This window comes from Phalangium opilio, unplaced genomic scaffold (assembly GCF_054372755.1).
Source record: "Phalangium opilio isolate 3A_F unplaced genomic scaffold, DU_Popi_V2 ptg000037l_1, whole genome shotgun sequence".
NCBI lineage: Eukaryota > Metazoa > Arthropoda > Arachnida > Opiliones > Phalangiidae > Phalangium > Phalangium opilio.
Genome location: NW_028324160.1, coordinates 4,979,880 through 5,051,968, shown reverse-complemented (window position 1 = coordinate 5,051,968; position 72,089 = coordinate 4,979,880). Strand labels below are relative to the sequence as shown.

The window sequence follows — 72,089 nt, the reverse complement described above, 5'->3', positions numbered from 1 at the left end:
AATATGAATAAAATGCCGACAAAACTTGGATTAGGGCCATTAGACTAAATAAACCAATATTATTGTTATTCATGGAACCTAAGTCTTTTCCCAAATGGCATAAAAATGCCATTTTACTTTACCAGTAACAATTTGAACAAATTGCTGCAATTTCCTTCTCTCCCGAATAACTAAGAGTTAAGGGAATAATAAACATGAATAATATAATTAGGTTTACAATAGTCCTCTCAAATTTGCTATGAAACCGTGACAAAAAGGCAGACGGACAATTTCTTCAGTTTCAGTTGAAAGAGGTTACGTCACATTTTAGTTTTTTCATTAATATGGACTAAATAGTTTAAAGGTAATTTCATTTCGAATTGCTCAAGCTTCTGTTATTAGAATCCAAATAGCGCTACTTATAAATCATTAAAAATCAAGATTATTAACAATAATGATAATAAATATAGTTAAATATAGTCCAAATATTTTAATATATGTCGTAGTGTATAAATGCTTTTGCTTAAAATGAAAATAAAGTATAAATGCATGAAATTTTATTTTATTTTTAAACTGTTTAAACATAGTCTTACTTTATGCCTTGGCATAAAAGTCGGGTCGATTTAACTAAGTTCAACCGCTTAACTCACGAATGTTTGTCCAAACGTAAAATGAAGGAAATTCAGTAAACATGAAAAAAAGGTTCAAGAGCTATAATCTGGTAAAATTCCGTGCCGCTTCCGTCTATAGTCGCGTCTACTTGACTTATTTTAAGTGATTTACTCAGAAATGTTCCTTTTGTCCGCAATGCGGCAAGTTATAAATTTTAAGTTATATAAACTTTGATAAAACACATTAAGCACTATTGCCATGGCATTTAGATGGGTCGATTTCAGTCATAATAACGTCTTAGGTCACGATTTTTTCTTTAGTCTACAAAGAGGGAACTTATGTGAAAAGGGAGGAAAAGGCCTTTTTAAAATAAAATTTTCATAACGTTTCTCTCGATTTGAGAAAAGCGCATTATGGTATGGTACAAGGCGTAGTGGAAGACATACAAGATTGGCTCCGACGTGTCCACCACTTGTGCGATTCAAATTCCTTCAAGAGGTTCTTAGGGATGCGAGTTAGTTATAATTACTCCTAAGACCTCCATAATATTACTCGCATTAAGAAAGTAAGAAATATATCTTGCTGAAAGAAATTAATTTTGAGAGTATTGATAATAACTTTTCTTTTTAACGCGTTCTAAATTTAAATATATGGTAAAGCGTAAACGACTCTTACGGCTGATGTTCACGCGAATGGTACGAATCTAGTTATTTTGAAAAACTCTTGTTAGTCTTTCAAATATGCCCAATGCACTGAACATCGTGACACGTTTTATCTGTCTTGGTGAGCAATATTCCTAAACTCTTACACCCGTCTCAAAAATCATTCTGCATGAAGCATATGCGGCTTGGAGTAGTCGAGGTAAGAGTTCAATGTTTGAAGTATGTTTCAACCCGATTCCGAACCTATAAATCGAGATTCTTAGTGACAGATTGACTGGGGCAATAACGTAGTTCTAAATTTTGTCTTTGACATAGGAAACTCTGGATTTTGAGATCGCCAAATATCTCTATGCTTCCACAGTGAAGTTTTATATTCAAGGATTTAACATTAGGTAAACATCTATTACACTTCATGATAAGGTGTTGTATGAACAATTTATATACTTAACTTCAAGTGTCGATCTCGTTCTCGTATCTAAGTAACTTCCCTAGTACCACACTCCTGTCGGTTAGGTGTGGGTGTGGGATACTGCTGGCGCTGGCATTGTGCTGGCAAATTATCGCGACCCATCATAAATGCAAATTTTGCCAGTACAAACCCGGCACATTCCCGGCAACTATATTTTTTATCCTTTTTTTTTATAACCCGGGGCACTTATTATAGCCTGAAAATGTCTTATAGTTGCTAAAACAACTAATTGAAAGGATTACATAACTTTTAATTGAGTATAAATACGAAGATATCTTCAAATTTGGTTTATAGCTGGTGAACTGACAGGAATGATGTAGGCAATCCCCTACACACCCCAGCAATAAGCCGACTTACAGACCATATATGCATTTTGCCAGTACACACCCGACAGATTCCCTGCAGCTATATTTTTTTACCTTTTTTATATAACCAGGAACACTTTATAAAGCCTGAAAATGTCTTATAATTGATAAATTGACTAATTTGTAGGCTTCCATAATTTTTAAATTGTATAAATTTAAAGGTATCTTGAGTTTTGGTTTTTAGCTGGTATACAGACGGGAATGATGTTGGCAACCCCTTACATAACCCAGCAATAAGCCGACTTACAGATAAATTTCTACTTCGCTTCTGTGCTTAATTCCGTGCTGTTACTTCACAACGCTTTTAAAACAATAATGCTTTTAAATTAAGAACGACATACTTATTTTTGTTGAAATGTAGATGAATATTAGGAATTAGGATATTTATTTATCCTAATTCATCATCTGCTGGTATTGTGTTGGCAAACCAGCCGCGAGTGAGATGCATTTAATATTGTCCCTCCCCGTTCATTTTGACTGCGCTGACGGAGGGGGTGGGTTTAGATGAATAAGCACCATGTAATTCTGTTTCATCCCCCTCCCTAGTGTAGTATTTTCAACACGAAGTGTCAGCCACTTAAAATTATAACCAAAGTGATATTCAATTTTAAAATTATTTAGAGTATCTTAATTTCAAAAATTATCGTATTTTATTCAAATTAGTAATTAAATGCTTCGTTTGCTCTTGTTCGATTTTTAATTTTGGGTTATATTAAACTTTTTTCACTTTTCACAAGAATGATTTCGAGTTAGTGTCCGACATTTTAACAAAAATTTCTTTGGTTTTCGCTCGGGGAGGTTTATAGCTTGGGACAGTGTTAGTCGACAGTAAAAAAACGGCAGTTTTTTCAATTGCCGCCTTCGCTTTTGCTGTCATGATATAAGTGAACGAACCTTCGGAAATAAAAGAGAATAAACCTATACAAATCAAATAATTAGCGAAAATCATCATTTCTATTATTTTTATCGGATATTTTATTGCGGAATGTTATTAGTTAGCGTTTTGGGCTTAGGCTAGTGTGAAAATCGTTTTTCTAAACATACTAGAACTGATTAAAACGTTCTTCTCGTTTAATTCCTATAATTAGGCCGATTTATATATAATTGATACTGACTTAAGCGAAATTTGAGGAAAGAAAAAGATTAATCATATGTAAAATAACGATAATAATAAAAAAGCTGGAAAAATATCATCGTGCGCTTTTAAAAACATGTCTTTTGAATTCCCCACCATAAAATTAATTAGGTAAAATAAATTTCTTGTCAAATTACGTTAATTTAAAGCCGTAACTAAATCAAAACTGAAAAATAAATTTGAAAAATATTGTAACCTTCCGTAGTAATTAAGGAGCCTCCTGAGTTTCTACTCCAGGGGTGTAAGGTTACATAGAGGATGAACACCCAGTGTTACCTCTGACCTTTCCCGTACTATAAAAGCGTCGACTGCTTATCCTATTAAGTCAGTCTTCTTTCTTCACTACTAAGATGTAGTAGTTCGCTCGAGCGAAGGGCTTTGCCCTATTATTGGACTTCATCGTAATTAGTAATTATTATTTAATTCTTTAGTTGTAATAAATACAAGTCGGTATTTAGTTATCATTAAGTACTTAATTTAGATTAATAAAAGTATGAATTAAACTAAGGAACCGTAGTAGTTATTCTTAGTTATAGCCAAAGCTTTTATGGCCACGTGGGGCGAGTTTAGTAATCTCGCAAGCGTGGTTACATAAATGGCGAGCTTGCCAGGACCGACGGGTCCTAGTTTACGTTAATTTTGCTTTGGCTAAGCTAAGCCTTAGTGTGATCGGAGTTAGTAGTAATTAATTGTTAGAGTAAAGTTAAGGTAGTGACTTGCGGAATTGGACTACCCGGGACAAGCACTATTGAGTCTGGTGGGAGCTCAGAGCTTTCCTTTACAACAATTCACTACGATCACAATGTTCAATTCATGCTCAACTTCTTCAGAAGCAAGTTTAATTACTTGGCTTATCTCAATGGGACACTCCCTAAGGAGAAGAAAACTACAGTCAGCAATCAACGCCTATAGAGGACGATTCTGAGTCAAGTTCTTCAACGAACGGTGAAACCGCGGACCACCCTCCTACGAAGACTTTCTCAACTACATCGTCTGATACGGCAGCTTCAGTTCTGACTAGCCTCATCCAGGAAGCATAAGACGTATCTAACCTGGGAGGAAGAAAGCTAGGACGAGCCATCCGATGCCATAGTTCCTGCTTTCATCGAATTCTTTATAACTTTTAAATAATTAACCTAGTATGATAGTTAACTGGAGTCTTTTAATTATCTGTTACATTATTTAAAATTAATTACTATTATTATGTTATGTTTAACTTAGAAAATTTATGTATTTGAATTTTCTGCCGATGAAGTCCAAATCTTGTCGTCTGGGGGGATGTAACCTTACTACCTCCTGAGTTTCTACTCTAGGGGTGTAAGGTTACATAGAGGATTAACACCCAGTAAGCGTCGACTGCTTATCCTATTAAGTCAGTCTTCTTGCTTCACTACTAAGATGTAGTAGTTCGCTCGAGCGAAGGGCTTTGCCCTATTATTGGACTTCATCCTAATTAGTAATTATTATTTAATTCTTTAGTTGTAATAAATACAAGTCGGTATTTAGTTATCATTTAGTACTTAATTTAGATTTATAAAAGTATGAATTAAACTAAGGAACCGTAGTAGTTATTCTTAGTTATAGCCAAAGCTTTTATGGCCACGTGGGGCGAGTTTAGTAATCTCGCAAGCGTGGTTACAATATCATGCTTTAAAACGCATTGAAAGTGTACGATAGCAACAAGACGGAGATGTTTTGGAATTTAAGCAACAACGTAGCGTTTTTCAAAGTTAGATTTTGTATATTCTTCTCTTTGCAGGCTCTAATTAGCTTCTTTGCTTAACATATTAAAGATAAATGGGATGATTAGGGCCTCGAGATTCCGAATATGAAACAGCCAATTATCTCACCTTAACCGTTAGTTAGTTATGAAGTTAAATGCGGGACCCCTCCATCGGAATATTAGGCTTTTGTGTTTTTCCAACTTCAAATAAACGTTAAAACATTAATTAATTTAATTTTGTATAATATATTCTGAGGTATTACAGTGTTCTGTGTTCATTGAACCTACTACGACGTTTATAAGAATAACAGTTGATTAGTTACTTAATTTAAACCTTTATTTACGAAGACTGGTTATCTCGGTATAAATTAAGTAACTAATCAACCGTAAAAACGTCGGAGAAGTTGATTTGCAGTTTCTATGGTTGTATACATTTGGAATGGTCGCGCTTGCTTCATTTGATATATCCAAAATTGGTTAACTTTCTGATTTCGGCGGCCTTGTACAGAGAATGCCAAGATTCTGTATCTTTGGGTTTTACTAGCTCAATTAGTAAAGATTTTTTCTCGCATATGATACAAAAACCAAATTCCTTCTTGGGGTTCGCTTTCCCCACATGCTCCTTGCTCAGCGACATATTTAACTTAAGAAAATAGTCTTTATACACAGGCTATGCTCTAACAAAGGGCATGCTTACTTTAAATATATTTTTTTCTCCAAAAACTAACGTTCAATGTCTAAACCTTTAAACTTTCTTTGATTTGTAGATCACCAGGCCTAAACCGAATAATATTGAACTGTTGAGAAAGACTGTTTTACTTTCAGTTTAACCTTCGCTAAATTTAGAAATATACTAAAACAGATTTGTGCTTCACTGTGTCCTGAAGAATATAGTTCTCAAGAGAGTGATGTGATATTGTTAAAGTGAGTATAAGGCAATTCAAATTTTGAGACCAAAAACGTAACTAGCGCCAATTTACCCTATTTAATAAACCTGTTGTTAAAATGTGGTAATTTGGTGATCCACCCTCAATTTTGGTCTTTATACTCCCTTTAAGTTTCGAAATCTCCCTATAGAATTTAACACCAACCCGTAAATGGACGATAAGGGGGTAAATTTTATTACTTTTATTACTCGGAACCATGTTAACCCCTGCGTACTGAGAACTGTAGCCCTCAAGCTATTGGATAAAACTTTATTGTATGTATAAGAGACCCAAACCGAAGCTAAATTCAAAGTAAATCATTGAACTAAGACAACTTGAAAAAGCTGCAATAACGCGAGTGACGGCACTTCAAAAAAGAGCTTATAAATTGTAATGTATATTTCATAATCGTTTAAAATTTAGATCATGTGAAAGCTAGAAGACCATTGTAACGCACCGTACTCCAGAAAAAAATTAATAGTGAATATTAAGCACATCGCGTTGCAGAAATCGATTAAAATAATGATGTAAAATGTCTTTTTTTCAATTTGACGGCAAACCGCTAGTTTTACAAAAACAACTCGCAAGACAAAATATTTAGCCATATATATAATCTATCGATTATAATTAGTTTCATTGTAATCGGATCAATAGGTCAAACGTAATAGCCGTTTAAAGAAAGGCGTGCGACGCCATCTTGCATCGGCCGCCATCTTGTTTCACCATCACCACGTGACCCCCTAACTAGAAAACGTAAATATTTCTGGTCCCCCGTGTTGATACTCAAAAGTATTTTTTTGGCGCCTGGCTCACGGACTACATGTCATTCTTCCATTTTCTTCGAACCATATTCTTAATATTTTAGATATCCAAAAGTTTTGACTATCCTAGAATCCTATCCTAATCAATAAACTTGATGCAAATTTCTGCTGATATAACACGTTTGGCCGAGTGAAATTGGGTTTAACTATCCTTTCAAACACCATATCTCACTTGATTTAAAATTAAGAATGGACTTTTCCGCCACAAAAACATAGCGTTGCACTTTGATTTAACTCCGTAATTATTTAATTTTTGTTAATAACAAAATAAGAGTTTGGTTTCACGAAGTTGAGTATAAATAACGGTATTAACCGCACAGCCACTCAGCCAGTGCCACAGCGCGCCAAATTCGTACTTTTGACAAGACAACATTCTGTATCCTTTTAAATATATACATTTGTCGCTAGATGGCACTACCATCTTTAATAAACTGTACCATAAGCTTAAACCTACCATAAGTTTTGAAAAAATAGCTGCGTAAATTTGAAATTCAGAGATGGCCGAAGCTGAGATGTCCAATACAGAAAGTTTCGATTCAGGTAAACTATTTTACCTTGCAATGATTCATTACTAGGCATTGGCATAGACAATAGCACTGGGAAGCGAAGAAGCAATATCGAAACAGAAGTCGGCTAAATACTATGCTACCTTCCTAAGCCTTTGCCTATTTAAAACCTAAACTTTATGTCTAGGTAGACTCATTATTTGTAATTAATATGTATCTTAGACGGCTTCGTTTATAAGATCATAAGGCCCCATAAAGTATGTAGGAAAATGAAAGCCTTAGAAAGCCATGGAGGATGAGGAAAAGAAAGCCAAAAGCATTAGAGTCGCTGGCAGAGAATACAAAATTCGCATAGGGACTTTGCAGAGAAAACTCAGTGGCAAGTTCGATTTAGATCGGGCGTCTGGCCAAGATACTATATTGACCACTGACGAAGAAACTGACTTGGCTAAATGGGCCGTAAAAATTTCGAAAATTGTATATGGTCAAACCTAATTGCAAATCAAGAAGAAGGTGAAAGAGATGATCTTGAATGAGGGTCGAAAAACACCTTTTCGTAGTGGAATACCGGGTGATCGATGGTGGAAAGGATTTCTTGAGCGGAATACGGAAGTAAAACTAAAAACTCCCAAGCCCTTACAAATATCATGAGCGAAAGCTTGTACTCCCAGCGCAATAGCGAGGTTGTTTAAGGGATGCCATGATTTCTTGAATTCAGTTAGAGGAATACTCTGCTGGGTTCGAGCCCCTTGAAATTAGCTCCTCTGCGTCCAAAAAAGAGGGACAAAATGTGCTGCCGCCTAGATGTAAAAACTTGCAATTCAATTTTTCTCTAACGGTTTTTCAGTTCTACCGTTTCTCCTATCCGTTTCCCACGGCTAGGCAAAAGCATTTGTCCCCCTTTTTCGTTTCTTTATTTCCCCTCTTGCAGTCAGTTTTTTAGGGGAATTCAAAGAGGAAAACATTCTACTCTCTTCTTCCTACAGCGCCCTTTTTAATTTTACACGGAATTTTTCCGTTTAAAATTTAAGAAACGGCACCAAAACCCCTGTCCCTGTCCCTGTGCCGGACGCGTCCGCGAAACGAACGCTTACGATAAGAGAGGGAAACCGGTCGCGTCCGCGAAACGTACGCTTACGATGAGAGAGAGAGATCGCTAGCGTACGCGGTGGCGATACGAAGCTCCGCGTAGAGAGAGAACTGCCTGCCCGGTATATTAGTGAGAGGGGGAAGAGGGAGAGGGGGCATCCCGCTCGGAGAGAGAGGAAAGAAAGGTAGTTTAAATCTCGCGGGCTTTTTTGAGTGAAGGGAAACAAGATGATAATTTTCGTGCACTACTGCACTTTGTGCGCGTGATACATCAGAGATTATGCTGGATGGTTAGGTTAGGTTTCGTAAAATAGAGGGGACGCTTTACGGTCATAGTGATTTCTGGTCTAGGGGATCCAGGATTTTGTTTAAATACATTATTTGATTCGTATGGTTTTTAAAAATTATACTTTAGTGGGGTGCACAATTTAGTTTCATTAATATTATTTGAAATGTGACGTTATTAGAAATTAACGCTTACGATAAGAGAGGGAAACCGGTCGCGTCCGCGAAACGTACGCTTACGATGAGAGAGAGAGATCGCTAGCGTACGCGGTGGCGATACGAAGCTCCGCGTAGAGAGAGAACTGCCTGCCTGGTATATTAGTGAGAGGGGGAAGAGGGAGAGGGGGCATCCCGCTCGGAGAGAGAGGAAAGAAAGGTAGTTTAAATCTCGCGGGCTTTTTTGAGTGAAGGGAAACAAGATGATAATTTTCGTGCACTACTGCACTTTGTGCGCGTGATACATCAGAGATTATGCTGGATGGTTAGGTTAGGTTTCGTAAAATAGAGGGGACGCTTTACGGTCATAGTGATTTCTGGTTTAGGGGATCCAGGATTTTGTTTAAATACATTATTTGATTCGTATGGTTTTTAAAAATTATACTTTAGTGGGGTGCACAATTTAGTTTCATTAATATTATTTGAAATGTGACGTTATTAGAAATTAAGGGGATACACGATTGTGTTTCAGAAATGTTTTTAGTTGTACGATTTATTGGAAATCAACTATACGGGGGGGGTCACGTGAGCCGAGTAAAATTACTATTAAGGCCCAGCCCTTGGGCCATCTTGTTCTCTATAGCCGAAGCCCATGCTCTAGCGGCAGAGATCTACCGTGATGCGATGTTTCGATTAGAGCCCTGTGAATACTTAAATAATATTAGTTTAATTCGACTCGAATTTGCCATTTGGAGAAAAACCAGTTTTCGAAGCACAAAACGATTATTCGAAAAAAAATTAGAATAACCGATTTAAATACGAATAGAAAAATAACAAGCCTAAAACGAATCGTTCCAAAACCAAAACTTTCCCACGCTCAGATCGGAAAAGAAGTTCAAATAAATCCGGTGTGAGAGAGAAGAAAGATGCAAGATTAACCAAAATACGGACCCCCAATACCCAGCGCTTCTGCAAGCCACGGTTTCTGTGATATTTATCAGTCCCCATTGTAAGGTCTTTGTACCTCATGACTCAATTGGCCAATGGTGGCTTATGTACATATTTCAAATTAAACGTACACGCCCCCTGAAGCCCTCGCCATCTATCGTTAAAATCGGTAGTTTAAGGGGGAGAGTATTCCTTTAAGGGTTGTGGAGACATTTTATTGCCTATGTTGGAGCATATGTTGAAGAATATGTTTAACTTGTCGTCACGCACAAGTTGTTTCCTAATTTATGTAAAACGGCGGTTGTTGTCCAAAATTTTAAATTTGGAGCGTCACACCCAGTTGAGAGCTATAAACCAATCCCTGTTCTTTGAGATCTAGCCAAAGTTTTTGATAGGTAATTCGGTATCTATATGCTAGCGACCTAGAGAGGGTTGCCACAGGTCAGGGAAAACTTTGAAATGTCGTGGAATTTAAAAATGGGCCAAGAACCTCTGGATATTTTAATAATTTAATCGTAATCAGGGAATTTGATAAAAGTGGCTGAAACGTGTTGGAATTAAACAAAATTGTTTACATTTATATTTGTTATATGTAAAACAATTACTTCACATTCATTGGTATCTTTTTTCACTATCGTTTAGTGTGTTATATACTGGAGTAGATTTTTGAAAATATATTTATTTTTTTATTATTATTTTTATTATTTATTAAAAATTATTGGAATTCCAGGACTTCCCCAAACAGGGATCTAAAACTATAGGATTAAAGAAATTCTAGGTTAATTATTAGTAAAAAGTATTTGAAATAATCTGAAAACTAATTATTTATTGTGACTAAGTTAATTAATCATATTGTTCTTCCCCCTTCCTTTACGGATTTGGCTTTTGTAAACGAGACAGGCATTTTTACATGAAAATACTCGCTTGGTATATCGTAAACAATATTACGTAAAAGCTTCAAATTTTGTGATAGAGGTAGAATCAGTTATTACTAATAACTAATGACTTATAAAATTTCAGATTTTTATCTATAACAATGATACCAAGGCTTATTAATGCATAAGTTGGTAAGAGAAAAAGTGTAATTAGTGCTTTTCGCGAGTGCACGGAGTGCTTAATTTGGCGGACGCACCACTGCAGCCCAGATATTTACCCTCCCAAAAAATAGTGAATTTTTCTAGGGGGCCCGACCCATAACCTTTCCCCGGGCCCGCAAAGTCTTTCAACGGCCCTGTAGAGAGTATTCATTAACCATGGCTTTTTGAAGAAGCTTCGGGTCACCATCGCTTGAAAAAGATGCAACGGTATTCGCAACTTTTGAACACTCGGGAATTATGGTCTTCCATCTGCTTGTTATGTCTGTTCTCGAAATTTTATTATCACTTCCAAGAACGTTGTAGCATAATGGTGGAGTGTTGGGGTGCAGTGGCTGTACATCGTAAACGTATGCTACGTTTGCCTTATCCTCCTTTTCAAAATATACTTTAACTGTTACTGAAGAAGAAAATTTCATTGACTGCACATTCGGAAAACCATTCTTATTTAATGGTCTAACAAATCCGACACAAGTATTACTTTCTTGGTCTTAATCGATTCTATTAATAACCCCAGTAGCAAAATCGACGTTGGGCCAACGGAGTCGGTTCGAGGTCCAACCAACACTGACGTAAAAGCGTCGGTAAACTTTCATTTCGACCGTCGAAATGTCCTATCCGTTTAAGCGTTGGCCCGACTTCCGGCCGTAGAAATTTTGCCAGCACTTTAACCGACTCTAAAAAGTAAGCGTGTCCAGCTCTTACATTATCAAACAAGAAGTCGGCTTTGTTATCTGGTTATGGTCGGATTATTAATCTAATCGCGGTCGGCTTTATCGACTGTTATTTGTCGGATTGATGGCTTGTTTGTGGTCGGCTTTATGGCTTGTTTGTGGTCGGCTTTATGGCTTGTTTATGGTCGGCTTTATGGCTTACTTAGGGTCGGCTTTACGACTTGATTATGGTAGGCTTTATGGATTGTTTATGGTCGGCTTTATGGCTTAATTAGGGTCGGCTTTACGACTTGATTATGGTAGGCTTTATGGATTGTTTATGGTTGGCTTTATGGATTGATTATGGTCGGCTTTATGGATTGTTTATGGTCGGCTTATGGCTTGTTTATGGTCGGCTTTAAGGGTTGTAGTTACTGTCTTCTAAACACCACTTTCATCTGGTCTTTTGTCCATCCCACATGGACACCAGTGTGTACTTACTGGCTTCTACTCCTTCATAATCGTTAAGGTTAGCGATCGGCTAGGGTTACAAGAATCTTCTAGTTTCCCAATGGTGCAGTTTCCACCAAAGGTTCACGCAATTGTGCTGTTATTATCCATTACTAAGATTCGAAACCTTATGTACCGATTGGAGTAAGACAGCAATAAGCGTATGCTTCATTTAAAACGTCAATATTAGTCTAGTCTCTCAAGAATGTTCAATAGTTATTTTTTAAACGATGTAACGCGCAATAAGGTTAATAATTATCGAAGAAAATATATAATATTAATTATATTTATTTTAATGTTTAAGATAATCTTAAACCGTTGATACACTAGTGCACTTTGATAAAAACGCATTTTAGTTGGTAAGGAGTCGAGAAGCCAACATAATCCTTCATTACATTAACCGACTTAAAATGTAACTATCAGACTACTCTATTCTATTGTTGTCAAGGCCGACTGCAAAGCGGAGTTAGCAACTGAAGTTGGATAAAAGTCGGATTTCCGTTGTAAGTGCCAACTAGACCATAAACCGACGAATCTACCTCGAACCGACTGAAACGCGGAAGAAGCTTCATTATAACGAAATTTGACATGTTTAGTATTGATCGGTAGGTAGTCGGATATGCCAACCTCTCGACCCTTGTTGTTATTTGATAAGAAACCCATGTAAGTTGGTAAGGAGTTGAGCAGCCGACCTAATCCTTTCTTACACCAACCGAAAAAAAATGTAACTATCAGCCAACTCTATTTGTTTGTTCTCACGGCCGACTTTAAAGCGGAGCTGGTATCTGAAGTTGGATAAGAGTCGGACTTTAGTTGTAAGTGCCGACTAGACCATAAACCGACGAATCTACCTCGAACCAACTCAAAGGCGGAAGACGCTTCATTATAACTAAATCTGAAATCTTTACTATGATCGGTAGGAAGTCGGATATGCCGACCTCTTGTCCCTTGTTGTTATTTTTATAAAAACCCATGTTAGTTGGTAAGGAGTTGAGCAGCCGACCTAATCCTTTCTTACACCAACCGACATAAAATGTAACTATCAGCCAACTCATTTTGTTTGTTCTCACGGCCGACTTCAAAGCGGAGCTAGTATCTGAAGTTGGATAAGAGTCGGACTTTAGTTGTAAGTGCCGACTAGACCATAAACCGACGAATCTACCTCGAACCGACTCAAACGCGGAAGAAGCTTCATTATAACTAAATCTGAAATCTTTAGTATGATAGGTAGGTAGTCGGATATGCCGACCTCTTGTCCCTTAATTGTTGTTATTTTGATAAAAACCCATGTTAGTTGGTAAGGAGTTGAGCAGCCGACCTAGTCCTTTCTTACTCCAACCGACATAAAATGTAACTATCAGCCAACTCTTTTTGTTTGTTCTCACGGCTGACTTTAAAGCGGAGCTGGTATCTGAAGTTGGATAAGAGGCGGACTTTAGTCCTAAGTGCTGACTAGGCCATAAAGCGAAGAATGCACCTCGAACCGACTCAATCGCGGAAGAAGCTTAATTACAACAAAATCAGAAATTTTCAGTGTGATCGGTAGGCCGTCGGATATGTCGACCTCTAGACCCTTGTTGTTATCCTTTATTTGATAGAAAAGCATGTTAGTTGGTAAGGAGTCGAGAAGCCGACCTAATCCTTCATTACATTAACCGACTTAAAGACAACTATCAGCCAACTCTATTTTATTGTTCTCACGGCCGACTGCAAAGCGGAGTTGGCAACTGAAGTTGGATAAGAGTCGGATTTTAGTCGTAACTACCGACTGGACCATAAACTGACGAATCTACCTCGAACCGACTCGAACGCGGAACACTCGTGCTACTGGGGAATAAGTGTTCCATTCTCAGAAACTGACACTTTTTGTGGTATTTCATAACGTTTAACGTGCTTCAATAATTGAACTGTGCGAATTTCTCCTTCTTTAATTGGATTTCTTTCCTCTGAGAGATATCGTCGGCCTTGTCGCAAGGATGGTAAAGCTGATGATATGTTTTGGACAACAAAAGAATACGCCAAAGACCCGCAAATATATAGCGTGTCGTGGTAATTTTTTCACTTTCTGAATGTATCTTAGTTCTAGAATGACAGCTGTTCCTTAAGAAATCCTCCAATATTTGCATTTCACTCTGGATTTGCTTGTGAAGTGCTTGATTCAGCGTTACTTAAGTTCAAACTTTAATCTTTAAAAATACCCTCATTTTCTTTGGCCATGTTCTCTACTTGATTTAACGTAGGGAAGAAATCATTATGCTTAGTTTGTGAGGAATCATCGGCAGCTGCCATAAACGTCCTACGTTCAATTTTTTTTCTCTAAGTTCGTGAAAGACATTCAGGGCTGTGGTAAATTAGACTACCCTTCCTTCTCAGCTTCTTCCCTGGAAAATCCGCTTCACAAGGGAGAGTTTCAAGGCCAATTTTATTTTTGTTTCCGTCTGAATTTTGAGATATGTTTTCTCCAACAAATTCTTGATCATCCTGGTGGCTTCTGGGGATTTGCTGTTCGGTAAATCGTAATGTATACACCGTCCAGCGTTCGTACATGGGGCAGTTCTTCCGCAACAGGTAGCGGGGTTTTGGAGGCTCAAACATTTTATATAGCTAACGTCCTTCGGCACCAATGATGTGAAGAAATGTATTTATTTGGGTTTCAAACGAGTCAGCGGGCGTATCATCTGGTATAAACTCGGAAAGCGCACGAAACGTGGCTCTTGGTAGGTGACCGGAAAATAGCATAGTAAAGCGCGACTAATAGGAAAACTGACCGCCGAGAACGCGAGTTAACGGAAGGCTGACCGACGAGAATTACTAAATTGGGTAGGTTTTAACCCCAAAAATATTGCTACTTTACCAAATTTTTACTAATTACTTGGTTTATTATAAATATTTCCACAATATTGTTCATTTCTTCCCTAAATAGAGGCACACTTTTAGCCACTCGTAGATTAGCTAGTTATGACTCCTTGACTTTCTAATAACAAACTTGGCCTTCCGATTGAAACTTTTTAAATTTTCTGAAAAACCTCTACCACGGTAGATCATTCCTTTAAATTATCAAGACTGAAAACCATGCTATTTCAACCCAGTCCATTATTGTCGATTGGGAAAAGCTTTCAGAATCAATTCTCTAATTTACTGATTAATCTTAATTTCAAAAAGAGAAATCTGCATGTTCTACCTCACTGTCTCTACATCACATTTATTAAACCATTTACTCTTTTACCCAAATTTAAACGGAAAATCTGTATCACACACGTAAACTCGGTTAAACATTTATTAATGTCAGAATTGTATAGTATACTATAAACTTGTAAGCCCAAACATTAAATAAATCATTTATGCATGACTTTAAGCTAGTGTTCTGTTTTGCTTTTGTTGTTGATATTTTCATTTCTCCGCCTTTAATTCAGCGTTGTCGTTGTTAGCCATATCGTAGTATACGATAGGCTCTTAGTTTGACCCGAGCCGTAATAGTAGTAGTAGTAGTTGTGGCCGGGGTTGTCGCTTCGTTATCGTCAGATTTTAGCTTAAAAGGAACTTTATATTACCACAACCCACCCATAGGGGTTACTGGGCTCGGTTAGAGATTTAATTTTAATTAAAATTTTTTCAGGTCAGACCCGGGATTCGAACCCGGGCCGCTGGCGTAGTAGACAAACATTCTACCCACTCAACCATAGAGACTTGATAGAAACCTCGAGCTTTTTATTATTTATTCTTATCTCTAAAATGTCGGGGTGATGTGGGGTGGGGTACCTCTTAATCTGTGGGGTCGGAAACTTTTGAATTTTTATCTGTGGGGTCGGATTCTTATGAATTTGTATGTTTGGGGTTTTATATTCATTTTTTTTATGTATGTGCGAATTAAATAGATAAAGATTTTCCCCGTTTCCTACCTCGCTCCTCATGTGTTTCATTCTCGTTCGGTAGCTATCGTCATCTATGTTGTGTTTGACTGGAACGTTTTGGCGGTTAATTCAAATGTGGGTTTAGATAGAGCTAACATAGTGTTAAATGGGCGTTATGCGTCTGATCATTTTAGCATTGCTAAAGGTAATTCGAGGGGATAATCACTAAAATGCGTAATCACTATAACTAAACTTTCTCTTTCAAAAGTTTTCTGGGCATAAGTCCTTGTTAGAAATTTATAAGATGCGATAAGTGTGCATCGGCATAAGTCTATGTTGTAAACTCATCGAGGGGATTATCACTAAAAACTATCTGTTCTTCGATTCGCCGGAATATTAGAATTACAGCATAAGTAAATTTATACGGTTATAATTTAATCACTGTTTAGAGTAGGGAATCGAGGGGCTATTCACTCTGATTTTATTCACGGTAAATCATTTAAGCATTGAAAAAGAAAGCGCTATTCACTCATTGGGGTAAGGTATAGAGGGGTTATCCACTCGTTAGGGTAGGGTATAGGGGGGCTATTCACTCGTACGATATGGCTACTATTACGAGCCCTTGGGCCGTCTTGTTTTTATAATACTTGAATAAGAAAGAGTTGAGAATGTTGAAACCGAAACATATCTAATTAGAATAGAGCAGTTTTAGTTCAAAGCTCTCCTTAAAAATCCGCAAAGAATGTCAATTTTAATATTTGTAAGGTAATAATGACTTTTGGTATTCGTGTTTAGCTCAAAAACTTGTTAAACCCAATTAGAGTCAGAGCTTCCTATCCATTTAAAAATGTAGTTTGGTCTAAAAGCTAGTTATAGCTATTGTCTTCGTCGTGAGTTCCCAAAGTTTCCTGTTATTCTGTCAAAATCGACGCTATATATTATAGACTTATTAGTTTAGTTAGGTCTCAAAGCAGGTTATATCTTTTTATTTTCCGTCACGAATTCCCATTTCGACCCCTCCCTGCTACAACTACCCCCTGAAGCTTAATAACAACACTCAGAATGATTCTGTTGAAGTTCTAGAACGCGAAAATCTATGGTTGCTACTCTTAGATCAACTAATGTATCTTCTTACATATTGCCCGTATTGGGTTCAATATAGCATATTTTATTTCTATACAGGGTTGAAACCTCGCCCGGTGGTCAGTTTCATTATTTCCCCTGATAAATGAGATGATAATTGCCGTCAGACTTGAGATTTTGCACCAGACTAAAAACGGATAACATCACGATGATAAGTAACAAAGATGAGCGAACGGAAATGTGACTGACATCTTTGTAAAACTGTAATAAATCATGTTTATGGTAAGATAAATGCAATTTGCAAAAATCTAAACGTCCTGTCTTCGATACTTTGATGGAAAAGCGCTAAATATTGCTAAATTACATGACTAACAATTAATACAGTTAAGGGTGAAATGTGCTAATAAGTTCATATTAATATTGAACAATTTGGGAGACCAAAATAAACCTCTTCGAGCCGAGACGAGGGCTATCATTTTCAATAAAAATATTACTTTTTAAACAAAGGTCAATCAGCCAATGAGAAAAACCAGAAATAAATATCAAAAATTTGGCGACATTTTGCCAAGTGCATTTGAAAAGATTACAGTGTCAAATCTTTTACTACATAACCACAATAATTCCTTTAGAGGCTCACTCTAAACCGTGAAGAACTTCTAAAAAATGACACGAAAGAAGGCCAATTTGGTATCTTAATTCATAGAACAAATCGTAACAACACCTATGGAAACATAAAGTATTAATATCCATATTATTTAGTGGGGTTTAAGATTGCGTTTACGCTATATATAAATGTAGTAAAGCGGATTAAAAACTTAACACCTTTGAAATATTAATATCGAAAGATGTTCCTGGAATATTGATATGAGACAGAGCCCTATAGCTACACAACTGCTAAAAGATCGTAATGCCGAAACATATTTAAAATATTTTCATTTAGAATTCTGCAAAAAGAAATTGTATACGTAAGATATCTTTTCATCCTAATCGCTTTATATTAACTTTGATACGCTTATAGTGTTCGATTCAGATGCAATCTTCATTACTCGTTCATTCACTTGTGTCACTTCATAGAGAGAAGTTTATCTTAAATAATTAAATAAATATAGCTGATATTAATTATTTTTATAGTCAGTACTTTACATTAACTATTGTTAAGTCGATTTAAGAAACTTTATTCCTAAAATAATTTTAAACATAGCTACTTTTAACGTTTGACTTCTAGGGAACACCTATTTCAGAACTTTTTTAAATTTAGGGTATATAAGGCGATTGATTCACATCAAGGAATAAGAAAATGTGAAATTACGTGAACCTTTGGTGGAAGACCTGCTATTGGGAGGCTAGACGTGTCTCATAACCCTAGCCGCTCGCGCCGTTCATCTTAAGCCTAACGATGATGGGGTAGTAGATGGTTGCAGATTGGTGTCTATGTGGTATAGACGAAAGACCAGTAAATGTTGGTGTTAGAAGCCAATGTTACATATAGTATAGACGACAGACCAGTAGATGGTGGTTGTTAGCAGCCAATAAGGATAGATTGGTGTATAAGTGATATATGCAAAAGACTAGTGCATGGTTTGTTGTTATAAGCCAATAAATACTGAGGGTAATGAGTGAAAGAATTGGCGGTTAGTCAGCAGATGATGGTGTAATGGATAGCAATGAAGTTAAGTTTTCGGAATTTCTGTGTACTGCGAACGCTGGCCGGAAATTGCGAACATTTTTGCTCCGATTTGCCAACTGTGAAAGCGGTGACAGACACACACTCAGGCAAGTCCATTGTAATACCTATCCTTGACGTCATCGTCACTCGGAGAGGTAAAAATTTTGTTACTAATTGTTAATTTAGTAATTATTTATTTTCCCACAAATACATTTAGTAATTATTTATTTTCCCACAATTACATTTAGTAATTATTTATTTTTCCACAAATACATTTAGTAATTATTTATTTTCCCACAAATACATTTAGTAATTATTTATTTTCCCACAAATACATTTAGTATTTATTTATTTTAGCACAAATACATGTAGTCATTTTTTATTTTCCCACAAATACATTTAATAATTATTTAATTTCCCACAAATACATTTAGTAATTATTTAATTTCCCACAAATACATTTAGTAATTATTTAATTTCCCACAAATACATTTAGTAATTATTTGATTTTCCACAAATACATTTAGTAATCATTTATTTTCCCACAAATACGTTTAGTAATTATTTATTTTTCATTTATTTCTTAGAATACATCAATAAATATGTATGTAGTATTTTAAATATTCTTTCGCGTATTTTCGTTTTAAGAGTCATCGCGATTTTACAAAAATATTATTAATTCCAATATTCTAAGTAATTTTAGTAGTATATACTATTAACTTTGGATTTCCTAATTGGAACGCACTATCACAAGATCATGCTTATTTTTAAAAATTTAGAAAAAGACTAGGCCTAGTTTCATTCGCTGACAGAATTTGTTTACGGTTACAATTATTGCAAGAACTTCTATTTTGTTTGAAATAGTACTTTGGTTAGTTGAATCGTTGTCAAAGATTGCGTTAGCTATTTACACGTCATTATAGTTACTTTAGCTTATGGTCATTTCCAAGTGTCACTTATTTAAATAAACTTGGTTTCATCCTCGAACAACAACAAGAAATAAAATAACTTAGTATCACCAAAAGTGGATGAGGGGAAAGTTTGAAAGTGGCCAAAAGTCGCGAGGCATAAGAGTTTCGCCATGATTGGCCGTTGAATCGGCGTAGCTATATTAGGCTTATTCACTCCCTAAAGTAGGCCTTGTGCTAGTTCGCGGTTACAGTCGTCTGCTATTGTGTATGCTAAAGCTTCCTCAAATGTTTTATTTTGCATGTTTGACTTAACAATGAAGACGTCACCAATGCTTCGTGCAAAAACTAGTCTGAACCGACTCTTAGTGATGTGTTTGTTCAGATCAGCATCGTTTTAAATCAGTTTCCGGTTTAAAGTTCTGTTACAAGGGGTTTCATTTCTACAATCTTCGTTTCATCCTAGTGATGTTCAGTGGCTCTTGAAACTGGAATCCTGTCAGTATCTCGACGGTGAAGACGAAAAAAGCGACTCCAAGCATTGCCGCCCACAATCGGAACTTCGCTTCAATGTCCTTGAACCCGAGTACGTGGACTTCATTCTCAGCCGTCAAATGTTGAGCTTCCAACTCGACGTGAAAGTCTCTCTCGAACAAGTGGTCAAATGCTGTGATTTGGCTGGTTTCCAAGAGAGACCGCAATCTGCAATCATGAAATGGTGAGACAATTTAATTTTTCAATTCAGTAACTAAAATCAGGTTGCAATATTTGTCCGCGTGATTAATGCTGACTTTTTTTTTGATAGTTTCAAGGTACACAAGACACTTTTGGCCGGGACTTGAAAAATGATATTCTCCATAATTTCAAGTGACACAATGAAGAGTAGACAATAATCATGGATAAAAAATGCGCGTGAGGAATTTCTTTTAACTCTACAGGATAGGCAACTCCCTATCTCCGACGACAGCTTATTCTGTATATACTCTGTTACACCATCGAGTGTTAGCACGCGTAAAGCTAGACCTCTATGTAACGTGGCTTTGCGTGTGCTGACGAGTGACCAAAAAACTTGAGGATCTTCAGGATTTACAATATCCTTGAGTATTTTAGCTCGAGTGCACGGGCCTCCAGGACTTAGTTTCAAATAGGTGTAGTAGGCGGTAGGCAATTTCAAACGTATTTGAAACTAAGGCCTAGAGGTCCGTGCACTCGAGCTAAAAAAATTCGCGGATATTTTAATTCCTGAAGATCCTGAAGTTTTTCGTCTCTTGACAGCACGTACAAAGCTACGTTACATGGAGACCTAGCTTTACGCGTGCTGACAACCGATGCTGTAACAGAGTATATACAGAATAAGCTGTCGTTAAATATAGGGAGTTGCCTATCCTATAGCGTGAAAAAAAAATTCCTCACGCGCATTCTTTATCCATGCGATAATTATGCCGATTTCGATTAAATTACTCGAGTCATTAAGTAAATTCGCGTGGATTTCACGGCCTTTTAGCGATATGAACATTTAACAAAAGCGTAATTTTAAACCTGTTTCGTGATTTGCACGCTTCTCATTTGAACTTTGTTGACAGCGGATTACCTAATGAGCAATTGATTGGTTTAGCGGTGTCAAATTTAAGTGGTGCTATGAAAATGGTCTATGGCCTGGGATCAATCGGCAGTTGGAAGTGGAACTGCTAGAAATTGCCATTATACTACGCATCGGTTCCACGAGCAATAACGTAACGCGATTAGGAGCTCCTGAATTCGCCATTATGTGCTCGAGAGTAGTTGTATAATAATTAGCAGCTATCCAGCGTTTTAAGTCAATGTACGTGATTGCCAGTAATGGTATAGAATTATTGAAGAAGACCCGAACTAACTACGTTTCGTGTTAAAGATCATCGTCAATGTGCGAAGGAGAAACATGAAAACGTAGGCTATTCTTGCATTAAGAAAGTTAACGAACCTTTGGTTGATGTACTTTAGAGCTTTCGGGTTCATTGTTTCATTACGAACTGGGAGCAAAAGCAGTTGTTCCAAGTACTTGGCCGAACCAAGATGAAGATGCAATAGTTTCAGCTTTGTCTCATCGAGGTGCATTAACAAGACCAACTGTAAAATAGGTAAATCTCCAAACCATATTTTCTTTCCTGACTGTAAGTCTCCCGATTCAATGTTTTTTGCTCGCTGATGCCAGAGAGTTTTCATGTCATCGTCAGTCTGAGGGGATTGAAATTTTATTAATGGACTTTGGAAATGAGATTAAATATTCAAAAATATCAACCGATTGTTTAACACTGTCTTCTATAGTTTCAGAAATGATAACTTTGACGTCGGGTACTTTCAATAAATCCGGAATTCCGTTAATGTTTTCTTTCTTCTGAGATGAGAAATTGGCTTTCAAGACTCCGTTGAACAAATTGACGAAAACCACTACTATCAAGAGATAAACTCCCACGCTGAAGCGAATCGTCAGTGACGAAGGAATGTCGAAGCCTGCACCAACACAAACCAATAGAAAAAATGATTGGTTGAAGGCACTTTTCATTTACTTCACTGTACTGGACTTGTGGGTGTGTCTGTGTCCAAGGGGAGCGCGTTCGCGGATTGCAAATGAAAGCAAACGTGCTTGAAATTTCTGGACCGCATTCATACTTCAGGGAAATTCGAAAAAGTTTAATTTCACTACCTTGGCTATTGCGCGTTTAATAGTAGCTTTAAAGTATTAAGGACGGATTTTTTAGAACTCGGCATTACTCTACATTGTCAACGTCTTGTTATCTTTATCCATACTCGAAAGTTGCTCTCGGAACTTGCTTTTTAAATCTTATTATATCCACAACTTTGTTTATAAGTAATCGTTAATCGACTCTGGAGACTCTACCTTTTCCCAAAATGGCTCCGAAATAAAGAAATTGTTTCTGAACAACGAAGGACATCATTGATCCTGGAATTCCCTTGACTCGCTTGTGTACGATGTCAATCATCGTTAAGACTCCCATGACGCAAAGCAACCCGGTCCAAATCTGGTTAAGTGTTTTCAGAGAAGCAACGATTATGAATTACTTTGCGAAAAATAGATGGCTCTCAAGCAAAAGGCCTAACCTTATCATCACCGCCTCTAACAACAGAGACCTTGGATACGCTTCACATACTTAAAGATATACACGAAGACCCAATTCTACATATTTTATATACACTCCATTCTACATCATTATTTTGAAAGAAAGATTTTACACGAACTGCAGATAATTTGGAACTGAAGGAAAATATTTGCCCGAATTGTAATCTGATTGGTTGGAGTAGTTTGACATTTCGTAACTCTAATTTTTACGTTACGTTTGGTCATAGCTTACATGAAGGGAACGATTTCAATATCGCGGTGTAATCATGTTACACCGAATGTCTGATAACACTTTAGGTAATATTCGATTGGGGTACATTAAGGTCTTTAAACGCCTAGCTAGAAAGGTGTTTTCGTCAACCCAACATCCACAGACAAACCACAAACATACACACTCGCAGATCGTAAACAGCAACCCAGCCTTCACACAAACGCAAACAAAAGCCCCAATGTCCTTTTTTATCGAAATTCTTTGTTTTATAGCCCTAGCTAGATGGCGCCATATAACGTAGAGTTGAGTAGAGAACATTATTACACTTGCAGAGCCAGTAGGCTACGAGTAACTATGTCGGGAACATTGTCTAAACCATTCGTGTAACTATATCATTATTTGTATTAAAGCATTTGAAGTTAAGATGTACAACGAGTTTAGTTATTTATACTTTGCTTAATCGGTATCTAGCCACACTTGTTCATGGCGTACCTCGGCCACAAACACACACAAACACACCCACATCAGCGCAAAGCAAGGTGCGGTTACATAACCACACCTATCAAAATTTACCTGTAAGTTAGCGATTAAAAATATGGAATAACAAAAATTACCATATGTTATTTTAAACTACAACACACTTATTACCGTGGTAATTTGCGTAATGCACCGGTGAATTACCATTGTAAACTTGACGGTAATTACTCGCATATCTATACTTACACCAATGGAAATAGTTTTTAAATCGTCGAAGGCTCCAACTGGAGAAGCGTTGAACGTCATATTTTTGACAGACAGTAATCTTTGATGGACGTACATGAATGGCACTGTCAATGTTGACAACTTACTATCTCGCATTGAAAGTTCGTAACTGATTGGCATTGCTGTCAAGTCCGCATTCTGGAAATTTGTATGTGAAAAAGAGTTTGTATGGGAGCCTAACTAATATAAAAGAACGTAAAAGCACTCAAGGACCGTCTCTCGGTCGAACATTTCAGAGCAAGAAAGATCAATTCTCTGGCAGTTTTTGGGGTCAGTGTTTTGGGGCGAGTGTTTCCCAGAGTGCTCTAGTGCAGTCGGTGGAACTCGCTTTTAAGTTCTCTCTTCAACCCTTCAAGCCCTTTTTAAAGCTTAATCGATCAACGAAGTGAGAACATAATTTTTTAATTCCGGCATAAGTACAATATTTGAGCGCTAAGTTTTTAGTCAAGGCGTTAGCGCATTATGGAAGGTAATGCTCGCTCAAAGAAGATACACGCCCGAGGAATAGAAAGTGTAGCTTCCTCTAGTGTAAATTTTTGTCTGGCCCCTCCTAGTACGCTCCAAAGGCGGGCTCGGTTGACCGAGGTATTTCCGGCTACATTGAAATTGCATAGACCGGAAGTTCCTTGGTCAACCCAACCCCCAGACATACCTTCCATTCCTGGAGCGTATATTTTCTTTGGCTCGCTGCAATCTCGATATCGATAGCGCGCTCTGGTTACATTTTATCGTAGCATTTGCCAGAAGTTAAAGACAGACTGCGCAGAACGAGTTGCGCCAATTTTCAAATTTTCCTCTCCTGTGTGGAATAGATCTGCTTGGCAACTTGAATGGTACACAATGAAACCGAGGGTGGGGCATTTATTTCAAACTTACGGCTAAAATGTTTCATTTATAGTTACATACCAAATCGGCAGGGCCGTATGAGTCTTTATATTTCACGTGTATGTACCTTAAAATATAAACTCAATTAGGAAAGCGTCTTTTATAACACCAAGAGCAAAACCAAGCAGGAGTACCAAACTATGAACCTTGAACAAATTTAATCGAAAATTAAGTTTGCTAAGGGTGGTTTTAGAATCCATAAAATTAATCCAACTTTTTGGAGAGAAAGATTAAATTTTCCCATAGAGATAACGTTGAAATTTATTTCCAAGTGAGGACAAGAAGGAATTTATATAAGAAGGCCTAATATAACGTGCGGTGCGCGCCTGATAGTCGACAATCCCCATTTCAAGGGTGGGGGAGGGTGGAAACGGAGGCGGGACTTAATATTTTATCTTATTCTATGTTTTCCAAAATCTATCTATTTTACCTTTTTGTTAAGCCTTGGTTTGGTTTTTGGAACTCACGACTTCATAAGTGTAGTACACTTAATTTGATTTAGAAATAATTATAGAAAGAACCATTTTCACGTAGAGACACATATTCAAAATCTATCAAGTTAGGTTCATCTATTTTACCTTTTTGTTAAGCCTTGGTTTGGTTTCTGGAACTCACGACTTCATAAGTGTAGTACTCTTAATTTGATTTAGAAATAATTATAGAAACAACCAATTTCACGTAGAGACACATATTCAAAATCTATCAAGTTAGGTTCAAAACCTTTAACTAACTTGTTCATGGCAATTAAAAACAACTGTCGTACCGTTTCAGAACCGCGGGCAGCCTCCGTTTTCTGTTTTCTTTGCTAGAGGTTTGTTTTTTCTCTAGTCGCAATACGTCATTTGCGTCTGTATGACCTATCCCCAAGGGATCCAATAGGAAAGGGGTGGGGTTTACTTGTCCACTAACACCGGCGTAAGAGTAGAAGCGCAAAATATCTCGCGACTTAGGTCTTCTTATATAAATCTCTTCTTGGTGAGGATAAAATAGACACCTTTATGAATACAAGTCACGAAAATACAATTTCCGTATTAGCCACGTGTGTTTCAGGGTAGGGAGGGCGTGTTAGTTTCGTATGTGCTAATGTAGCACATTATTCGTGTTTTTTTCTTTCGCTAAGGTAATATTCCAGATTACCCAACATTTTGGGGTACTTTAAGTTCTTACCACGCCTAGCTAAAAACGTCTTCTCGTCTATCCATCATCCACACACAAACCACAAACATACACACTCGCAGATCATAATCTGAAATGTCTTTCACACTCGTAGCTAAAAACTGATTACAACAACCGATTAATGGGTCAACGACAACTATAATAAATAACAGCAACATGGTCTTTATAAATTAATAAAAAATGTCTTTGTAGACAAAGACGGGAAAAAGCATGAGATAAGTATAGAAAATTAATTGCCTGAAGCTTCAGATATTAAATTTTTACTTTTGAACACATGATTATTAAACATCAATTATAAGGGGGATAAAATTGATAGAAAAATGGTAATAGCTGATAAAGTAAAAACCGTATCAAAAAAAAAGTTCGTTAATTTGAAAGTTTTCGAAGTTTCCAAAATTTACGTAATGTAAATCTCTCAAAAGATCACGATCAATCTACAGATATTTTCGACACAAATATTTACATCACATTCACACTGCCTATGTTACTTTCCGCTTCGCAATATTTCCCATTTAAAACAAAATTAAACTCATAAATCTTAATTCTTTAAGATATGCGAGTATTTGAACCTTCTTAAAGACCATGTCAGTCGAAAGTAAAACCAGGAGTTCATAATAACCCCCCTTCGGGGGGAAGTATGAAACTGGCCATAGAGCTAATGGTAAAAATCGCGAACAACAAGATTCTGTCGTTGCGCATAGAATGGATTAGCCTGTTTATAGACATATAACCTTACAGTATATCGTAGTGGTATCTATGCTCCTTGGTTTTCGTTCCAAAACTTCCGTTGGCTGGTACCTCCGTCGAAAAGAAAAATGGCGATATGGTGGACGTAGAAACACGTTGCAATTCTTATATTAAAGATACTGGGAATAAATTTGTCCAAACCGTTTTAATTTAACCACGGAATTCTCACTCACACATATCACAACAAAACATCATTGACGATCGTTTAAATGTTTTGTAGAAAACTAGAAACCCCGACTAAAAGCCAACTTCTTAGCCAAGGCTTAATTTACACCATTCCGACAGAAGCAGACGTGAGCCATTTTCGCTCCCAAAATCACAAGATAAAAATAGTGCTAAACCGGAAGTGTGTAAGTTAATGCGCGTGGGCGCTAAAAAATGGGGTAACTATTTCTTTGGGAGTTAAGCGGTGTATGAATCCGCTGAGCTTTACGGCGAAACTTTGTTGTTACGGGCTTTTTAACCAGTTTCGTTGTTCGGGCTATTATGAACTCCTGGTAAAACGTAGTATTCTTGAAGATATCTTTTTCTAGAGCTAAAATACTAGGGTAAATAATGTTCTAAAATATTTTCGCAAATGGAATTTTGTTGAAAAAACTAAGATAAGAATTTTTTAAAAAAATTAATTAGTTCTTATCGATAATATAGTTTCAGTAACTGTAATTAGTAATGTAGCTTAACTACATGTAATCGGTAATCCAGTTTAATAACCTGTAATCGGTAATCTAACATAATTACCTGTAATTGGTAATCTAACATAATTACCTGTAATCGGTAATCTAACATAATTACCTGTAATCGGTAATATAGCTTAATTACATGTAATCGGTAATCTAGCTTAATTACCTGTGATCGGTAATCTATCTTAATTACGATAAGACTTCACACTGACTTTAATGTAAAAGGGAGGTTTTTTAATTATTTCTCTATTGTATTGTTTTGAAAAATTCTACTGAACTACAGTTCAGGCCCTCAATATGTGGTTAAAATTTCATTTTATAAAATGTAAAATTGCTAAGGCTTGTTTTCATTTCCATAAACATTTTAAGACACTTTGACGAAAAACAAGAAATTTTTCAATAGAAATAACTTGGGAAAATATTTTACAAATAACCATTTTGTGAAAGCCGTTATGCAATATTATATTATTATTAATAAGAAGGGGGCTCGCGCCCTACCACCGATGCCATAGGCATATTGTGCGCCCTCGTATTCAGGCCTTGAATAGACCCGTAGCCACAGCGTAGCAAAGAATTCGCTCCACCGTAATAGAGGAGACCCGCGAGGGTTCCACAGTGTGCAACTTATTGTATTTCTTGTATTTGATGTATTTCTGTTGTGACTTGGTTTAAAACTTAATAATTTTGTTAATTTTGTACGTAAAAAAAGAAAAAGAAAAAAAACTTGATCGAGGTCCCTTTGGGAGGGGGAGAGATCGCTGGCGCCAAGATTCCGCGATAGGAGCCACCGCGTTCCTCCGGAATGCACACCTTGGCACTAGAGGTGAAGAAAAGGGGTAAAGCCTCAGCGATCTCTCCATGCCCATATAAGGAAATTTTTTGAAAGTCGTTGGGTTTAGGGGACCATTATTGGTCAGCACTAAACCACGCTTTTTGATGAGAAAAAAAAAGACAAGAGAGACTCTCGCAGTCGCCAATTTTTCATATCGCTCTTGGCTCCCTATGAGTTAAGACGGCTCACGTAAAATAAAATAAAAAATAAAAAGTAACAAAAAAGGAGTACGTTTTACTTAGAAAAAAATTAAGTTAACCCTTACATGAATTTTTCAGTCGGTTCAAGTTAGAAGTGAAAGAAAATAAATTAAAAATTAAGCTCTCCCAACAACAAAAAAAGGAACTAATCTATGCGGTCATTTCATGGTGCCGAAACCCGGGACAAAAGTGATTAATTAAATTAATTAATTAACGAACCGCGAAGTAAAAAAAAATTAAAAATAAAATAAACATGGCGACGCCGACCGGCATTAACCAGCAATCGGTACCACCTTCACCAGAAGAAATTGCGCAAGCCATAAAAAATGCTTCAGACTTAAAGAAGCTGAAAGCTTTAAGAAAACAAGTAAGAAGTAATACCACATCAGCAATCAACACCTTGGAGACGCTAATGCTAGACGACCCGCTAAACTCTGACGATATTGAAGACCAGTTGGAAATTTTGGCGATTAAGGAAGCGAGCCTGATGGATTTGGATTCGAAAATCCTGGATGTTATGCCCGATAACGACGCTGAACTGAAAGCAGAAGGAACGTCTCAAGAAAAATATAAAGATGATATCGCTAACGTCAGGATTCGAGTGAAAAGAAAACTAAAAAGAGCTGGAATTAATTTGGAATCCCTACCAGTAACTGGTTCATCAGCAAATTCAACCGCTTCAGAGCCACAAGGTAACCTGAACATTGCGGATCAACACGCGAGACTTCCACCTTTAATCATCAACAAGTTTGGAGGAGATGTCACTGAATTTAATGGCTTCTGGAGTCTATTCCAAACAACAGTGGACTCTAATACATCGTTGTCTAAGGTACAAAAATTTACATACTTTAAATCATATTTAGAAAAAGAGGCCCTTCAGAAACTGTCTGGAATGAAACCATCCGATAAGAACTATGATGAGGCAGTTAAGATATTAAAACATAATTTTGGAAGAGACGAACTAGTCACTAATTCCCATATGCAAAAATTATTAACCTTAGAACCTGTACGTAGCTCTAGTGATTTAAATAGTCTTAAAAAAATGTATGATACATGCGAGACGCATATTCGTAGTTTAAGGTCTCTAGGACATGATACCGCTGTGAACGGTGCGTTTCTATGCCCAAAACTCTTGGGCTGTTTACCAAAAGATATAAGATTGCAGTATACTAAAGAGCGAGGTAGAGCGGGTGAATTTGATGTTGACGCCTTGATCGATTATTTACGCGTGGAAGTTGAGAGTAGAGTAACTTGTGAAATTCTCGGGGACAATAGCAGTCAACAAAGGGTTGAATCATCGTCGTATGATATAACCATTAAATTCAATAATAAACCAAGGCCACCTAGGTTTGAAAATAATTTCAATAAACCAAAAAATCAAAACGGAAGCGCGTCGGTTTTCCACGCGTCTACCAGAATGCGAAACATATTTTGCATTTTTTGCCGGGTCGACTCGCACGCGACGTCTTATTGCCCCCAATTCACCCTCGAGGAGAAAAAAAAAATGATTTCGGACGCAAATCGGTGCTGTATTTGTACGCGTTTCGGTCACGAGTCGAAAAATTGTCCCTCCCCGTATAACTCGTGTCGGCTTTGCGGGAAAAAACACAACGTTGCTATCTGCGATAGAAATGAAACCCATAAATCCAAGGGTCAAAAGAAACAAGAAAATAAACAGCAAGCGACAAGACAAGAGGATTCCGGCGAAACATTAAGCGTTGAAACAAATTTAGTAACCTGCTCTAAGACCGTCCTATTACAAACGGCTCATGCTTTGGCAACAAACCTCGAGCATGGAAATGAAGAAGAAGTTCGCTGCCTCTTGGATCCAGGAAGCCAAGCGTCCTTCGTAGAGGAAGAAATATCAAAACGGCTAAACTTACCTATAATTGGAGAATGCCCTATAGAACTCAATCTTTTCTCGGAAAAAAGATCCAAAGAACAAGTGCGAAAACTAGTTAAATTATCACTAAGAAATACAGAAAAACAGGAGAATTGATTGAAATTGTCGCCATCGAAGTTCCCTACATTTGCCAAGCAGTAACTATGGTAGGCTGCGAAAATATTAAAAAAGAAATGAGAAAAAGGGGCATGCAAATCGCCGATAAAACGTGTGACACTGCGCCTTTAAAATCAAGCGCAGGGGTCCTAATCGGAGGCGATGTGTATTGGGAATTCGTAACGGGACGCATTGAAAGATTCACGCCCAGGCTAGTAGCTGTTGAAACAACCCTGGGGTGGGTTATTCAAGGACCTGCGCAAATTGGCCGAGTTGCGGTCGGTACCTACGCGGTAAACGTCATGAACTTAAGCCTAGACGAAAATACAATATCAAAGACCTTACAATCCTTTTGGAACTTGGAAAGTATGGGAATAAAAGAAAAACAAGAAGCAGAGCCCTCGGCTAGTGAAACACTAGACAAATTCAAAAGAGAAATTAAAATTGAAGACGGAAGATACAGTGTTACCTTCCCCTGGAACACGAACAAAAACAATTTACCAGATAATCACGCCGTAGCAACAAAAAGAATGGAAGGCTTGGTTAGAAGATTTAACAGGAACCCAGAATTATATCAAGAATATAAGAACATTATCGAAGATCAAATCAAGCAAGGAATTGCGGAAATAGTAGAAAAACCAGAAATAAAACCCGTCGGAACCTATTACATACCACACCAAGCGGTGGTAAGAGAGTCCAGTACCACTACCAAAACAAGAGTGGTGTTTGACGCTTCTTCCAAAGAAAAGGGAGCGCCATCCCTCAATGATTGTATGGAATCAGGACCAAACCTCAACCCTGATCTTAACAAGATGATACTCAAGTTTCGCGGGCATAAAGTTGCGGTGACAGCAGACATTGCTAAGGCTTTCCTCCAGGTGGCGTTACAGCCGCAAGAAAGAGATTCCGTCCGATTCCTCTGGACGGTGGAAAATGAAGAGGGGGAAATTCAAAAGAACAAATATCAGGTGGTCAGGATGGCGCGCGTGCCCTTCGGGGTAACGGCCAGCCCTTTCCTACTCGCAGCGACCGTGAAATTTCACATTGAGCCGTACAAAAAGACGGAGCCTGATGTTTACACAATTTTAAACGAACAACTTTACGTTGACGATTTGGCTAGTGGCGAAGACAACACGGAAGCCGCGTATGAACTTTCCGTTAAAGCATCGACAATTTTAAAAGAAGCAAAAATGGAGCTACGAAAGTGGCAGACTAACGATGAAAAATTAAGATTAAAATGGGATGAAGAACCTGCTGATTCAAATGCAGGTTTGAAATTCGAAGGGGATAGGAACCCTACTCCACAGAAAATCTTGGGATTAAAATGGGATCCCGAAAATGACACTTTGTCAATTGACTTGGATAAACTAATTGTCATTGTGGAAGAAATTCAAAACACAAAGAGATTCGTACTTAGTACTGTAGCTCAAGTATTTGACCCGGTGGGAATACTTTCACCATTCGTCATCAGGGCCAAATTCATATTTCAAGCTCTATGGGAGCGGGGACTAGGTTGGGACGATACCCTCCCAGAAAATTTGAGTCACCAATTTAAACAATGGTGCGAAGAAATGAAGGAATTAAAGGATTTAACCATTCCAAGATGCTATTATAGCGAGCAAGTACAAAACATCAATGAAAAGGAACTTCATTGTTTCAGCGACGCGAGCCAGAAAGCTTACAGCGCCGTCGTTTATTTACGATACGTAACATTATCAGGAAAGATAAAAGTGGTTTTCGTTACCTCCAAAACAAGAGTAGCGCCGCTTAAGAAAATTACGCTCCCAAGGCTAGAACTTATGGGATGCCTACTAGGCGCTCGGCTGGTCACGAATGTGGAACAGACATTTAACGAAAACATAAAATTGGTTATGTGGACGGACTCTATGATTGCCCTGCATTGGGTGAAAGGACCATCCAAAAACTGGAAACCCTTTGTACAGAACCGTGTGGCAGAAATCCAGCAGCTAATTGATCCAAAAAACGTTAATCATTGCCCCGGAATCGAGAATCCGGCAGACATTCCATCTAGAGGGGCCAAACCCAAAGAAATGAAAGACAATCCGCTATGGTTTGGAGGCCCAACTTGGTTAGCAAAAGAAGAATCTCACTGGCCATCTGCATGCGTTAGCGATGTAAAATTAGAAGAAATAGAAACAGAGAAAAGAAAGGTGGTTTTGACGATCAGTATTGACGAGAAAAGAGGAATACAGTACGTAGTGGATCTTCAAAGATACAGTTCCATAAATAAAGCCTTCAGAATAGTAGCTTGGATAAACAGATTCAAAGAAAAAAGCTTGGGCAAAGACACAAAAGTTGGTCCTATTACCGCTGAGGAAATGTGTCAATCTGAAGCAAGATTTATCAAAGACATTCAAGAAAACGATTTTTCTCAAGAAATAAAGAATTTAAAACAAAAGAAGCCATTGCCGAAAAGTTCGGACATCGCTTCGCTCAAACCCTTTCGTAATGAAGATGGCGTTCTCTGCGTTGGTGGAAGATTAGAAGAAGGAAATTTAAGTTACGAAACAAAACATCCAATTATATTAAAGAAAAATCAAGAACTCTCAAAACTTCTCATGATGAGAAGTCACGAGGAAGTCATGCACTGTGGAATTCAAGCCACTACAACCCAATCACGAGAACGTTACTGGATTATAGCTGGGAGACAATTAGCGCGAAACGTCGTCTAAAATTGCTACAAATGCAAACGAACCAACGCCAAAGCTGGTCAAGAAGAAACAGGATTACTCCCGAAAGATCGTATCGTCGAGTCAGAACCCTTCGCTGTGGTTGGTATAGATTATGCCGGCCCGCTAATTGTCAAAATAGGAAAAGAAGAAGAAAAATGTTACATTTGTTTGTATACATGCGCGGTTACACGAGCTATCCATCTCGAACTCGTTCCCGCTTTAACCACTTATGAGTTCTTAATGTCACTGAGGAGAATGATTTCGCGACGCGGCTTACCCTCGGTCATATACTCCGACAACGCAAAAACGTTTAAAAGAGCAGATAAAGACTTGTGCAAAATTTGGGAAAGCATCCATTGTGATCAAGTTCGACAGTATTTTGGCAATAAAGGCATCATTTGGAAATTCATTATTGAAAAAACCCCTTGGGCAGGGGGCTTCTACGAAAGAATGGTGAAAACAACAAAAAGTATTTTAAGAAAAACACTAGGAAAGGCCTTGCTGACTTATCAGGAAATGGAAACTGTGGTCATCGAGACTGAGGCAGTCATAAATTCGAGGCCTATTAGTTACGTTTTCAATGATGCCAATGAGCCAGAACCATTGTCGCCATCCCACATGTTGATTGGCAAAAGAATAACACGCTTACCCGCTCAAAAAGTAAAAGAAAGCCAATTACCAAAAACTCAATCGGAATTTACCAAGCGTTATCGGTATCCCTCCACGGTAATGGAGAGACTATGGAAAAGATGGCGGGATGAATACCTCCTAGAATTAAGAAACGCGCACCACATTAAACTTGCCAAACAAAATGGAAAGGTTAGTGTCGGTGACGTCATGATCATTCACGAAGAGAAAGTTCCCAGACACTACTGGAAGTTAGGTGTTGTGACAGAAGTACATGACAGTAGTAGGGACTACCTAGATAGCCACGGATCCAAGATGGCCGCCACCCCAAGATGGCCGCCACTACCCAACTCAAACCAAACTTCCCAGACAAGTCCGGACTGGCCCGAGCTCGGGCGTGTTATTTTTCAACCCTAGATTGATGAACTGCCAACCCTAGATTGTGTTATTTTATGGAGAAATCTTACCTGATATTCCCTACCTTCCACCGTGCTATGGGTATTCCTGCCTTCCACCATGCTATGCCCCCGAACAAGTCTAAACCAACCCAGACTTGTGTTATTTTGCCAGATTTCTGTTTGAATTTCCCACCATAGAACCTTTAAATATGTCTGAGAAACAAAGACAAATATACAAATAAAGATTTTATTGTTCTTATCTCTAGTGTAAAAAGCATCTTGTTCAAAGTGACATTTTGATTTTCAAAACTTGATATTTTAGTCGAAATCTTAACTGAAAGCCGCTCTTTAAATCGTAATTAGCGCCACTAGCTTTCTTCATGCATTCTGATGGCTGACGTCAAGTGGCTTAAGATAAACGATGCCGGATGAATTTTGATGAAAGACAGGCAGGGTAATCGAGGATCGTTAGAGAAAGATATTTTAAGTAAAGTCCTCCATTGGTTCTCGAAGATCATGGACCGAGGCTTGGTTGTTTTTTCGTTACTTCTTGTGTCCAAAATGTATCCAGCGGAAGAAGTAGCAGGATTTAACTTGAACTCGATTTTCCTTCATTGCGGTAGTCAGTTGTATGTACACATATGACACCGCAATGAAGGTTGATTCTTGGCTATCAATTGGATCAGGGCTACTTTCTTTTTCCATACTATAATCGGTAATGTTTTATTTAATTATGAAAAACTAAATTTTTGTTATAAATGATTCCGAAAATCTTACTTGATAGCCAACTTAGAACCCGACAAGTCGGGTTCTAATGAGTCGAATTTGGTCTCTTCCCAGACTATTCCTGAGAAGAGCCAGATGGAACAATCGAATTTGGTCTCTTCTCACACAGCAAAAGCTGTGTGAGTCCACGATCGGCGGGTAAAGACATCTTCGTACTGGTACTGAGTAGTTTTATGGATAAGCGTCTAGTTAAACAACTGATAACTCTCTCTTTAAAACACGGTTCTTATATACTAAAAGATCGAGGTCAAATTTAATATTAGAAGAGTTCTCTAGGCAATGCTTTCGATAAATTTATTTGTTACCGACCCCCAATCTTTAATCTATTTTATTGGATGTGGTTTAATTAACTATTCACGACTTTCACGTAGATGCTGCAAGGATGACGACTTAAAACCTTCCTTGTTTTGAGGAAAATATTTTATTGGATGCGGTTTAATTAATTATTGACGTAGATAGTTCAAGGATGACGACTTAAAACCTTCCTTGTTTTGAGGAAAATATTTTATTGGATGTGGTTTAATTAAGTATTCACGACTTTCACGTAGATGGTTTAAGGATGATGACTTAAAACCTTCCTTGTTTTGAGGATAATATTTTATTGGAAACGGGTTAATTAACTATTGATGTAGATGTTTCAAGGATAGCGACTTTAAAGGCTTAACAATTTTGTTGTTTTGATGAAAATAAACTGAGTGTTTTTCAAGATTGCCAATGGCTCAATGGTTTAAGGCAGGGTGTACTATTGTAATACCCAAAAAGGTGGCGAGTTCAAATCCCGGCCAGTCCACCGAGCCATTGGCAATCTTTTTTATGTATAAAATAACGTTAGCCTAAGAGATCAGTGTTAGTTGGTGAACAAGCGTCAGTCATGAATGACGCCTTTTTTTAACTCTAGCGTCTAATACGTGTCTAGATATATATCCAAACAATACTCAGTCAAGTTTTAAAAATTATTTGCATCAGCCCCTTAACTTGACTAGTGATTATGAAGTTGGGTTGGCGGAAATCATATTTCCAAATCATTGGGTGAATATAAGCGAAGAGTTTAACAAGTTTGAAATTCAGGTCGTAAATGATCCAAATAGTGACAAATATGCAGCTGTTAGAGAGCCTGTTGAATATCAAAAAATAGAGATACCTGTCAATCGTTATACCAAGACCAAAGAGTACGAACTGCCCCAAAATTTTGTCGAGCTGTTAAATGATGATGTAAACAGTCATCCGTATTTAAAAGGCAAATTATCTTTTAAATTAGTGAATAAATATAAAGACGGGGCCCTGGGAAAACAGTTAGATACAAACTTTCCCGTTTACCTGCAAGTTTTAGGAGAGGAGAACATACGGTTCAAAATACCCGCTGATTCCCCCTTGACCACGCTATTTGAATTTAAAGAGAATAATTACGAAGATGTTCCATATATATCCAAATATCCTGTATCAAAGCATGCTAAAAATATAAGTTTAAATTACACTAATAATTACGTGGAAATCGAAATTGATAATGTTGGAGATAGTTTTAAAAAAAAATTTGACTACAAGTACATTCCTAAAGCCGCCATTAAACGTAAAACAAGCCACGAGGTTCCGCCGATAAGAAAAAAGCCCCAGCCAGAATATAGACCTGTACCGCCATCTATACCTATTTTACCGCGAACTACGCCTTTTCTTCCGATACCTATTGCTACGACTGAACCCGTAGTATTTGTACAACCACAGCCATCCAAAATAACCCCTCCCCCGCCACCACCACCCAAAATAACGCTTCCGAAACAAACCTCTCCAAAGCCTTATTATCCAACATATTCAGGGCCTGACCCCTCCAAAACGCTAGCTTCAGGTAAACAGTTACCTCCAAATTCGACTAAACCGATACCTCCAAGTTCAAATAAACCGATACCTCCAAGTTCGGATAAACTAATACCTCCGAGCTCAACTAATTCAGCCGCTAGTACAACGATTAATTCAACATCTACCACAACAACTAAACCAACATCTACTACAACAACAACAACTAGGCCAACCCCGTCTACTTCAGATCCCTTAAAGATTCTGACTACAGAGCCACCAAAGGCTGAATTACCGAAGCCAAAGCCGGAGCCAACGAAGTCCGAACTACCAAAACCAAAGGCTGAATTACCGAAGCCAAAGCCGGAGCCAGATCCCCTGAAACTTCCGGATCCCCCCAAAATTCCAGCTCCGGACCCATATAAGCCTGATCTATCAAAACAAGAGGCCCCGAAACCCTCTATTTTCGAACCACTGACGCCGACCCCCTCGCCAACGGAGGTTGAGGAAATATATATATTTCCAGACCCCTCAAAACCTGACTCACCGAAACCCGACTTACCGAACCCCGACTTACCGAACCCCGACTTACCGAACCCCGACCTATCGAAACCCGACCTATCCAAGCCTGATCTCTCAAAATCTCCAGACTCTACAACATCCTCTACTTTTGAGCTACCCGTATTACCGACCCCCTCCCCACCATCGGTTGATGAAAAACCCTTGTTTCCGCAGCCGGTTGATCCGCCAAAGAAAAAACCCGAGCCAATTATCTCTGAAAAGCCTAAGCAAATTAACCCCGAAGATTATGATAACTATAAGATATTGTTCTTACCTCAAACTTTTAAAGCCAGTAAAACGCCAGAGAAAAACGCCGAAGGGCTTTATCGAGCCGTAGCCAACACTTTAGAAAAATTAGTAATAAATAAAATTCAATTCACATATCACGTAGTAGATAATTGGGGCTATGCTATCGTGTATAATTTCAAAACACCGGAATGGGTGGAAATTAAATTTTCTCCCCAATTAGCTAAATTGCTCAACCTCGACCCCGATAAATATTATACCGGAAAGCAGCAATGCGGTCCCTTAAGCCTCACGATACAAGAATATACCATAAATGAAAACAATGCCTATCTAGAATATCGAGTCAATAGAACCATTAAGCATTATACCGCCGGGGAGGAGCCATGGATTTATTTATTGTTCTCGGTGTCAGGCGAGTTTAAAGCGAAACAATCTTTGGAGGATGATTTTAAAATTTATTATGAAATCGCTGAAGAGCTCAAAATAAGCTCGAACAACCACGATCCTTTAAGATTGCACAATGCTGAATTTAGCGTTATTAAACAAGGAGCGGAGCATTATTTTAGAGTCCATTGTCCGGCAAAAATTGAAATGAAATTTTCGCCGGATTTGCAGGATATATTAAATTTAGAAAATGAATACGTTGGGGGGACGTTTCTATCCAAGAGGCCTCTAGAGCGTAATTTTACGCATTTTAAAACTACTAACAGTACAGGCGTGTCATATCGCGTCCACTTTTCATTAATGTATCTTTTTACAAAGACGGAGACAAGGAAAATCAAAATACCGGCGGGTGAATATACCTGTGATCTTACCCCGACCGGTGCGGTAATCCCCTTTTCGCTACATTTGAAAGTGATTAACAAATTATTAGAAGTTCAGCAATTTATGACTCGCCGTCATTTTAAAATCTTTATTCTCAAAACGGCGCCAGAAAATAGATACTACACGCGTCTCGAAATAGAGCGAGGTGTTCGCGTCTCGGTAGCTGGACCGATGGCCAAGTTATTTAACATTCCCGAAGAGGGAGAAGTTTTGCAACATAGCCACTCGGGTGTAGCGTTGGTGAACCCCCGATTGAGATCAATGACACTGACAGAGGCTAATAATTTTTGGACTAGCGAATACGATGTGGATAGATTTCCAGAAGATCCAAATATGGCTGACCAGCCGTCCCTACCCGGATATCAACAGGATAACCCTCAAGGCAAACGAGTTGACAATTACGCGTGCGAGATTCCTCCCGGGGTTTATTATCATATTAGCGATGTTTTAAGTGCTATGAGCGAAGCCATGTCGCCGACGCATAGGAAAAGTCTAAAATTCACGCAGAATGTAGACGGAACCGTGACGGTTTCAAAATTAAACGATACGGTCTCAATTTTGTTTCCCAAAACAACACCCGGGAGGGGGCTGGGGAGACTGCTAGGCTTTAGTGCCAGTCAATTAGATCGGTATCTTAATAACGAGACTTCGGAGTATCCCGCTGATATCATGAGAGGCGTCGATGCCATGTTTGTTTATACCAATATTATCCGTCAACAAGTAGTGGGCGGTGGTCAAGCTCCTCTGCTACGTTTCATAAAAATGCCGGCTTTTTCGCTGCTAGACGAAGAGAACCAGGAAATATTTAATAATATCGACTTTTATCCGATTTCAACCAGCGATATACAAGAAATTGAAATTGAATTGAAATCCGATTACGGGGAAAATATTCCGTTTAATTTAGGCAAAGTATATATTAAACTGTTTTTTAGGCGTCGACGTCAATAGAACAGGAGCAATGGTACCTAATAGATACACTCTGTATTTCCAAAGAGGATCCTCCCTTCCGGCTTTACACGCAAACGTTTTCCAATCGGGGGGTCGTTTTAGTGTAGGCGGTATTTTCAATTCTTTATTGCGCAAAATTACACCCTTTATTAGGCCGGCCATTAATACTTTAGCATCCGAAGCTGTTGGGTTAACGAGTAGAGTAATTAGCGATGCACAAAACCCCGGAATATCACCTCGAGAATCGATTAAACGAAATGTCAAACAATCTATAAATTCCCTACTACATAAAGGCGTGGACCGGTTCGTCAACACTCAGAGCGGGACGGGCCGAAAACGAAAGAGGACTGCTAAAAGAAGCCGGAGCAAACGTGTTAAGCGACGCACTAAACGCGATTTTCTAGACTAAACATGTCGACCTACGAAAGTGTTCTATCCGATTTTGAAGTATTTGAAAAGCCAGTGGTGAATAATAATATTGTGGGGACTAAAACGACTGCTCATTATCCAATTGCCCCACTAACTAATGCTAAATATGTAGAATTTATCATTCCTCCCTCTAACAATTATCATGATTTGACTAAAACTCTTTTGAGATTAAAATTTCGCGTTTTACACGAGGACGGCACGGCCGTTCCAGATGCGGAAAAGAAAGTCTCGGTAACAAATTTAATAATTGCCTCGCTATTTTGTCAAGTAGAATTATTTCTTAATGGCGTTGCCATCCAGCAACCTAATAATATGTACCCATATATGGCCTATTTTAAAATACTTTTAAATTATGGACAAACGGCGGCCAATTCCTGGTTAACTTCTATGTTATATTATTTGGATACCATTATCGATCCGGCGACGGCTTTAGAAGACGCCAATATTAACAAAGAAGATAATGGTATTGGTCGTCGCGCTAAACGCGTGGCCCAATCAAAGACGTGCGATGTAATTGGCGAATTATTTCTGGATATGTTCAAAACGCCCAAATTCTTACTAGATAATATCGAGGTGCGAATTAGACTTCATCGAAGCTCCACGGATTTCGCTATTATTCACAATGAGCAGGGCAAAAAGTATAAGATTGATTTAACGGAATGCACCTTGTTTACGCGCGAAATTGAGGTTAATCCCGAACTGCAACTAGCTCACGCTCAGATGTTAAACTCGGGAATAAACGCTCGCTACGAAGTAAACTCTATTGTTATGAAAAATTTCTTAATAACCACCGGAACGCAAGATTTTATTAGGGACAGCTTGTTTACGGGGCAATTACCCTCGCGAACTGTCGTGGCTTTCGTTACTAATAAAAAATTTGTAGGGGAAGCAACTTCCAACCCCCTGGATCTCCAACATTTCAAACTCGATTTCATGCAATTCTCTTTAAATTCTCAAAATTATCCCGATATCCCGTTTACGCCTAATTTTGACGACGATCAATACGTTAGATGTTACAATTCTTTATTCGAGGGTCTCGAGATATTAGGTCTTGACCGGGGAAATATAATTTCTTACGATTTATATAAGAAGGGCTTTTTTGTCGTTGTTTTTGATTTGAGTAGAGAACATCTCGCTTCGTTAGGTTTAAATTCCATGCCCCAGACTGGTAACGTGCGGTTATCGTTAAGATTTAGCTCTCCGCTAACCGAAAACGTCACGTGTATTGTCATGGCCGAATTTCCAAACAACCAATTAATAATATCTAAAAACAGAGAAATTATTTATAATCACCCCAACGTATAAAAGACTAAAACTTTATAAATACAATATCAGTCGCGAGCCAATATGCACCCAGTACACACCGTCACGCCAAAGCTCGACATTTGCGTCATTGAGTCAATTGAACCTAAAATATTAATTCAAAGATCGGATACGCGTACAAAAACTATATTAAAACCTAACGCCTGGTACGCTTTGTTTCGGTTTCAAAATGAACTCACGTCCTTTTTTGACGGAAAAATACCTCGCTATCATATTTGGTTGCCCGTCAAAGAGCGCCTCAAGCTGGAATGCTTCGTCAACTCGAAAGATGAACGTATAATCGATCTTCGATACTATGAACGAGGCAGCGGCAGTCGTTATTTCCTGAACTTTAGCACCAGCGAAGGATTCAGCCTGAACAAAACAGGATGGCAGACATTGATTGATTTAAAGCCGCTGATTGACGAGGATCTCAAAGCTAAAGGGATAGCTGTCTGTCGCATGCGCGAATTAATTTTAAACGAGCTCACTACCACTTTGTTTGACGTCACTTCCACTTGCGCCAACGTCGAGTGTCGAAAACAAATATGCCACTCTCAAAGCTGCTCGGAATTTGACACAAATTTCAGCGATCAAGTCGAACGTAATTTGCACGAAGCGCTGCCTCAATTGGATCGTGAGAAAATTTTGCATCAATTTGAGACTGAACACGGATGGATCGAGGATCAAGAGGATATTTACGCTTATTTTGTCAACAGTTTTGCCGATTTAAAGAATGCCTTGATTTATGGCTATTAAAATAAATGTACTGATATAGCGTATTTGTTTAACTGATATTGTTTTTATAAAATACCTTTGTGTGTATTAAATAAAGTTGATTATTGGGAAACCATTTAGTCGTTATTTATACTTGTTAAGACATGGACGCTAAAATTAGAAAAATTTATTACGACGTGGCTAATCCGGCCGCCTATGGGTCGCTAGCGAGGTTACAAAAGGCCTTACCGCACGTGCCAAAAGCAAAATTAGTCGCCTTTCTCGAGAAACAACCGGCCTACACGAAACACCGATTTCGACGTTTCCGATTCAAAACCAACCAGGTGTACGCTTCGAGCATGGACGATGTTTTTCAAGCTGATTTGTTGGATCTACCGAAATTGAAACGTTTTAATAAAAATGTTCGCTATGTTTTGTGCGTCATTGACGTCTTAAGCCGCTACGGATGGACAATACCTCTTAGAAACAAAACATCTGGCGAGGTTATCGAAGCTTTTAAAACCATATTTCGAGAGAGGATCCCTTTAAAAATATACACTGACTTTGGTGGGGAATTTAGTTCGCGCAACTTTGCTTCCTTCTTGAAAAGGCACAATGTGCAAATACATTTTGCCCGGAGTCAGCATAAGGCCAGTCTAGCGGAACGCTTTATTAGAACAATTAAGGAACAAATTGCCCGGGTTATTACGGCCACGGGGAATAAAAATTACGTTAAATATTTACCTTTAATTACTCAAGCCTATAATGAACGGGTTCATTCAACTACTGGAATTGCACCGGCTCATGTTAATATAGATAACGAGTCAATCATTTGGAATAAACTGTACGGGAAATCAAACGGCATTAATCGATACGCACCGAGGCTTAAAGTTGGCGATCACGTGCGTCTCTCTATAGCTAGTCGGGTATTTAGAAAAATTAGCTCGGGTGGCACATTTACTGACGAAATATTTCGCGTTGTTGACGTCATACCCAGGTCACCACCCGTCTATCGCGTAGCGGATTTAAAGGGGGAGCAAATTTTGGGTGTTTTCTACGGCGCCGAACTACAAAAAGTCTCGTTACCTGAGACGGGCCTTGTCAAGAATAAATTATGAACACTTCGCAAATAAACGCTCTTTTAACTTGCGACAAAAGAACGCGACCCTACTATTTAGGATGCTTCCCCGTAAATAAACTCCCAGCACGTCCTAAAAGGCCCAAATTTTGCTTTATATTCAATAACGAAGCAGCTGGAGAGGCTGGAGAACATTGGATAGCATGCTTTTCTAACAATGACACGGTAGAAATGTTTTGCACTTACGGAAAGTCGCCGCGATACTATAAAGTTAATTTAAAACGATACGGGAAACGAGTTGTTTACAATAAACAACAAATTCAGCATCCATTCTTTCAACTGTGCGGTCTGCATTGTAGTCTGTACCTAGCGCTCCGTTGCGAGGGCGTGGCTAGACAGACGATATTAGACGCTATTTACGCTGATAACCTTAAACTTAACGACTATGTCGCCTTATTATATTTATCTTTACATTTAAAAAAACATGTACACAGATATTGTTCGCAATAAAACAATTTTTTATTTGTCTTAATATTACATTTAATCAATATCACGCCATTTATGGTGTTTAGCTCTTCGTTCGTTAGATGGCACTACTGGACCGAGATTTTGAAGTTCGTCTTTCTTTTTCCGAGGTTTTTTCTGTTTTTTCTTGTTCTTCTGTTTAGCGGAGGCCGTCTCAAACAGGTTTTCCAAGTCCGTTAAATTGTCCCCGTTTGCCTCCGCTAAATTCTCTTGTTCATCGACAATTTCTTCTTGAAAAGCGTCCGGATTTGCATAACCGACAGCTCCTTCTTCTAGCTCTCTTTTTGGCGTGAAAAATGTGTTTTGCAAACGATTTGCAAGAACTTCGGCCTGCCGTTTCACCATATCTCCAACATAGGTCGGCCCATATTGCTGGTAAAAATCTTCTCGTGTTGGTGTCCCCGCCGCCGTTTCGCTTTTAAAAACCTTTTGCCGAGGCTCGGTTCGTTTAGGCGTAGTAAAAGAACTGCCCGACGCGCTTGTTGTCGGTGATGACGTGGCATAGTTCGGCCATGACAATTGTTTTTTTCGCGGGGGCATTTTAGGGGTGACCGGTAATGGCGGCGTGGGGACATTGGACATTGCTTGTGTTACGACCTCAAATTTAGGTAAAGGAATTTGTTTCTCGATACTTAAATATTTCTTAAAAGCGTCTAAATATTTATATAATTTATCGTAGGCATTCAATGGCGATTTTAAAATATCATCAATCTCTCGGTCCAAGGCCGAGTGTTCTTGGGCAGCTGTTGAAGTTACTGCGCTAGCGGGCACAAGAACCATTTGTTTCATAGTTTAGCAGCTATGGCTTGGACAATTGAGGGCAGGATAGCTGCAAGCAACGTCGTAAGAAAACCACCTGATTGCTGCAACAACAGCTTTTTTTTGCTTTTCTGCGACAAGGTACTCGAGCCTAATTGTCTAATAATTTTCTTGTACTTTGCTAGCTTTTTCTTACGGTCTTTACTCAAATAAATGCCCCCGCCCTTTAAATTCTTACAAATTGTCTGAATGCTCTTTAATTGGGGCGTGCTACTATTGTTTAAGAGGGTTCGCCGTTGTTTACAGCTAGTTTGACGCAAACTTTGTAAATAAGGGACAAATTTGGCAAACTTTGCTGAGGGACGGGCTACGACGAGTCGGGAGCGTTTTCCTGATCGATGTTTAACGCGCGGGGCCATTATTCAAATGACAATTAAATTTAATCGACATAGACATACATAGGTGATTCGTGAGGTAGAACACGCGACCTTAATCGTAAATTTTCCGGAGTTTCTTGTTTTAAATCAATTAACAAATAACTATAGGGTTCTTTAGTGGCTAGCCTGTACGCATCCGTAATTCGTCTCGGGTTATCTGGATTTATTTGTTGCGCTAAATATCTAATAGAGGCAACATCTCGAGGATTTTTCATTATTATAAAATAGGAAGAGTTTTGAGAAATTATCCGCGATTGGCTACCCTTGGGAAACAGTTGTTGAGTAATAATAATGACCGTATACCCTAAATGATGCGACGCACACTAAATCGGCAATATGTGCTTGCTTAAATAATTGGCTAGCTAAGTCGTCTAGTATCAAGTAGGAATCGCGATTCATTTCCCAAAAGTCTGGATCAGCCGTTGGCAATCCTTGAATAAATTGAATTCCCGGAATCAATTGTTTCAATTTTTCGTAGTTTGGCTGCCAGGCCGCGTAGCAATAAATAACCTTTTTATGCGGTGGGTCAAACATAAGCTGATGATTTTGCAATAAGTTACTTAAAAGAAAGCTTTTTCCCGCTTGCGTTGGCCCCACGATTAGAAACTGAGCGGGTGTTTGGAACTTTAAAAAATGTGAGACTGACTCGGCTGGATTCATCTTGATTAATAAACATTTTTATTTTAATTAACAGTTTATATATATATATATATATAATCAAAAATACAATTAACCCAAAGACCCTTAATAAACACAAATTAGAAAATATTTCAACAATATAAACGAAACCCTTTTACCCAAAAAAATTCCCCTATGAAGTAATTGTTTTTTTAAAAAGTTTCTCTTCTAATTCCAGACAACGCTGGCGGAAGCGTTGGGCGTTGAGGAGGTTAAAGTTGACGCGCGACTCGGAGGGTGGTAAGATGTAAACACGCACTACTGTAGCGAACACGACGGATGGATGCGCACGCGCACTTTTTCGGTTCCCGACCGCTCTTCGTTGGTGGTGGTTGGGCATGTCTGAACCAGATGGTCGCAAACATCCGCGCCCTCGCTGGTCGGGAAGTCGGGAAACCCTTGCCGCAGTGGTTTGTTGTTGCACGGCTTTTTGGAAACCATCGCGCACGATGGACTGTGCTTGCGATGCTCCCTCGATGGACTGTCCGTGCAACGCCACTGATACAAGGTGATGCCGCAAAAGGCGCAGCGCGTCGTCTGTGTTTCTACATCTGCAAGATAGAAACCGGCTTTGGCCAGGGCTTCGATGGGAACGCAAGATTCCCACAAGCCCTCGAAAGTATGTCTCCGCCTAGCCTCGTAATTCATGCGTGAGAGATGTTGAGGCGGATGCTGACTCTTTAAAACCGTACGGTCGACTGGTTCTCAAATCCGCGTTCAACACTCTTTTGTCCGAGGTTCGGCGAAACTTCTTGGTGAGCTTAACGGTCTCCAACTGCAGCTTGTATTTATCCCGTTTAAAATTAAAGGGGACATTGACTATAACTTCCTTTTCCGGATTCATCGCCACACTTTCAAAGGTTTCAAAGTCAATTTTTTCCAAATTTTCTCGATTTAAAGTTAGGCCTTTAATTTTTTTGACTTCTTTTCCTTTGCTAGTGCGAAACGAGTAACTTTTGGCACCGGTACTACAAAAGGAAGTTATATAATCACCGCCGAGTTCGTCCGCCCAGCAACCAATATGGTTGCCAGTTGGAATGTCAAATTTTCCCGGTAGATGGCGGTAGATTATGGAGTCGGTGTCACAATACAAAGCTGCACGGTCTAATTGAAGCAGCATCTTGTTCAATTCGAGTCGCCCGTAGCACGAGACGAAGCTCCCCACGATAGCCGAGCCCAGTTTATAGTCCGAAACGTAATCGCTTTTGGCCTTATACGATAAGAGAGCGATTGAATCTGTGATTGGCCGTAAGTCGACTAATTCCAGAGTGTAATCGCTCGCGTATCGTATTAATTCGTAATAGTTGTTGATAAAGATGCTGCGAATCTTTCCCGTATTTAACGCCATGCGACCCCAAAGAGAATTTAAATTAATTTTAGCGATATTACGCAGGGAGGGATTTGATTGAATATCCGCCACGGTCAAAGAAAGCTTTTCATTCCGGTTCATATCGGCGATATACGCTTCTTTTTGCAGAGGTGTTTGCGCGTGAGCGGGAAATCCGGAATTCTTCACTTTCAAGGCGATAAAATCAGTCATGTACTGGGCGAAGAAGTATTCTTTTTTGGGATAGTGGTAAACTTCGAATATATCGAGGAGTTTATAACCATGTTCCAAAGCGGCATAGACTTCTACCGTTGGCCAGACTGATTCGAAAGCCCGTTCATTGACAGTGTGATCGCAGGTTTCCGCTCGCAATTCTAAACACGTGCGACAGAGGGCGTAGGCTAATTTACCACCGCTGCGAAAGGGAATTAAGGGGATGTGAAGATCTTGAGGGGCCAGCAGGCGACAACTCATAACGCCAAAATACCACCCTGGCGATTTGTCAAAATCTCTGTTATAGATAATGGGATGGCCGCTAGGGTAGGGAAAATCGCGACAGACTTTCGGATACAGAGAAATTATATCCTTGTAGAAAATTTTCTCCTCGCCTTGCACGTGGCAGTTGAGAACAAAATTTTCCGTTCGTCCCCCATAGAGAGCGCTACGAGCTGATATTTGAGGCCGAAAAGTTAAACTTTTGCAAAAAGCCTTTGCTTCGGCGTTTTCTTTTAAAAGCTTAACAAATTGACACTCAAAAATCGATGTGTACTCGTAGCCGGGCATCTGCTCTTTAATGAACAACTCTCTATCTAGAGTCCGCTCGTACAGAAATCTGTTGCTGGCCTTGAGTTGGGTATTGTAGACATTTAGTTTTTGACATGGACAACCGTGATAGTAGCAACCGTGGAAATCAAAAATTTTGGGCGGAGTTTCGCTATAACCGTCGACTAAATAGCGACCCACGCGATACTCGCCCCCGTAGCTTAAAGCCGTGCGCAATTTTATATTTTCAGTTTTCTCCACCCAAGCAAGATATTTTAAGCTAATTTGACTGTGATTAAATTTTGCGTTATAGCCGTTAGAAGGAACAATACCCATGCTGTAAGGTTTATAGTAATTGTTAAGATAAATAGTTGTTAGAGCACCCGCCAAAGTGATATTTTTTAAGCAGAAAGGGTCTAATTTTGTTAGATCAACGTAGATTTTTCTAAAAGCTTCGACGCCTTGTCTCAGGACTCGGACATCTTGAATGCAATATTTAATAAGCTCCTCTTTGATGTTGTAAATAGATCCTTCCATTGACGCGTACCAAGTTTGAAAATCTCGATAATCATTGGCCTTCATTTGAGCTACGTTAAAGTACGAAGCTTCAGGGATGACGCCAATGTAATTAAGATTTTCTTCGGTATGAAAATCGAATGGGAAGAATCCTTTCGCCACATCGCCGAGGCTAAACATGCTGGTGAAATTACGCAGAGGCTGACTAATATAGTTAAAGCTATCGAGAAACCTAATTTGCGGTCCCTCGAGATGAATCATGAGAATTTTACTGCCGTCAAAAATAACGGCAGGGGTGACGTGTCTATGCACTAAAGCGTTAAGAATTAAGAAGTTATCGAAAGCTTTCGCGTAATGAGCGACGACTTGAGTGTTAGTAAAGCGCGGTCGGTACGTTTTACGTTTTTGTCCAGTCAAAACTACCTGTTCTACGCTAAATAAATAATTTAAAAATTGCTCGACGCAATTGGCGCCGTAAAAAATTTTGGTTTCAAAGCCAGCTTCAGTTTCTACGTCACAAACTAGTAAAATGGGGACGTGGATATTATTTCTAAGGATAGTCTCAATGTCGTAATAAATAAACCGCGAGGCTTTCATTTTGGTTTCCAAAGGCATAACAAAATGCTCGCCAGGCGGATGAACTATTTTACATTGAGAGCATTCGGGATTGCAGTCGTGATCCTCACCCATCAGTCGCCCACATTCTAAACATCGTTTTTGACTCGCGCAGGTGCCATTAAGAACATGAGTGTCGAAGCAGGGGCCGGGGAAGAAATAGCGGTGGCATTTGTCACAGCGTTTTAAAACGTCCTCGCTGGTCGAATGAAAAGCTTCTCCTTGGCAACGGAAACAGATATAGGGTTTCGTATCCTCGGGGCATTTATGCTCTTTTAACAATTCACGTTTGTAAAACGATTTTAAGCATAAATCGCAAGAGGTACAACCCCCCATCATGCCGTGCCAAGTTTTCGCGGGGTGGATATGGTCGCCAATTTTTAAGAGATAAATAAATTTAGGAGCTTGGGGTCCTTTGAAAAATATGGTAAAATTATTCGCAGCATCAACGATTACGATTCGATAATGGGGAGTTAAATAATTTTGAAATTTTTGAATATCTTCTAGGGTGACGAACCCTTCGGGGACTCCGGCTTTTCGGTGTAAGATTTTCGCAATATTACCCACGAGTGTGCTATCGCGTTTCAGTTTTTTAAAATTGTTCTGGTTAAAGGGCGGACTTTGCTTATTTTGTTGATAAAAATTGCGATCGGCCATCTCTTTACCCAGAACTAAACTTCGAGCAAAACAGAGATTATCATTGTTCTCCATAAAAATAAACTGGTTATTTTGTTTAACAAAATAATCCAAATTAACCAAAGTTCTATTTTTAATGGATTTATAATAAGTCCCTATATTAGCGTCGAGGTTTAAAAAAATTATATCAAACTGAAAATCTTCCCCATTAAAGACAAAGTCCCGACTAGATTGCGTCACTCTATAGATGGTGCGTATAATTCGCTTACTTGTGAATTTGTCAATTTTTATAAATTTAATATTAACGGGGGTCGTCAATCCGGGGGAGCTTAAAACAAATCGAACCCGATTATACCCGGGATTCTCGGTTACTAATTTGCGAATAACTTCGTCGAGAATTTTTCGAAAAATTCGAAAAAAATCTCGCGTTGGGATATCATCCAAATTTTTAAAAGCTATTCGCAAATCGATTTGTTTACAATGCCATTTGCGACTCGTTTTGTCTAGCTGCCGCTCAATTGTGTAGTACCGGTTTACCTGCACGTTTTCTTCTCCCTCACTACCCTCCGAGTCGCTGTCGCTGCTGCTGCTCGAACTCATTTTTTAAATTTCTATCAGAAATAAAACAATTAGAAAAGACTTGGCTTGCAGATTTATTGTTAAATAGATACGTACTTTGCTGGGAGGCTGCTGCTTAGCTTCCTCGTCCTGCTTTACAACCTCCACCAGCTTCTTGAAGGCGTTAAGGAATTTAACGCCTTCTTTGTTGTTTTTTTTTAAAACTATTTTCAGTCTTTTGTGGTTACACTCCCAGACCTTATCAGGCTGGGAGTTTCTAATATCGAAAAATTTATAGACTGCCGCGTCTATAAAGTAATCCCCCTGGCGTGGGGGGGCTTTTGTCTCGAAGTACTGCCCTTCCTTTCTGACGCGAAAGGAGCCCTCAATACCACTGGACCCGACGATATTTTTCTGCAGGACGTCCTGCACAAAGCTTTCGTCGTCCGAGTCCAGCAGTATTTCGAGGGGTTCTGGCTTCAGGAACTGGGTGATGGTTCTTTTTCCACTACTGGTAGAAGGGGGTGGAAAATCTTCTTGCGACGACGGCGGTGACTTAAGGAGCGATTGTGATAGAGACTGCGATTCTTGATACTTGTTCATGGTGGCAAGTTCGATTGTGAAAATCTACTGCCGATGCTCGAGCTTTTATACCAAAATCTCAGGGCCATTTTTTTCGAATACAGGCCCAGACGTGGTTTTTTTTTATAAAACCACCTTATTTAACTTTTATTAAGTGTATCAACAAGCGATTTGTTAATTTAACCTTAAATGCATTTTTTATTGATGAGTTGATACTGGAGATTATGAAGGATATTGGCATAAATACGCCTATAAAAAATACCTCTCTAGTTTAATATTAATATACGTTTATTTATATTTAAATCATGTTAAAAAATAATTTCACTTCCTCCTAAAATAATTTTAACCAAATTTTCCTATAAGGAAATTTCATGCATATTATTCAAATTATATTATTCACATCACGCCCAGACAGGGTCAAACAAACTCTGCCCCCCTCGGACTTCTGCCAAGGTAACACCTTTTTAACCTTCGCGCATAAATTTTTTCTATCATACGATCTTATTTGAATTATTTAAAACACGCCTAGACAACTCTTTGCATACGGAAAATAAAACCTAGACCTCGGAGATATTTCTCATTCTATGAATATATACCTAATTAACTTTTTTCCTTATTATCGAAAAAATAGTTTCTTAAGAATCTTGAAAGCTAGACACTATTACATTTAACCTCCATAATTTACTATATAAGCCCCGTGTTTCAAGGTGAAAGTTATCAGTTGTTTAACTTCTGTTTCTTAAGCACCAATCCCAACCAAGATGTCTTTCTCTACCGCTCCTCGATTACCCGCCCTGTCGTTTGTCAAAATTCATCCGGCAGCGCTTACTCCGCGTCGTGCCACTCCCCAGTCGGCCGGACTGGACTTATATTGTCCAGTAGATACCGTGGTTGAACCACATGGTATCAAAATCTTGTCAACCGGGTTAACCGTTATGCTACCGGCGAACAGCTACGGTCGCATTGTCGGCCGTAGTAGCTTAACGGTCCAAGGGCTGTTTGTCGCCGAAGGGACTATAGGTATATTTATTAGTTACTTTATAATGCCCAACAGTATAATATTTCTAAATAATAACAATAGACGCCGACTATCGGGGCCCCCTGAAAGTGGTCATAGCCCACGTAGGGGCAACCCCCTATACTGTCCGGCGAGGCGATAGAGTTGCCCAATTAATAGTTACACCGGTGCTATTGTTAAGGCCGGTGGAAGCAGCGGTAAATAACTTTAGTTTTAATTTAGGATTCAGCGTGTAACACGTTTTATATGTTGTTTCTAGAATCTAACCCCAACGCTTCGTGGGAGTGGGGGGTTTGGCTCGACTGGTGTCTAGTCATTTTTTAATGGTGGTGGGTTCTTTTGTAAATATCTTTGTTATTATTATAGATGTCTTTTTGCTAGTTATTGTATATACTTTATGTTATTAAAAATTTTTATTTGTAAATTTGTATTTTCTTTTCAGACTTATAATTATAGGCTTATTGTACTAGCTATTTAAATATCATTTACAATTGGAACCCTCCCAATATGCTGTGCCGCATTTTCTTTTTTGTTTACGGGTTCATAGTTAACGTTTCATTAACTCTTTACGAAATCGAGCCCATTACTAGCAGGCCAGCGATGAATATAGTTTAAGTTTTGGTTTGAGTTAATAAGATGACGTCATGGGGTTTGAAAATAGCCTGTAAGAGCTCGGGCCAGTCCGGACTTGTCTCAAAACCTTGGTTTGAAACCAATCTAGGGTTGGAAGTTTGGTTGGAGTTGGGTAGTGGCGGCCATCTTGGGGTGGCGGCCATCTTGGATCCGTGGCTATCTAGGTAGTCCCTACTACTCATGACGGGCGCGACGGAAAAGTTAGGTCGTGTTCGGTTAGAATGCCGAATAATCATGTAATTAAGCGTCCCATTCAGTTACTTTACGCTCTAGAAATTAATGCTAACTAAAAAAAAAGAAAAAAAAAAATAATTTGGTAATACTAACGTATTACGCGGGGCAGTGTGAAAACCTGTAGTTTCGTTATAGGTTTTTATACAACTTAATTAATGTATTTCTTGTGTAGTAATTAATGTATTTCTTGTGTAGTAATTAATGTATTTCTTGTGTAGTAATTAATGTATTTCTTTTGTATTTAATGTATTGTTTTGCAACTTATTGTATTTCTTGTATTTGATGTATTTCTGTTGTGACTTGGTTTAAAACTTAATAATTTTGTTAATTTTGTACGTAAAAAAAGAAAAAGAAAAAAAACTTGATCGAGGTCCCTTTGGGAGGGGGAGAGATCGCTGGCGCCAAGATTCCGCGATAGGAGCCACCGCGTTCCTCCGGAATGCACACCTTGGCACTAGAGGTGAAGAAAAGGGGTAAAGCCTCAGCGATCTCTCCATGCCCATATAAGAAAATTTTTTGAAAGTCGTTGGGTTTAGGGGACCATTATTGGTCAGCACTAAACCACGCTTTTTGAATGAGAAAAAAAAAGAGAAGAGAGACTCTCGCAGTCGCCAATTTTTCAGATCGCTCTTGGCTCCCTATGAGTTAAGACGGCTCACGTAAAATAAAATAAAAAATAAAAAGTAACAAAAAAGGAGTACGTTTTACTTAGAAAAAAAATAAGTTAACCCTAACATGATTTTTCAGTCGGTTCAAGTTAGAAGTGAAAGAAAATAAATTAAAAATTAAGCTCTCCCAACAACAAAAAAAGGAACTAATCTATGCGGTCATTTCAGTGTGTGAATCAAAATATTCTAGTCTAAGCAAGGCGAAGCAATCGCACTCGCAAAGTACGTGAGCGGATGTTTCTTCCTTCTCCCGACAAGACCTGCAGAGAGGGTCGTCGGCAAAACCCATCAGATGGAGGTGCCTATTTAGCCGGCAGTGTCCGGTCAGAAGACCGGTGGCCAGCCTAATATCCCATCTGCTGAGCGAAATTAGGACTCTAGCACGAGACCTGCAGGGACCATTGACTAACTGGTTTGTCTGTCTCTGGCCCTCCATGTTATGCCAGAGCTGGTTTTGTATGACAGTCAACCTTTCATGCAGACTCCGTTTGACGTGCCCGTAGGGGATGGGGACGGCCGGCTCTGGCCCCAGGAGCTTGGCCTCCGCGCCTCTTTTCGCAAAACTATCGGCTTGCTCATTGCCATAATACCCGCTACGCCCTGGCACCCAGTACAACAGAACTCTGTTCAGCGCTTTCAGGGCGGCCTGGCTGTCAGAATAAATTCCCACAGTCCGTCCGGTATACCCTTTGTTAATGCAGTAATGTGCGCAATAACAGATCGCGGCAATTTCCGCCTGGAACACGCTAGCAAAGGTGCCCAGGTAAGCAGAAAAACCGACCCTTGTGGTTTGGCAGTAATAGCCGGCGCCAGCGCCGGAATCAGTCTTACAATATGCAATAACTATACGTTTGATTGACTTGAAAACGGTTTTAAACGAAAGCCTCATATTTAGATTTTCCGCTTTCCAAGTTTCATTTACTAAATTTAAGTTTAAGTATGATAATTTGAAATTTTCAAAACCATTCGAATTTGCTATATTTTAGCATGGATAAAAGTCAGTTTATGATGTTAGCACGTTTAAACCTATTTGGTTCAACTTTCGTGGCGATAGAAAAACAAAAGGTACCTGGGTTTGTGTAAGCTAACAAGTTAAGTTGGAAAGGACACTAATATATTAAGTTACCAACTGCCTTAGAGAAAGTAACAATAAAGGTGATTTATCAAGATTACCGACGACTGGTAATTAAATTAGATTATCGACGAACCGTTAATTAAGCCAGATTTTCGACGACCGGTAATTAAGTCAGATCATCGACGACCGGTAATTAAGCCAGATTACCGACGACCGGTAATTAAGCCAGATTACCGACGATCGGTAATAAAGCCACATTGTCAATGACTGGTAATTAAGCCAGATTACTGTCGACCGGTAATAAAGCCAGATTACCGACGACCGGTAATAAAGCCAGATTATCGACGAACGGTAATTAAACCAGATAATCGTCGACTGACAATTAAGCCAGGTAACTGCCGACAGGTAATTAGGCCAGATTACGTCGACCGGTAGTATAGCTTATTTAACGACGACCGGTATCCAAGCCAGATTACTGACGGCCGGTAATTAAACCAGATTTTAATGACGACTAGTATTGAAGCTAGATTACCGGCGACTGATAATGACGCTAGATTACTGACGACTGGTAATGATGCTAGATTACCGACGAGTGGTAATTAAGTTAGATTACCGACAACTGGTAACTAAGCTAGAATACCGATGGAAGTGCAACGCCCTAAAAGTTTTTATCTCTTATGGTTTCTAAACAATTTTAATTAATATGAAGACTGAAATAACAGATATTAATAAAAACTGTCATTGTTAACAAAGACCGTAAAGTGTAAAACAGCGTAAGTGCAAGAGTTGCATTCTTCTCGGCTTTATCCACGGTAAAACGCCGTAACTCCAACAGTATGACATATAGGGTGCAATAACGTGAGTCAAAGCATGATTTAAAAACATGAAATGTAGCACTTAAACTTAATTTTTCTCAAAAACCTTAAATTTGTTCCTAGAAATAGGTTTTTCTTTTGATATAAAACCGTAAACAAACGTAACAAACAAACATTTCATTTCAAAACGGTGGCGACAAAATGGGTAAAAAGGAGAAAATTTTAACGTTTTCACCAAAAACACTAATTTTATGCAAATGAAAACCACCCTTAGCAACTTTATTTTTTATAGAATAAAGCAATAAGTGGATCATTTTGAAATTTTAACCACATATTAATGGTCCAAATTTTAGTTCAGACGAACATTTTCAAAGCAGTAGACATAATACGAAAAAAGTTACATCCAATCAAAAGGCAGTATGAAGTGTTATCTAAGAGAGCTACCGCTCTCTCAGAATAATGCGTGCATGATAACAGTTTATTTTGGGGAAGACGTAACCGTAAATTTTTACGCAACAAACCATTAATTTAATGGCGATTATTCAATAATAATTAATATCATTTAATCATAGACTTAAACATGTTAATTCCTGTTAGTAGCGCTTTTCGGTATCGTTTTGCTTCCGTTAATTTTTCGGTAATTTCTTAGAGTGTACGGACAAGATTAAATTTGTTTTTGCTTAGACGCGTATTCAAGGCAATTTTTAACAGCTGAGAATTGTACTCCACCTCCATTTCCTCTTGGTTATCGGTTATCTGCCATACTTTACCGGAGATGTTTATTATTTTCAAAAGCGTAATAAATCATTCTGTGGATAGAGTATTTAGGAAAATCCCAAAGCGGCTAGGAAATTGAAATTTATAATACAATTAAATTTTATTTTACAAATTTAAAATTCATTCAAATAAGATGATTAAATTTAATATGCTATCATAAAGTTCACAACTATAGTCTGGAACACGGTATCTCAATGCGCAATTTCTTCAAACTCAAAAAACTCCGATGCACTATTTCGACCGAGGGGTCGGTCATTCATGAAATCCTGTACGCTACCCAGCCTACCCGTAAAATCCAACTTAAGAAATCCGAAATCATGGCTGATTTCAAAATCAAATAAAAAATCCGAAATCAGCAACTAAATCACAAAATCAGTAAAGAAATCACGAAATCAGTAATAAAATCATAAAATCAGTAATGAAATCATAAAATCCGTAATGAAATCATAAAATCAGAAGCGAAATCACAAAAAGGTGAAGAAATCACGAAATCCAAAATCAAAATAAATCACAAAATCTGACGAAATCACGGGAAAAATCTCAAAACCCGAGGAAACCATGAAAATATCCTAAAATCCGTCGAAATCAAGGGAAAAAAATCGAAAATTCCGACGAAATCACGGGAAAAATCGCAAAATGTATTGGATTTTATCAAATCAAATTGGGTTTCGAAATTCCGTACACTTTTTCTAAAACGTCCGACCCCTCGATTTCGACAATCTTACAGCGTCAAGTTAACGAACACTTTATGTACAATATTCACAACTAGAACGTTTTCAGATATTGATAACTTACCTTTTCAGAGAAACTGTATACGCTTACGTTATAGACCTCTTCTTCCATATTTTAAGCAAATAGAAGCCCCTTGTTTGTGCTAAACTTGAATACACAAAATGATCGTATCTACAGCGTGTCCTCACCCTGAGAAGTCAAAGCGAGTTTTACCGCCGGAATCGACTGAAGAGTCCAATTACCTCCGCACGCTCATTTTGGTGTCATCATTATCCGGTCAAAACAGAGCCTTAATTGTGTTTCGACACCATTTAGTTAACACGATCATTTATAATCACGGAAACAGACTGGATTAACAGCGCCAAACGAGGTGTTCGTCACTCAGATTCCCGGTCCACCTACTAAGGATTGCGCGTTATAATTTTAAGGCTCTCAAGAGTAGACTTTTAAAGATTACGCGTAATTATTTTTTAATATACCAGGGTGCAAACTTGTTCACTGAATACGCTGAGTGGCTGGCCCCTCGACGGAAAGTAGGAATAATTACATTTTGAAAAGATGGCATATACGAGAAGCAATTACGGAGTGTTATTAAAGTCATTTAAAAATCCACTTAGTTTTGCACGCACATTTGCGATATCAAACCTGTGAAATACTTCATTTCTAAAGGCCTATTTTCAATCAAGATTTTCTTGAACCAAAAAGAGCTTTTGCGTCAAATGTAATGTTCAGTCAAAAGCAGAAACACAAATCGTAGACGGTTTTCAAACAAGTTTCAAATTCAGCTTTTTGTATTTCCTGGCTTTAAACCTTCGACAAGAAGACGTCTGAATGAGTTTATTTTTTCATTTGTTTCCCATTTTCTTTAAGTTAAAGCCTCTTAAAGTAAAAGTAATTGAGTTACGCCGTCTTAAGTCAATTTTATTTCTTTGATGCTTGCTCGAAAACTGTCTGGGTTGTGGCTTTTCGACTTTGAATATTCATTTTCGTCTTCGGAAACACGACAAAAGTTCGAAGAATAATATTGAAAGCCAAAGCATAAAACTGCGAGAACGTTGATTGAAAATGGCCCTTATTATAAAGTCAGAGATAAAATCTCATTTTACTCGCGAAAAGTTGCAATAACGGCTTTGGTAATAAATGTAACTTTAGAAGCAGGACAAGAGAACGGTTAGAATTTACTTCAGTCCGACTCATATAGAGCCCCTCCCTCCAACACGTAACGAAAAAATAAATTATCGTATTGGCTGACTTAATCTACGTTTTGATCACGTTTCTGCTTTAAGCCTTATTCATACTCATTGTTAAGAAGTCACGCAAATACAATTTCCGTATTAGCCAGGTGTGGTTCGGGCTGGGGAGGGCGTGATATTTGCAAACGTCGTACAGTATTCATGTTTTTTAACTCGCTCGGGTAATATTCGAGATGGCCCAACGTTTGTGGTACATTAAGGTCTTACCACACCTAGCTAAAAACGACTTTTCGTCAATCTAGCATCCACACAGAAACCACAAACATACACACACTCACAGATAATAACTGTAAATCCAGTATGTCTTTCACAACGTGGATAAAAACTACAACAAGTATATATATACACATTTCAACAGTCTCTTCGCCCAAGTTTCCTCGAACTCGCTCCCCAAACTCCAGCCACGATGCCCCTCTGCCTTGTCCGGCACTACGCTGACCCGGTTCTCCTGTTTGGAACAGGACGTGCTCCACCAACTCACCAGACTAAAACCCTCCAAATCGGCTGGTCCCAATGGCCTTCACCCCTACCTACTTCGCTTCTGACCACGACTCTGTGCGATCCCCTGTCAACGATTTTGAACGCCAACTTTGCTCAAGGCACCGTTCCGCAAGTCTGGCGTCTGGACCACGTCATTCCCATTTACAAGAAGGGTGGTCGCTCCAAGGCCGCCAATTACCGCCCGATTAGCCCTACCAGCATGGGTTGCAAACTCTGTGAGCTAATCGCCAAAACCATCCTTGATACCCATATTGCCGCCACGGACTTCGTGCACCCCTCCCAACATGGCTTTCGTGCCCGTCGCTCTTGCGAAACCAACCCGCTGGAGGCATATCTCACTCGTGGGTTACATGGCTCGATGATGGCACGCCATTGTCGAAGGCGTTTGACACCATCCCAACGAAGGGCATTTCATAGGGTCTCGTCAGTGGTGGTATATCCGGCTCGGTGCTCAGCGGGTTAACCTCGTTCGTGACCGGCCACCTGCAGAATGTTGTCTTTAAGGGTCAAACTCCCCGCCTCTGCCCCTACTCAGTGGGGTTCCGCAGAGGTCTGTCCTGGGGCCGCTCCTCTTCGGAGTGTTCGTTAACTCACTTTCCGCTGTAGTGAACGATTCACTGGTCTTATTGTTTGCGGACGACTGTAAACTCTCCCGACAGGTCTCTGTCCCTGGTGCGGAACATTACCTTAAACGGCTTAGGGAGTTCGCTAGCTCTCATTACTGAGAGCACCGCATCCCCCACCACCGAGTCGGCTATGTTCTCCTTCAACCATTGACCAGTGAACGTATCCTCACAGGAGTATACCAGGACCCCGGCCGTCAGGCTAAAATTCGCAAGGCGCGGTTGACGGCTCCCCGAAGGTATCCCATCCAGCGCCCCTAGAATCGCCTTCTGGATTGGACCCACGTCTTCATCCGTGATGACCGCCTTCGGATAGCCTTTTTTAACAATGGCCATATTTTCGGCGCTGGCGGCGTCTCTATAGGACTTAGCCTTTTTCGCCGCCGCCTGCGAGGTGCTGGGCGAGGGAGTCGAGTCCTCCGTTCTAGGCCTCTTCAAATGGGTGTCACGTGTCGCCGCACCCCCAGCGGGGGTGGAGACCGTTCCAGACCCCGATTTGGCCTTTTCCTTAGCGATCTGTCGTTTGAGACGACGTCGCATGGTACGTTTCGAAGCCTTACCAGTCACACGCACCGATAAATCGGCACGAGTATCGCTGGATACAGGCCCTAGCGTAGTGGTATCAGTGTGGGTTCTGCCCTGAGCAGACCCCTGCACCGTAGGTGTTGTAGTTTTAGAGTTGTTTTTTGATGTGTTATCCATAAGAATCCCACGAGTAAGGGGGCAAGTAAACTGTCACCATCCGGTAGTCCCCCACCCGGGTGGAAGGCTAGATACAACGGGGTGTCGCCTGGTGCCCCGAGGGGATCGTTAGCGATACCGTAGTTTTACTTTCCCGGTACCATGCAGCCCTCGGCACGATGCCTCAACACCTTGGCTTGAGAAGGACGCGTATCCGCTTAGCCCACACAACGTAGTGGTTACCAGCTCTCACCACCGAGGAGGTGTGATACTTCGCATTGATGAGGACCCAAGCTAGCGTGTGTAACGTTAAAAACGCGAACGGGAAGTCAAAGCAAGGGGAGGAAGAGAACACCCCATCTAGCTTGCGTCCCCAACTTCGAGAGCCTACACAATGCTATAATAAGTTATGTGGGTCTTTAAAAAAATTTGACAGGAATATTTTTATAATCACTTAAAAGGAGCCATATAACTAAAAGGCAAGAATTAATCCTAGGGTATTACAATTAATACATAAAAATACATACAAAAATTTTCTTTTTTAGAAAGACATGACAATACCTTTATAGTATTAACAAAATACTAGAAAGCAATTTAACTGCCATTACAAGATAATATTACTATCACAGAAACCGAAGATACCATAAGTGCACAGTTTCTCTTCACTTGGGATTGATTCATTAGGGAAATAGTTTATTCCCAATTTCCAAACATTCCTATCACTCTCACACCAAGAAATACTTGACTAAAGAGATTTATTTGAACCTCTTTTACTACAAATTATTTACAAAAACCAACGCAACATGGAATTAAAAGGCAATGTTATATTTTATCAAAGTGATTCCGGTTTTAAATTTTTTTTAGCTTGTCTAGAATATTTTCCTTGAATTTTTAATATATTGGTATGAGAACTGATGCCACGTTTACGTCTCTTGCCGGATCCTCCGAAATGAACTAGGCCCATGCGTGTCGATTTTTACGTGGTTAAATATCCAGTTTCTCAGAGAAATTATTTTTACCCTTTTTTGACCGTTGCGACCGAGGTCTTCCATAAATTATCGTTGATATTTTAGAGGCCAATTATAAAACTTTTATGAAAAAGAAAGCTTTCAACTTTAAATTAACGTAATTTTTTAGGGGCCATTCTTTTTTATTGAATCTATTGGTTCAATTGTATGGACAAAAAAGTAATTATGAGGTTTTATCATCGTTGTTTTTTTAGTAAATCAAAACTTCTTGAAGATTCCAATTCACAGTTTTCATATACCATTAGAGGACTTTTTACCCCTTCATAACCTTTAATTTTTTAGCCTTAACTTTTTTATCCTTTACTTCCTTGGTATGATTGTTTAAAAAAGGTCTTCAGAAATTTTCTAAAAGATTTTTAAACTATCCGCTACCTCGGCTTCACCGCTCTACGTCTATACCTTGCCTTAATATTGTAGCAGTCGACGGGGTCATGAGGCTGAACTTATGTTTATTTTACGGTACTAAAAGCGCCTTCAAGCGGGACAACATGGCGAACTAAATTAGTTTAAAAATATTCTCGCTTCGCTACACGCAAGGGCCTAGCTCATTTCGGAGGCTCCGCTCTTGTTATTGCCAGTCCAGCTCCAATGAAGCCAGATCTCACGGTTAAGCGTTCGGAATATTTATAAGAAAACTCGTCACCTAGGCTACCACCGACTGCTATTTGATAGTTACATCCTTTTAAGAAATAATCCGCAATGGATGTAGTGAGTTGCCATCGAGTGTGCTGTTGCTCTTGTGGATAAAAACTTCCAAATAGTAGCAGGCACTTGACGCTGGAAATCTGAGGTATTTCGGTTATCCTGGAAGAAATATTCCATTATTTTCATTTTGAATAGTTTATTAACATATTTAGATATCTGATCCCCATTTCACAAATTTTCTAGACCATCTATGGGTCTTTTAGTATAAATGGTATTTCAAATGGATACAATTGAGCTTCGGGGATGTTTTTACGATTCATAAGGCCAGATTTTGTTCACGGGTGTTCCAATAAAACGTACGAAGGAATACAATGTGCGGAACATTGTTTGGATAATTTTTCTAAAATCCATCTTACTGTAACCACACAAATTAATTGCAAATGTAGGTTTTTCCAAAGAGGTATAAATATTTCCTTAAATTACCATCATTAACACTTCGCTTTCTACTTGATAACATGCTACAAATGAAGATCAATTCCACATTTGGCTCGATAAAACAATTTTTAGAGGAATATCTAAACGTCATACAAACAATCGCAAATTTGCAAACAAAGTATGTCTCTTCTGGATCTACCCTTTTAATTTTATCAATCGTCTTTGGAATGATAATATAGTCTAAGGCTAAGTACATAGTGGAGCGAAGAGCAAAGCAACGATTAAAGCGGCGAGCATAGCGGCGAAATCAAACACTAGAGTTTCAATTGAACCACGCATAGTGGAGATCTCTCCATTATGCGTGGTTACATCGAGGTAACAGCGCTGTTACACACAAACAAAGCGAAGCTTTCAAAGAAGTTTGATTTTCCCGCTTTGCTCTAAAAAAAACCGGTACAATCCGGTTCCGATGCAGCGATGGCGTTCGGCAAAAACTATTATTTCCGAGGGTTTTTGTTGTAAATTAGAGATAATACCGGTTGTTTTTTATCTATATCCAGATTCTATTTTCTATACTTGTGTTTTTTATGCATCGCGGTCATTCTTGTAACCTTTTATTTTTTATCGCGATGCCTTTAACTATATAACCGGATAACATTCTGATAACGTTGGTCAGTTGTTCAGTTGTCAGTGTTTAGTCACAAGCGTTCCCGGAAATTAACTTTAATGTTTTAATTAAATTAATAAAGAGTTTATAACCAGTTAGTCCCAGAGTCGTTCTTGCGTCAAACAACAACAGGTTATGGGCCCAGCACGCTTCCACTGCGCAGAGGTTTGGAAGTCATACGAAGTTCAACGCCGGGAAGATTATCCTTTAAGGTGCGGAGTCAAACGGAGAATGGCCGGAAATCACCTGGGACGAATCGAGACGTTAACGAAAGATAATTATGATACCTGGAAAATGCAAGTGGAAGCCCTTCTCAAAAGAACGACCTCTGGGAGTACGTAGATGGAACTTCAACGAGGCCAACTCCGGTGCGGGGAACGGAAGGCAAGGCCCAGGCGGTCGCTACCTTGGACAGTAATTTTCGGAAAGCAAGAGCGGAACTAATCTTGTCGATCTTTCCGTCGGAGTTGAAACTATGGCAGAAGCTCGAATCCATCTACCAGTCCAGTGGGCCTGCCCGGAAAGCCACGCTGCTGAAGAAACTGACCCTCAAGAAAATGAAGGAGGGAGAAGATGTCCGGGATCACGTTCGAGAATTCTTCGACGCAGTAGACAATGACAAGTTGGCTGACATGGGAGTAGCTGTAAACAACGACCTACTGGCCATTATGTTGTTATACAGTCTACCAGAATCGTACGAGAACTTCCCGTGCATAATAGAGTCCAGGGATACGTTACCTGATCCGGAAGCCTTAAAAATAAAGATCCTGGAGGAATCGGACGCCAAGAACTCTAGGGAAGACGTACCCGTGCAGAATGCGATGATGGGCAGTAACCACTTTTTCCGGACAACTGCAGAAAGGGGTAGAGGAAGAGGTTTACGTGGACGAGGAAGCACGACCTGCAAGTGCAAGTGTCATGGATGCCGGAAACCCGGCCACAAGTTAGCCGATTGCCCCGACAGAAACAATGGTTCAGGCACAAGAACCAGAAAGAAAGAAAACGCCCATCATGTACTGGCAGAAAATTTGGCCGAGGAAGAATTCGCATTGCACCTGAAGGCTGATCAAGATTCCTGGTGCCTGGACAGCGGAGCCACCTCACATATGACTTCCAACAGAGATTGCTTCAATGATTACGAAGAGACCACGAAATCTTTAAACCTGGCCACTGCAGAGTCAACGAAGATACGAGGTGTTGGCGAAGTAAAAGTACCCGCAACGAATGGCAGCGACAATCGAGTTCTTCGCCTGGAACGAGCCCTTCATGTCCCGGATTTAAGAACAAATCTCCTATCCATTGCCAAGATGACAGACAAAGGACGTGAGGTCACATTCAAGAAGTCGCAGGCCTGGATTAAAACGGCAACCGGGGAAGTGATTGCAGTTGCTGACAGAATTGGAGACCTTTACTTCCTGCGAAAGGCTTAAGAAACGGTCCATGCAGTGCAAGCGGAAATAAAGCCTAGAAGCAGCCTGGAGAACCGGCATTTCCTACTCGGTCACTAGAACGAGAGAAGTTTAAAGGAAGAATTTGGCTACGGGGCTCAACATTGAAAAAGATGGGAGCCTGGGAATCTGCCAAATCTGTATCAAAGGAAAGCAATCGAAGGAGCCGTTCCCGAAAACCGAAGATAGCCGAACCTCGCATGTCCTGGAAATAGTACACTCTGACGTATGCGGGCCGATGAGAGTAACGTTGATGAGCGGAGCCAAGTACATCCTCGTTTTCACTGATAATTATTCCCGGTGGAGTGAAGTCAGTTTTTTAAAACGCAAGAGCGAAGTGTTGAAAGCCTTCAAAGAATTCAAGCATCGAGCTGAAGTGGAAACCGGGAGAAAAATCAAGACCTTGCAGTCCGACAACGGAACCGAATACTGCAACAATGAATTCGACAGATTCCTGAAAGACTCTGGGATAAAAAGAAGACTCACCGTACCATACACCCCGGAACAGAATGGCATTGCTGAAAGAAAGAACAGAACACTCCTGGATATGGCCCGATGTATAATGATACAAGCGCAACTTCCACCATCATTCTGGGCAGAAGCGATGGCCACGGCTATTTACATTCGAAACCGTTGTCCTTCCCGGAGCATAAATGGAGAAGTACCATTTACCAGATGGACCGGAAAGAAGCCATCCCTGCAACATTTGAAGATTTTCGGCGACAAAGCTTTGCTGTTGGACGAAAATAAAAGGAAGGGGAAGTTTGCAGCCAGGAGCAAAGAATGCGTTTTCATCGGCTATTCTCAAGTCTCGAAGGCCTATCGACTCTGGGTTCCGTCCGAGAAGCAAATTTACCGAAGTCGAAATGTCAAGTTCCTGGGAGAATTTAATAAACAAGGCGGATATGATGATTTCGTCACTCCAGAAGTCAACCTGAAATACGGAGGCAAAGCTAAAGGCGAAATCGAAGTCCCGGCCACTACACACGCTGCAAAACCGTCTGGCAGAGAAGGATTCAAAGAAGTCAAAAAGGAGTTCAAAGATGAAATCCCGGAAGAATCTAATACCCAGGAAAACGAGGACGTCTTCGAAGAACCCTCGGAAACCCTCGTTCTGAAGAAAGGTCCTGGAAGACCGAAGAAAATAAGAACTGGAGTACCCGGACGACCGAAGAAAAAGTTCAACATGATTCCGAGCGTCTCAGAAGAGTCTGCTGAAGAAGCTATGACGAGCAAGAAACCCTGTCCGATGAGTCAGCAAACCTAGCCATCTTATCAGAACCTTTGTCCATGAAGCAAGCCCTGGCTTCTCCGTACGCAAACGATTGGAGGACAGCAGTAACGGAAGAGTTCGTTTCGCTTATCAAGTGCGAAACCTGGGACATCGTTGACTGTCCGGAAAACCAGAAGGTCCTTGGTAATCGTCTCGTCTTCCGAACGAAGTACTTACCCAGTGGAGAAGTAGAGAAAAGGAAAACCAGAAGGTCCTTGGTAATCGTCTCGTCTTCCGAACGAAGTACTTACCCAGTGGAGAATTAGAGAAAAGGAAAGCCAGGCTCGTAGCAAAAGGTTTTGCCCAGAGACCAGGGATCGACTACCAAGAGACGTTCGCACCCGTCATTAGATCCAGCTCCATAAGACTGCTTATGGCCCTTGCTGTGGAAATCGGTTTGGAAGTCCACCAAATGGATGTCGTCACGGCCTATCTTAATGGCGAACTCTAGGAGGAAATATATATGGTCGTCCCGGGACGGAAGGATGAACAGAATTCCTCGAAGAAATCGTCAAGTCAACCCGGTTCGACAAGTCAATCATTGCCAGAGCAAAGAAATGGACCAGCGACCAGGAAGATGAGGGACATAAAGTCTGTCGTATCAAGAAATCCCTCTACGGCCTAAAACAATCGGGCCGCCAATGGTACAAGAAGTTACATCAAAGACTTTCGGAGATTGGAATGACACCATTGAAGAGCGACCCCTGCTTATACGTTTTACGAGTCGCGGAAGATGTTATGATCATTGGAGTCTACGTAGACGATCTGATCCTTGCAAGCAACAACCCGGATAGGATGACTGATGTAAAGCTTGAACTTGGGAGAAAATTCGAAATGAAGGACCTGGGGCCAATCCATCACTGTCTCGGAATGGAATTTCACCAAGATCTAAAACAAAATGCCATCCGGATTTCCCAAGCGAAATATGCAGAAACGGTCCTGAAACGTTTCAACATGCAAGACTCCAAAGCAATAGCGACTCCAATGGATGCCAACAACAAGTTGCAAAATCTGGAACACCCAGTAGCAGAAGACATCAGTCGTATTCCGTATTAATCTCTGGTCGTCTGTCTCATGTACAGTCAGCCTAAATGAAAACTTTCTCTCTCGCGACAACTTGCTCATTAATAAGCAGTCCAAATATTGGGTGTGATATCAATGAATTAAAACATTGCTGTAATATTTTTTAAAACATTCGAATAAACCCTGTTTTTTGACCTAGTCAACTAAGAGTAGTATGTTTCCAACTATAGTGGAGGGTTGCCAATGATGACATGAATAAACACAACATGAATGTTACGAATAATGTTTAGAAACCATAATTTTCTCTAGTAGTGGCGTCAAACCTCCATTCCAAGGCTGTCATTTAACTTAAAGGTTGAATGACATTTTTTTTGCTCCGTTGTGTATGACGAGCTAGGGCTTTACAAAGCCTTACAGCTCCAAATCCGTGGGGAGATAAATTATAGACCTAAGAATTTTTTGGTAGCCAATTTGAATTGAGAAATCGAACGTAGGGAAACGACTTCTTCAGGAAGGGAGTTCCAAACGGGTATAGTTCTCCTGAAGAAAGAGTGCTTTAGTGGGTCTTTGCAGGATGGCGGGAGAAAGAGTTGGCGACTGTGACCGCGGGTATAGTGCGTGTGAGGGGAGAAAATAAAGTAGGTCTGATCGGAGGAGTGTAGGACACGAAAGAGGCTTATTAGATCCATGTAGGTGCGCCGACTGGACAGGGGGGCCCAACCGAGGGAAGCGAGTCTGCTTTCGCGAGGTAAGTTGCGTAGATACTTAGGGATTTTTGAAGCGCGACCCTGCACGTCGTTAAGGAGTTTTATATCACCACTAGAGGAGGGGTTCCATAGTTGGCAACCAAATTCAAGGGTCGGACGAACATAGCAATTGAAAAGACGCGTAAGATATCGGTGGGAGAGATTTGGAAAATTGGCTTTGATGGTCGCGAGTAGCCCATTGGCGCGACTACATGTCCTAGCAATATGGGTGTGGAATTTAAGGTTATGGGAGATTTGCACTCCTAAATCACGACATTCGTTTACTCGACGGATAGGTTGACCACTAAGGTATGGAGAGGGTAGGTCTTCATCAGATTTAGTATACGGTTAATGGTTAGCAATAAGGACTTTTGGCTGTTGAAAGAGAGGCCATTACGCGAGGTCCAAGCCTCAAGCCGAGTTAGGTCGGACTGGAGGGTTTGGATACATCGTCATAAGAGTGAATCACACGAAAGATTTTGAGATCGTCCGCAAAGAGGCACAACTTAGAGGATAATTGAGAGGGGAGGTCATTTATGAAGATAAGGAACAGGAGAGGGCCAAGAACGCTACCCTGAGGGACGCCACGAGTAACTGGTAGGAAAGTATACTTAGGGAATCGCCAACGCGGACTGACTGAGTGCGAGCAAGTAAGTAGGATTTAATCCACTGGTAGATATTATTATTTATACCCAAAACCCTAAGTTTGGCCAACAAACGTTGGTGGGGAACCGAGTCAAAGGCCTTAGCTATGTCTAGATAGATGACGTCAACCCTATGTCCCTCATCAAAAGCTGAGAGCCACGTAGAAAACGCCGAAAGGAGGTTTGACTCTACAGATCTGTTGTTTAGAAAACCATGTTGGAACTTGCTTAGATGGGGGGTTATAAACTGTAAGAGAGGCGTACGGATGCACTTTTCAAGGACTTTGCAAACCGTAGATGTTAAGCTGATGGGTCTGTAATTGATGGCATCGCTTTTGCTGCCTTTACCTTTGTATATGGGTGTGACGTGGGCAACACGCCAGTCCGAGGGGAGGGTCCCTTCAGTTAAGGTGAGAGAAAAAAGGATTAGAAGAGGTTTGGCAAGCGAGGAGGCACAATTCTTCAGGAGGCGGTTTGGAATTCCATCAGGACCCGAAGCACTTTTTGAATCAAGGTTGCGGAGAATACGCTTAAGATCGACTAAGTTTGGTAGGAAATCAGGCATTTGAGCTATAAGACTTTGGGGTAATACAGTTAGATCAGTGGGATTTGTATTAAAGTTTTTGGTTAAAGTGTCATTTAAAGTGTTCGCCATGGCTTCATCGGAGTCGGTTTGTGCACCATTACTGAGCCGAATATTGAGACGAGTCGGGAGGGAACGTATTTGACGGCGTACGAAACGGTAGAAGGCACGTGGGTGTGTCTTGATTGTGGATAGTTTACGAGCATGGGACTGCGAAGTTGCTTTGCGTAACAGAGATTTGACTAGGCAGACTTGAGATTGGTAGAGGGGTCGGAGACGGAGTTGTGCGTGACTGTGGTTAGTGGAAATGGCGTGGCTCAGTTTCTTCCATAGTCGTTCTTTTTTGCGTATGGCACGTTTCGTAGAACGAGTAATCCAAGACCAGGAATGGCGCGACACAGAGTGATCGTAAAGCGGAATTGCCTGAGAGACACAAGCAAAGAGTTTTTCCTTAAAAAGCAACCAAGCCTCTTCGGTAGGCAGCTGAGAGAGAGTGGACCAGTCCGTAGCTGCCAACAGGGTGTTTAGTTTGATAAAGTCTCCCCGACTATAGTCGAAGTCACGAGTAAATTTGATAGGAGATAGTCGTGGGCTAGTCAATGGGTATACTGCGCAGAGCGTGACATGGTCACTACCACCAACTGGTGGTAATGAAGATATATTCGGCGTGACGTTAGCCTTGGTTAAGATAAAGTCCAGGGTGTTGTGAGATAGAGAGTTGCTTTGGCCAGGGGTAAATAACGAAAGGAGTTAGAGACGCTAGCTTCCGTAGTGTAGAATACAGTGGGACTTTCAAACGTAGACACAGAAAAGAGAAAACGCCTCGGTCGCGCCGCCTATAATTCAAAATAAGTATGATATTTTGCAACCAATAGCGTAGCAGCAAAGATTTGAAAGGCATGATGGGATATCGATTTTCTCCTGTCTGCTAGTATTCGTCTGCTTGTGTTCGTCTGCTTACGACTGAGTGACAATTAGGTTAGAGTAAAGTTTATTCATTAAGGTGCACTTGAATTAGAAACAGGCATCTTTAAAGTTGGTAAATTCCTTATTCGATAATGAAATGGAATTAAATGTCGTTTTTGCATCCTTCAATACAGTTTTAGTGGTTTTAATTTCTTTAGTCACAGATACAGTCGATGATCCTGATCCAACAGTTCCCACTAAGCCTTGGCTCACTGGGCCGACTCTGTAACCGCGCACTTACGGCAAAAAGAGTCTGATCACATTTTGAGGATTTCCCTGGCTTCAAATTGCAAAATGTTGACTTATCTTTCTTCTTTAAATCGCTGTTTACTCGCGATTGAATATAATAATTATATTGGGTTGATTTATGAGACGACTTCACAACATAGACAGTTCGACACCCGCCATTTTACTTTACCCAGAATACCTTGCGGTGCGAGATTTTAAGGCAAAACTTTTAAGGTTCTGCTCTTATTTACAATACAGTTCCAAAGATGGCACTACGTTAGTTACAAATTCTATGACGTTTCAAGGTCCCACTGTATTCTGCACTACGGAAGCTAGCGTCTCTAACTCCTTTCGTTATTTACCCCTGCTTTGGCTAAATCTGGTCGGGAAATTGACATGCTGGCTCAGAGCCGAAGAGTGAAGTAGTTCGAGAAAGTCATTATGGACTGACGAGGCACTGAGAGTGGGGGTAATGGTTGTCCAACAGATTGAAGGCAGGTTAAAGTCCCCGGTGATAATGATTTCAGAGCGTTGCGCAGATATTAGTTTGAGATCTTGGAAGAGTTTGGATATTTCAGTCGGGGACGTGTTTGGGGGGCGGTAAATGCAGCCTAGCGTTATCCAAGTGCGAGAAGATTCTGGCTTGAAGTCAATCCATAAGGATTCTGGGTAGGTCGTTGGAACGGGTAATAAGTGGTGAACAAGAGTATGACGAATATAGACGATAATACCGCCACCCGCGCGATTTGCACGATCTTGACGTAAAAGTGTGTAACCTGGAAGATTAAAGATGGCGTCATTTTGTGAGGGAGAAGCCCAGGTCTCCGTAAAGCAAATACAGTCAGCATTCCAGGTCGGGGAGAGGGAAATAAGTTCATCGCGTTTGCCAAAAAGATGCTGTGCATTAAAGAGGATGACGGTGAGACCCGGGGCTGAAGTTATTTTGTTTGGGCAGAACAAGCATGAGGTTGTTGCACGTTGGCAGAGTAAACCAAATGTGAGACTGGGATGTTGTTGGGATTTGAGAGGACTTGAGGTCCACCCTGGACAGAATAGCTAGTAGACATATAGACAAAGAAGGACTGAAAGATCAAGATATGTTTATCTGTTAAACCTTCTGGGCGCTTTAAGTGTAAAATATTGCACTTCCGGCGAAGCCATCGTCACGTCGTCGACATAGTGCTGTGGTGTTTCTAGGCAGATAGATCCAACATAACCAACATAACCTTACAACTTTTGTGTGTATTATCTACGACAATTGCCTTTACAAGAATCCGTGCATCAGTTGGTTACATCCGTGAAACAGGAAATCACCATGTCTCATTTTCCAAACTGTGTTCACCTTCATTAATCAAGATAACGATAACAGTGGTCAAGTATAACATTATTTATTGACTTAATTTGCCACGTATGTTATTGAAATATCATTTGAAAAATGAAAGCTTATTGTTATTTTGAAAGTAATTATTATATTTATTAAGTAATATAGCTAGATTTAGATAAATTATTAACTGGTATAGTTATAATACTCGCTAATTATCGTTATATTTTTATCGCACTCAGTATTTAGTCATCTTCCCGTTGGCGTCGATGACCTTTTGCATTCTGGAGGGCATGGAGGAATAGAGAATTTGCGTATAATTGTCCTTCTCGTCCAACATTTCCCAAGCGGCCTGTATCAGGTTCCACAAGTCATCTGCGTCATCCGGCGTAACGTTGGCCTTCGCCATCTCTTTCTTCATTTCGGCCCACACGTTCTCTATTGGGGACAAGTCCGGTGAGGTGGATGGCCATCTTAAAAGTTCCATGTATGGATGGCGTTCTTGTAAGAATTCCATGGTGGCTCTTGACGTGTGAGTTCGTGAATTATCTTGCTGAAAAATAAATAGGCCCTCTGGAAAGTAATTGTCCAGAACGTGAGGGAAAAACGTGTGTTCGAGAATGTCAATATATTTTTCGGAGTTTAGGTGGCCGTTGATTCGCGTTAAAGATCCCAGACCTTCTTTGCAAATATACCCCCATACAGGAACGGAAAAGCGCCCACTGTTCCTCAGGGACTGTATGTTTTGAGATTCAAACCGACAACCTTTTTGACGCCAAACCTTGCGCTTGTGGGTAATACTAGAACAGAAACTGGACTCGTCGCTGATGATGACCGAGTCCCATTCATTGTTCCAGTGCAGATGGTCTTGGGCGAACACCATTCTTACATGTTCTTGTTCTTCCTTTAAATAGGGTTTCTGAGCGGCGACACGACTGCTGAAACCAGCTTCACGAGCTCTGTTGGCGATGGTGCTTTCACAGGCCTGGAGTTCCATGATAGATTTGATCGAACGCATTGTAGTGGTGGGATGGTTAACAATAAGAGCTCCAATTATCTCGTCCTCGTCTCTCGTTGTGGCACGTTCGGCTCCTGGTCTTGGCTTGTCAACTAGTCGTCCATTTTCTGCATACGCCGCAAACCACGAACGAACAGTTGGCTTTGAGCATCTCAGATGTTGCGAAATATATTGAACACTTCGCCCAGCATCGTTGAGTGCTATTAACTTCGCACGGTCTAACTGGCTTAAACGCGGCATATGTTCGAAATGACTATCTGCAGCCATTCTGGATTCATTTATAAACGGTTTCAATATCTGCCAGCATGCTCTCATTTGGAAGGTCACATGACCAAGAACATAATTTAGTAAACCAATAAACGCGTCGTACCGTTACAGCAGTTCTCTAAAGAGCAGAAAAACAGATTTGCGAAAACCGATTGTTGATTATTATGGTGTAATCTAGGTTATATGAACTCAAATCGAAATAGGTCAGATATGGATAATTTGGTTAGGTTAAAGTTGATTATTTCATTTGTAGGTGCTAATCCACTTGCCACACTCTTGACAATAATTGCAGTTTGCACGGCGACCTGGTTTCTTAAGAGAAGTGCACTTAGGGGCTTCGTACCTAGTAAAATTTAATTTCCTTTTAGATAAAGAATTCGGCAATGACCTTTCTAAACCATCAGCGCTTAAATTAAGATCATGAATTGTAAATCGTTCACATAATTCATTGCCGCCATAAACAGTAATTTTTTAATAAGGTTAACTAAATCTTTTGAAATTTCCTAAAGGTTGGCATCCTCGAATAGAGTTGTTTCCGGAGGAGGGTCACTGACTGAAGTTAATAATTGCGGGGTATCACAGTGTTTAATTATCCCCGTTACACATTCAACTTCTTTACCAAACACTTGAAGATTTGCTTTCAAACTGTAACCACTTATCACAATTCTGATCGGATTTCTTACACAATTCAGGTGAGAATACTCCAAGGATTTTTCTTCTAATACGGTTTTTTCCTTAGGCCTTGGCTTGTCTCTTGGATAATACACGTGATGTTTTCGAGTAATATTAAACGCTAAAGTTCCAGTTTCCGTGTCATTTGGAGCAGTTACCTCAAGTCATCAAACGGTTGTAATAAATTTCGTAAACCCACGTCTAAAATTTCAAAACTAGGCCTTATTAAAGGCACTAAATCACTAACGTCGTTCATTGCGGTCGGAGGTAA

General features: G+C 39.7%; 3 protein-coding genes across 3 annotated transcripts; all 3 read left to right on the top strand.

Annotated features, from left to right (window-relative positions):
- The first annotated feature begins 28,305 nt into the window (after positions 1–28,305).
- LOC149683464 (uncharacterized) lies at positions 28,306–30,051 on the top strand. The gene has a single exon (XM_089871281.1). It carries the CDS (start codon positions 28,306–28,308, stop codon positions 30,049–30,051), a length of 1,746 nt encoding a protein of 581 aa, XP_089727407.1.
- Positions 30,052–30,098: 47 nt separating this feature from the next.
- Positions 30,099–32,744, top strand: LOC149683463 (uncharacterized). Its single transcript, XM_089871280.1, has one exon. The coding sequence runs from the start codon at positions 30,099–30,101 to the stop codon at positions 32,742–32,744; it is 2,646 nt and encodes an 881-aa protein (XP_089727406.1).
- Positions 32,745–32,984: 240 nt separating this feature from the next.
- LOC149683462 (uncharacterized) lies at positions 32,985–33,669 on the top strand. The gene is made up of 2 exons (XM_089871279.1): positions 32,985–33,563; positions 33,640–33,669. The coding sequence occupies exons 1-2, from the start codon at positions 32,985–32,987 to the stop codon at positions 33,667–33,669; spliced, it is 609 nt and encodes a 202-aa protein (XP_089727405.1).
- Positions 33,670–72,089: the final 38,420 nt, after the last annotated feature.

What these genes read in the sequence shown, in the direction of transcription:
- LOC149683462 (XM_089871279.1), top strand. Translation starts at nt 32,985, where the DNA reads ATGTCACTGAGGAGAATGATTTCGCGACGCGGCTTACCCTCGGTCATA. An exon ending in TTGCCAAACAAAATGGAAAG is followed by an intron (nt 33,564 to 33,639) that starts GTTAGTGTCGGT and finishes GTGTTGTGACAG; the next exon opens with AAGTACATGACAGTAGTAGG.
- LOC149683464 (XM_089871281.1), top strand. Translation starts at nt 28,306, where the DNA reads ATGGCGACGCCGACCGGCATTAACCAGCAATCGGTACCACCTTCACCA.
- LOC149683463 (XM_089871280.1), top strand. Translation starts at nt 30,099, where the DNA reads ATGGTAGGCTGCGAAAATATTAAAAAAGAAATGAGAAAAAGGGGCATG.